Raw genomic sequence first — 71,535 nt, 5'->3', positions numbered from 1 at the left:
CATTTGTACTGTGCGTGTCAGCATTACTGATCCAGGGATGACACTGGTGCACAACAGCACAGGCCATTTGAGGTCTGGTCGCTACATTGGCATCGAAAACAAGTCAGGGGGCCCCACGGGAAGTCCACGAGGCACAGGGGCGTGCCCTAGGGGGGTGGGCGCGCCCTCCACCCTTGTGGGGCCCACGGGCCTCCCCTCCAGTAACTCTTCGTTCCAGTATTTTTTTATATTTTCCAGAAAAATTCTCCGTTGATTTTCATCGCATTTCGAGAACTTTTATTTCTGCACAAAAACAACACCACGGTAGTTCTGCTGAAACAGCGTCAGTCCGGGTTAGTTCTAATCAAATCATACCAAAATCATGTAAACCTATTGTAAACATGGCATGAATACTTCATAAATTATAGATACGTTGGAGACGTATCAGTACCCATCAATACAGGACCAAAACTAACTCAAAGGATTGCCTCCATCTTTGGATGCAGCACGGTGACCATGCCATTTACATACCTAGGGTTGCCGCTTGGCACCACTAGGCCATCGGTGCAAGACCTCACCCCACTGGTATGCAGAGCGGAACGAAAGATCACAGCTGCAATGTTGCTGGCGTCGTATGCCGGAAAGCTAGCCCTGGCTAACTCACTCATCACTTCGATGGCTATCTTTTCTATGGGGACAATCGGATTACCTCCCAAGATAGTGGAACAACTGGACAAAATCAGACGTCAATGCTTGTGGCGCAAGAAAACTGAAATGGGTGTCAAATGTAACTCTCTGGCAGCTTGGGACATGATTTGTCGCCCCAAAAAACACGGTGGACTCGGAGTGCTGAACCTATGAGTCCAAAATGACGCCATGCTGCTAAAATTCCTGCACAAGTTCTATAACCGCCATGATATACCCTGGGTGAAACTGATCTAGACCACCATTACAACAACTTGGTCCCACACGCAGCTGATTTATGTGGCTCTTTTTGGTGGCACGATGTGATGCAGCTCAGCCCGATTTTCAGAGGTGTCGGAGTAAGTGGCCACGGGTAGTCTAACCGACTACCCCTGGCTCTTCGGAAAATTTAGCAGGCCTTTGGGCCTTCAAGCACTCCAAGCATTTGGGCCGCCTTCCCTGGCCGGCTACCACTAAAACCGACTCCCGGAAGGCGACCCAGCATCACCGACTCCTCCCTAGGGCGACTACGGGGTGGCCAACTCCAAGAAGCCGGCCAAGAAGGACGCCGACTCCTAGGAGCCGACCAAGACCACAACCACTCCTACATAATGGCGACGTGACGGGGCATGGCCACAGTGCGGCCCACGACCCCCGAAGCCCGAGGCGGGCATGGCTACAGGAGGCCGTACGGGATGGACGTCTCCCGTGCGGCTCGGCACTGTAGCCATGCTAGCCTCGACGTCATCCACGACCCACTCCTGTACGGCCCAAGGACTGCGGGCCCCTTCAGCCAGAGAGAGGCGTGAAGGCGGCCCGGCTTTTCCTAGTCGGCCAAGAGTATAGCCGGCCTCCAGAAGCCAGCTACTCCCTTCCTCGAAGCAGGAGCCCCATTAAGGAGACAAGACGAGGTGAGGCTATAGTGATAGCCCCCGAGGCGGCCCACTGTAGCCACGCTCACCTCGACAAAGCCCTCATCATCAGAGGCGCGGCTACAGTAAGCAGCCGCCGACAAGACCCTAGGCGGTGGGACCGGCCTGTCGACCAAGTAGCCGGCAGCCGACGGGACCCACCAGCCGGCGGGACCCACCAGCCGGCGGAGAAGCCGGCAAGCGTAGACACTGACGGCTGGGACCAGTTCCCCAGTCGGATTACCATTGTACCCCCCGGGGGTAGGCCTATATAAACCCCCCGGAGCACCCATGCAAAGGGTTCGCTTCTAGGTTCGCACCCACGCATAGCACACACACCATAGATAGAAGAAGCAAGAGCTAGCCTTGTTCTTCTTCTCCCTTGATCTCAACAGCTCTAGGAGCGATTGTAGCTACCCTTTATCGATCTAGTGGTCATGCGGAGACCCCGCAGAGCAGGACTAGGGGTGTTATCTCCTCGGAGAGCCCCGAACCTGGGTAAGATTCGCCGGCATGCATGTCTTCGCCTCATCCCATTTCCGGGCACCGGCAACATTCTATTGGCTCCCACAATGATAAGCCATCCCTTGGCATACGTCGCACCAACCACCCGACATTTGGCGCCCACCTTGGGGCCAGGTGCACCGTCGTCCGGAGACCTGTTCTGGACGGGAACCCTCTTCCTTCCCCGCGAGCGCAGCCAGCCTGCTGCGCCCGATGGCGTTTGCCTCGACACGCTGCAAGGCGTCAACGACACCTGCGCAGCGAGCCGCCTCGCCGATCTGCTCGGCGAAACTCGCATCTCCGACGAGCCTGCGTCCGACGCAGGCACCGACTACCCCGAGAGCCGCCTCGTCAGCCTCCTCGACCAACTTCACGTCTCCAGCGAGCCTGCTGCGGACACGGAGTCGGTCGGCTCCACCGACCCAATGCTCATCGACTCCGACACCGCGTCGCTCGACGCCTACCCCTCTGACGTGGTGGTCTTCGACGACCCCCTCCCTCGAGCTGACAGCGGCAGCAGCGTTGTCACCGAAGTGCTGGTCGTCAGCCACGTCTCCAACTCGGGTGAGAATGCCCGCGACGCTCAGCAAGCGGCGATGCACGACCTCTCCGCCCCCATCCCGGCCGACGCCGACGCCGAGACCCTGGAGGCACGTCGCCTTGCCCTCATCGCGGAGGGCAAGAAGATAGCCTCGATAAGACGCCTCACCGAGGCCCACCAGCGCGAAGTCAACCGCGCCGCCTTCGGGACGCCGCTGCCTAGCGGCCCGAGCTGAGCCGGCTTCGTCCAGAAGCGCGGCGCAGCCGTTGCCAGCATGCTGGGCGCAGATCGCCCCGTCTACGCCACCCCGCTCGAGAACCTGCGAGCCGCTCAGGCGGCTGCAGAGGAGCTCAATGGGCTGGGAGCTGATGAGCTCCCTTACATGACAAGGCGGATCCAGCAGCTGATCGACGCGGCTGCAGAACGGCACGAAGCCGGCGCCCGAGCTGATGGCCATCCCCCGCGCCGGGAGCACGCCGCGACGTCCCGCTCGCCGACTGCGAGCGGCGCGCGCCAGAAGAAAGACAAGGAGCCGGCTGCCAGCCGCAGCCGGACTCGCATTACCATCGAGCGCGACGCGGATGGCCGCCCTCGAGCTGTAGAGCACCAGGGAAACCTGCCTCCTCCCCCACCTCGAAGAGAAAGACGCCTCACTCGACCGCCTGTCACCCATCCGACTCTTGGCGACCGACTCGGCCGCCGAGAAGGAGTCGGCGAGAACGACGCCCGCCACAGGATCGACCGCCTTGCTCGATCCTTGGCGTTAGAAGAAGAAGACGATGTCGGCCCGCCATGCTTTGGCCCCCGCATCCGCGACGAGCCCTTCCCCAAAGGGTTCTCGCTTCCCAGAGACACGCCCAAGTACAACGGCTCGGTGAAGCCGGAAGATTGGCTCATCGACTACTCCACAGCCGTCAGCATCGCCAACAGCAATCGGCGCGTTGCCGTAAAGTACGTCCCCCTGATGCTGCAGGGCACGGCGCGCACATGGCTCAACAGCCTCAAGCCCTACAGCATCAACAGCTGGCTGGACTTCACCGAAGTTTTCGTCCACAATTTCACCAGCACCTACAAGCGGCCTCCCAAGCCACGCCAGCTCTCCCTCTACGTCCAGGGGCCCAACGAGTCGACCCGCGACTACCTCACGCGATGGGCCGAGCTCCGCAACTCCTGCGAGGGAGTGCACGAGGTCCAGGCCATCGAGTACTTCACTGCCGGGTGCCGAGAGGGCACCCTCCTCAAGCACCGACTCCTCTGCGATGAGCCGGCTACCCTCGACGAGCTACTAGTCATCGCTGACAAGTACGCCACTGCCGACTCCTCCATGAAGACCGAGCTCCGAGTGGATGCCTCGGGGAAAGTAATTACTCCGGCTCCCAAGACGCCGGCTGGCGACCCTAACCGGCGCCCCTACCAGAATGACCACAAGCGCAAGGGCCCCATGCCGACTTCTTCTAGTCGGCAGGTGGCCACAATTGAAGACGAGCAGCCCGAAGAGCGGCCCGCTCCCAAGAAGAAGGGTGGCCAGCCGCCCTGGCAGCCGTCTTTCTCCTACGAACAAGCACTCGATGCTCCCTGCAAGTTCCACAGCGGCGCAAAGCCGTCCAACCATACAACACGGAAATGCCACTGGCTCACCCGCATCACCAAGGGCGAAGGGATGGTGCCGCCTCCGCCTCCCGGCCCGCCGCCTCCAGCTCCCCAGCAGCCGGCGGCCCGGCCGGCAGTCGGCGCCATCCAAGACGAGTTCCCCGAAGCGCACGATGCCTACGTCGTCTTCACCAGTCAAGCCGACGACAAGCGCAACCGACGCCGGCAGCACCAAGAAGTAAACGCAGTCGCCTCTAGCACCGCCGAGTTCATGCACTGGTCGGAAAAGCCCATCAGCTGGAGCCAGGCCGACCACCCAGAGGTGATGCCCTCACCTGGCTCCTATGCTATGGTCTTGGACGTCACCCTTGCGACGGAGAGGCGAGCTGCCAGATTTTCCCGCGTCCTGATAGACGGCGGAAGCAGTATCAACATACTGTACCGCGATACCATGGACAAGCTGAACGTCAAGGCAAAGCAGCTCATGCCGAGCCGCACCGTCTTCCATGGTATCGTACCTGGCCTATCTTTCTCTCCAATCGGCAAGATCAAATTGGATGCTCTCTTCGGAGACAAAGATCACTTTCGCCGGGAAGCAATATGGTTCGAGGTGGTGGATTTGGAGAGCCCCTATCATGCACTACTGGGCCGACCTTTTTTGGCCAAGTTCATGGTTGTGCCCCACTATGCCTACCTGAAGATGAAGATGCCGAGCTCGAAGGGGATCATCACGGTAGCCGGCGACTACAAGAAGTCCATCGAGTGTGCCATGGCCAGCAGCCGGCTGGCCGAGTCCCTCGTGGTGGCAGAAGAAAAGAAGATGTTGGAACGGGTTGTGGCCATGGCCGGCAAGCAGCCGGCCTTGTCCCCCAACCCCAAGGACTGTGATGCGCAGGGCTCCTTCCAGCCTGCCAAAGAGACAAAGAAGATACCTCTAGACCCGGAGCACCCGGAGAGGTTCGCCGTGATTGGGGCGAACTTGGACAGTAAATAGGAAGGCGAGCTCGTCGACTTCCTCCGTGAGAATCGAGACATCTTTGCATGGTCCCCAAAGGACATGCCGGGTGTCCCGAAGGATTTCGCCGAGCACAAATTACATGTCCGAGCTGATGCGAAGCCGGTCAAGCAACCCCTTCGCCGACTATCAGAAGAGAAGCGAAGAATCGTGGGAGAAGAGATAACCCGGCTCCTTGCAGCCGGCTTCATCATGGAAGTGTTCTTTCCAGAATGGCTTGCCAATCCAGTTCTGGTTCTGAAGAAGAATAACAAGTGGCGCATGTGTATAGACTACACAAGTCTGAACAAGGCCTGCCCAAAGGATCCGTTTGCTTTGCCACGGATTGACCAAGTGATAGACTCCACAGCCGGATGCGAGCTGTTAAGTTTTTTGGATGCATACTCTGGGTATCATCAGATCAAGTTGGACCCGGCTGACCGCCTGAAGACTGCCTTCATCACACCCTTTGGAGCTTTCTGCTACCTGACAATGACATTCGGCTTGAGAAATGCCGGTGCCACTTTTCAGCGTTGCATGCAGAAATGTCTCTTGAAACAACTCGGCAGAAATGCCCACGTCTACGTAGACGACATTGTGGTGAAGACAGAGAAGCGCGGTACCTTGCTGGAAGACCTGAAGGAAACATTTGCCAACTTGCGCCGATTCCAGATCAAGCTCAACCCCGAGAAGTGCATGTTCGGAGTGCCAGCCGGCCAGCTGCTAGGCTTCCTGGTCTCTGAACGCGGCATTGAGTGCAACCCTGTCAAGATCAAGGCCATCGAGAGGATGGAGATTCCCACCAAGCTGCGAGATGTGCAGAAATTCACTGGCTGCTTAGCCTCCCTGAACCGTTTTATCAGCCGACTAGGAGAGAAGGCTCTCCCCCTGTACCGACTCATGAAGAAGTCCACTCACTTTGAGTGGAATGATCAAGCCGACCAAGCCTTCCACGAGTTGAAGAAAATGTTGACCACTCCGCCTGTCCTGGCTGCGCCGACTGAGAAGGAGCCCATGCTCCTCTACATCGCCGCGACAAGTCGAGTCGTCAGCACTGTTGTTGTGGTCCAGCGCCCGGAGGAAGGCCGAGCCCAGCTGGTCCAGAGGCCGGTCTACTATCTCAGCGAAGTACTGTCCAGCTCAAAGCAAAACTACCCGCACTACTAGAAGATGTGCTATGGGGTGTACTTCGCTGCCAAGAAATTGAAGCCCTACTTCCAAGAGCACCCCATCACGGTCGTGTGCACTGCCCCGCTCGCCGAGATCATAGGCAGCCGGGATGCATCCGGCCGGGTGGCCAAATGGGCCATTGCCTTGGCGCCTTACACGATTTTCTATCAACCCCGCACCGCCATCAAGTCGCAAGCATTGGCCGACTTCCTCGTCGACTAGGCCGAGAACCAGTACTTACCGCCGGCTCCCGACTCTACCCATTGGCGGATGCACTTTGACGGGTCCAAGATGCGCACCGGCTTGGGAGCCGGCATCGTCCTCACCTCTCCCAAGGGCGACAAGCTCAACTACACGCTGCAGATCCACTTCGCCGCCTCCAACAACGTGGCTGAGTACGAGGCGCTCGTACACGGGCTCCGGCTAGCCAAAGAACTCGGCATACGCCGGATCCTGTGCTACAGCGACTCAGACTTGGTGGTCCAGCAATCATCTGGCGACTTGGACGCCAAGGACGCGAACATGGCGAGCTACCGTTTCCTCGTCCAGCAGATGAGCGGATACTTCGAAGGGTGCGAGTTCCTTCACGTGCCAAGGGCCGACAACGACCAAGCAGATGCCCTAGCACGGATCGGCTCCACCCGACAAGCCATACCGACTGGCGTCTCCCTCCAGCGCCTCCTCAAGCCGTCCATCAAGCCGTCTCCAGAGTCGGATTCCATCTTCATACCGCCTGCGCCAGAAACAGCCGGATCCAGCTCAAAAAACCCCGCAGGCAGCACGGGGACTTCGACGACTGCCCCGGGGACTGACGTAGTCGCACCCGGCCCAGGGACTTCAGAACCCGGCCCGGGGACTGCAGCAGTCGGCCCGGGGACTGCAACGACACAAGAAGCGGTGGTCGACTCCAACGCAACACCCAACCCACCCACCCGAGTCATGGTGGCCACATTAATAGCAGAAGAAGTCACAGCTCCCTCATGGGCCCAGCCCATCCTCAAGTTCCTAGTCAGCAGAGAGCTGCCGGCTGATGAGATCGCAGCAAGACTAGTGCAACGACGAGCCGCAGCATACACAATAATCAATAGGGAGCTTGTGAAGCGCAGCGTCATTGGAGTCTTCCAGCGTTGCGTCGAGCCAGAAAAAGGAGTGGCAATCTTCAAAGACATCCACCAAGGCGAATGCGGCCATCACGCCGCCTCAAGATCCCTCGTGGCCAAGGCTTTCCGCCATGGGTTCTTCTGGCCGACTGCCTTGGAGGACGCTAAAGAAATAGTCAAGAGCTGCAGAGGATGTCAAGTCTTCAGTTCCAAACAACACCTGCCGGCTTCTGCCCTCAAGACCATTCCCCTCACCTGGCCTTTTGCCGTCTGGGGACTGGACATGGTGGGCCCTTTCAAGACAGCCCGCGGTGCCATGACACATCTACTCGTTGCTGTGGACAAGTTCACAAAGTGGATCGAAGCCAAGCCGATTAAGAAGCTGAATGGGCCGACTGCCGTGACATTCATCACCGACATCACTACTCGGTACGGCGTGCCGCACAGCATCATCACCGACAACGGCACGAACTTCGCCAAAGGCGCACTGGCACGTTTCTGCACGACGCAGGGCATCCGACTGGACTTAGCGTCCGTTGCCCACCCGCAGTCAAACGGCCAGGTCGAGCGAGCAAATGGACTCATCCTCTCCGGCATCAAGCCCCGACTGGTTGTACCACTGGAGCGATCGGCCGGCTGCTGGCTCGAAGAGCTGCCAGCTGTCCTCTGGAGTCTGCGCACTACACCCAACAAGTCAACCGGCTTCACTCCATTCTTCCTTGTGTACGGTGCCGAGGCTGTCATCCCAACAGACATCGAATTCGACTCGCCTCGGATCACTATGTACACAGAGGAGGAAGCCAAAGAAGCAAGAGAAGACGGCGTCGACCTACTGGAAGAAGGCCGGCTGTTAGCCCTCAGCCGGTCCGCCATCTACCAGCAAGGCCTGCGCCGCTACTACAACCGCAAGGTCAAGCCAAGATCCTTCCAAGAGGGCGACCTTGTGCTCCGGCTGATCCAGCGAACAGCCGGCCAGCACAAGCTCTCGGCCCCTTGGGAAGGCCCTTTTGTCGTCAGCAAGGCACTCGGCAACGACTCCTACTACTTGATCGACGCGCAAAAACCAAGAGCACGCAAGAGAGACGACTCCGGCAAGGAGTCGGAGCGACCATGGAACGCAAACCTCCTAAGACGATTTTACAGCTGAAAAGCAGTATGTATCACGCTACCCCTTTTGTATTAAGTACAAACCAACAGGCCCCCCGAACAGTACTCGGGGACTGCCTTTTATTTATCTATGAATGACGAGTGTCATATCCATGAATGTATTATTACATTTCGTATTCTTGTCCGGCACCGGGTCCGACTAGTCGGCCCGGGGACTGGCCGCCTTGAGCTATATTCAAAAGTTCTTCCCGAAGTCAGCAAAGTAGTGCGCCGGCTCCCAAGTCCTCTCTTGTTGAAAGTCGCAGCTCAAAGAACTGACTGTCCGACTAGCAAGAGAGAAGAGAAGACAGAAAGGACGCCCACACGAAAAACGGCTAAGGAATAACTAACCTATATAGCAAAGAGACGGCCTCCAAATATGCCTGCCGGCTGTCAAAGCAGCCGGCTGGCCGGCTTCCTAAAAAACTTAGCTTAAGTCCGGCAGAGCTAAAAGTACTTCCCCCTCCCCAATCGGCCAGGCACTCCCCGGCTACAGATTGCAGAGCAACTGTTTGACTGGGGAGGCGGCAACCAAGGGAGGGCGGCAAAGGAAAAAAGCAGAAGGACAAAAAGCGGAAGTACAAGGAAAGACCGATTGCATAACTTATATACATAAAGCCGCCCACAGGCCGGCAACAGACTTGAGTTTGAATACACCCAGTGGGTGGAATTGTGCAGACTTAACCAAACATTGTTCAAAAGTAACAAGACAGGAAAACAAAAGAAAGAAGACTAAGGCGCGACATGAAGGCCGAGCTGGTCGGGGAAGGCGGCCTCGCCGGCTGAAGGAGTGGCCGCCTAGCTGGTCCCGGCTGGACCACCTCCTGCGGCAGGAGACGCACTCGCACGCGACGTAGTGCTGGAGGCGCGGTCAGGCTGGCCGGCTACTCCGCCAGCCGGCTCGGCGTCTTCACCTTCCTCCTCCTCCTCTTCGCCCTCGTCGCTGGGGTCGATCTCCTCCGCCGAGTCCTCGCCGTACGCCGGGTCCAGCCCGAACCAATCTTCCGGCTGGGCGACTCCATTGTCGTCCACCTCGGGGGCGAAGACGTTGGTGTCGGTGTAGTCGGCGATCGCTGAAGCCCGCCGAATAATGGCCGGCCTCGCCGGCTCCAGCTCCGTGTCGGCTTGCTGCCGCCAGGTAGCCAGCTGGTCCAGGTTCAGGCCAGGATACCAGGCCTTGACGAACTCCAGCGCCCGCCTGGCGCCGGAGCGAACCGCTGACGCCTTCCAAGCCTCGAAGCGGCCGACCGCCACCTCCAGCCAGTCGGCGGTCCGACTGGGGGTGCGAGGGACCACTTGGTCGGGCCAGAGGGCGGCCAAGACCTGCGACCCCGCGCGCTGAAGCCGGCGGAGCAGCCGGTGAGCCGGCTGGATGCGAGCCTGGATCGCCAGGAGCTGTTCCTCCAGCGAGCGGCCGGCGGTCGGCGAGATCTCGAAGCCGGCTTGCCTTTTCGCCTGGCGACGGGCTTCGATGGCCTGGTTGGCGGTAGTTGAATAGCCAGGGAAGTACTCTGCGCGAAGAAGAAAAGAAAAGAAGAACACCAAATCAGAAAAACAAGTCAAAGTGGCAGATGGCAAGAAAGGACGAAGGGGTAGACGACTTACCGTCAACCAGATCCTCGATCTGGCCATAGCCGGAGACCAGCGTCTGCCTGGCCTCTGCCCAGCCGGCCGCCTCCGTCTCGAACTCGGCCTGGAGGGTGGCTTCGCGATCCTGCGCAGCCTTCAGCGCCGCCTTGTGGCCTTCCTCCTGGTCGGCCAGCTTCTTGACCAGGCGGTCGCGCTCCTGCACCAAGGCGGCGAGCTCCGCGTCCTTGACACGAAGGGCAGTCTGGGACTCCCCCAGCTGCGCCCTCAGGCTGGCGTTGGCCGCTGCAGAGATAGAAGAAGAAGAAGAACAATAAGAAATCATCAAGGAAGATCCGAGCCGACTGCTCAGCAGTCGGCCCGAATCTCGGGGACTACACCCAGTGGGTGCGCTGACGCGCCCCCACATGAGATAAAGATCAAGTCACATACCTCGGCTCTCAGTAAGATCAGCGGTCTTCTGAGTCAGCTCCCGAGCCTGGGAGTTGAAGGCGGCCGCTCGGAGGTTGTGATAGTCCTGCAAGACGGACAGAAGACCGAAGTGAGAACAAAAGCAGCAAAGACAAAATCTCCAAGAAGTTCCAAGCCGCCTGCTCAGCAGCCGACTCGGAACTCGGGGACTACACCCAGTGGGTGCGCTGGCGCGCCCCCACGAGAGAAATCAAGATCAAGAAAGAACAAGATGGGAATACTAACCCGGATGGCTGCCCGCGTTGCAAGGAATTCGTCGGTGAACTGCCTCAGCGCCGCGGCTTGGCTCTGGAGCCGGGTCCGGACGTCTTGTGCAGCGACGTTCACCACGGCCGTCCCTCCGCCTGGCGTCCACCCCGAGGTAGCGCTGGCCGCCTCCGCGTCTCGGGCCGACGAGCTGGAGCCCACCGTGGGGCCAGCTTCGACTGGAAGAACTCCCCCCAGAGCTCGAGGGTGGGGAGGACGCCGGGATAGCCCTCGCACAGGGTGACGAAGGCCGACAGCAGCACCACCGTGTTGGGGGTGAGGTGGTGCGGCTGGAGCTGATAGAATTCCAGCCAGGAGCGGAAGAAGGCGCTCACTGGCAGGCCGAAGCCGCGCAGGAAGTGCGAGCGGAAGACCACCCGCTCGCCCTCCCGCGGCGCCAGCCTGATTTCCTTCTCCGGTGCGAGGCGGACCTCCACTTTGTCCGCGCTGGGCAGACGCCGGGTGTCGCGGAGGAAGTCGATGTGGTCGTCATGGACGATGGAGCCGTCCCAATCCCCGCCAAGCTGCTCTACGTGAGGAGGCATGGCGAGGGCTAGCGCAGCGGCAGAGGAGCGTGCGGAGGAAGAGCGCGGCGGCGAGGCGCTGTCGCGAGAACGAGCAAGGGAAGAAGATGGTGGAAGTAGGAGGAGCATGCGAGGGCCTGCCGCCCTCCGCCTCCCCCTACTTATAGCCTCACGAGGTCGAAGAGGCCGGACGTGGGGAGGAGACGTGGGATTAACCGCGCCCACTCCCCCCACGTCTCGCGTTTATTACGCATAAGTGCGAGCCGAAACTGCCGCATGAAACGTGCGGGCGGTTTCGGGATGCAAAGGATCCGCGCCTGGGCCGGGGCGCGGACGTGGCGGGCCCCCTCCCTGCGGCGACGTCCCGTCACGCGCGTGGGCTGGCAGGCTTTCCGGCCACGTGGCACGCCGACGGCCCGAGGCCGGCCCGCGGCCCGGTGCACGTGCCTGCGGGTTCCCGCCCCCCGACTCCAGAAGATTTCGACTAAGGCGGCGCGCCTAACCAAGGCCGGCTCCCAGCTGCCGGCTTGTCACGATAGGAAGCTGATCGAGCTTCTTGAACCCCACTCCACCTCGAAGCCCAATCAGCTTCGGGGACTACTGTCGGAGTAAGTGGCCACGGGTAGCCTAACCGACTACCCCTGGCTCTTCGGAAAATTTAGCAGGCCTTTGGGCCTTCAAGCACTCCAAGCATTTGGGCCGCCTTCCCTGGCCGGCTACCACTAAAACCGACTACCGGAAGGCGACCCAGCCTCACCGACTCCTCCCTAGGGCGACTACGGGGTGGCCGACTCCAAGAAGCCGGCCAAGAAGGACGCCGACTCCTAGGAGCCGGCCAAGACCACAACCACTCCTACATAACGGCGACGTGACGGGGCGTGGCCACAGTGCGGCCCACGACCCCCGAAGCCCGAGGCGGGCATGGCTACAGGAGGCCGTACGGGATGGACGTCTCCCGTGCGGCTCGGCACTGTAGCCACGCTAGCCTCGACGTCATCCACGACCCACTCCTGTACGGCCCAAGGACTGCGGGCCCCTTCAGCCAGAGAGAGGCGTGAAGGCGGCCCGGCTTTTCCTAGTCGGCCAAGAGTATAGCCGGCCTCCAGAAGCCGGCTACTCCCTTCCTCGAAGCAGGAGCCCCATTAAGGAGACAAGACGAGGTGAGGCTACAGTGATAGCCCCCGAGGCGGCCCACTGTAGCCACGCTCACCTCGACAAAGCCCTCATCATCAGAGGCGCGGCTACAGTAAGCAGCCGCCGACAAGACCCTAGGCGGTGGGACCGGCCTGTCGACCAAGTAGCCGGCAGCCGGCGGGACCCACCAGCCGGCGGGACCTAGCAGCCGGCGAGCGTAGACACTGACGGCTGGGACCAGTTCCCCAGTCGGATTACCATTGTACCCCCGGGCGTAGGCCTATATAAACCCCCCGGAGCACCCATGCAAAGGGTTCGCTTCTAGGTTCGCACCCACGCATAGCACACACACCATAGATAGAGAGAAGCAAGAGCTAGCCTTGTTCTTCTTCTCCCTTGATCTCAACAGCTCTAGGAGCGATTGTAGCTACCCTTTATCGATCTAGTGATTATGCGGAGACCCCGCAGAGCAGGACTAGGGGTGTTATCTCCTCGGAGAGCCCCGAACCTGGTTAAGATTCGCCGGCGTGCATGTCTTCGCCTCATCCCGTTTCCGGGCACCGGCGACGTTCTATTGGCTCCCACAATGATAAGCCATCCCTTGGCATATGTCGCACCAACCACCCGACAAGAGGAGTCACCACAGTTCACATAAGGGCGGGTGATACAACCTTGTTCTGGAAAGATTACTGGAAGTCCAAATTTTTTCGCTGAGATCTTCCCCCGAGTGTACTCTTTCACCACGCGGGAAGACATATCGGTCAAAGATTTCTTGATGACCACCAATCTTCACTCGATCTTTTATCTACCCATGTCGACACAAGCCCACGATGAGGTCAAAGCAATGCAGTTGGAGACCCTTGATACAGATATATCAGGACCGACTCACGACGAGTGGAGATACATTTGGGGAAAGCGGGAGTTCAACACTAAGGCATAGTATGATTATTACTTCAGAGAGGTTCATGCACACCTAGCTTTTGTGTGGCTTTGGAAAGCTACCAGCACCCCTAAAATCAAAGTTTTTGGCTCGCTCCTCCTGGTGGACAGACTCAACACTCGCAACATGTTGAAAAGGAGACACTACAACATTGGGAATAATTTTGACTGCCTTCTTTGCGAAAATCACGTTGAAGAAATAGTGGAACATCTATTCTTCCACTACACATTTAGCCAGAGGTGCTGGGCTATGTTGGGCATTAATTGGACTCCACATGGAGACAGGTTGAGGCTGCTCGAAGAGTCAAAAATAATCACAATGGGCCATGTTCATGGATCTCTCCATGGTGGCTGCATGTGGGCTGTGGAAGGAAAGAAACAACAACCATTTTCGTAGGATCTCCCCCATGATGGCCTCCTGGAAACAAAGATTCAAGACTGATTTTAGCAACCTACGGTTTAGAGCCACAGATAGGAAAAAGCAGTTTATTACTGCCTTTGTGAACTCGCTAGTGTAATTTCCTTGTAAACTCACAATCTACTCTTCTCCTAGCCCTTGGAGGGGAGGGATGTGTTCCCTCCCTGCATATACTCATGTAAATATGTGACTCTGCCCCAAAATGGACTTTAATACAAAAATGCAGTAGGAGCCTTTCCTACTGTTTGACTGGTAAAAAAACTTAAATACATGTGTGGATACATAAACAGACACCATGTCCCCTAGTGAGCCTCTACTAGACTAGCTCGTTGATTAAAGATGGTTAAGGTTTCCTACCCATAGACACGAGTTGTCATTTAATAATGGGATCACATCATTAGGAGAATGATGTGATGGACAGACCCAATCATAAGCTTGGCATCAGATCGTATCACTTAGTTTAATTGCTACAACTTTCTTCATGCCAAGTATCTGTTCCTTAGACCATGAGATCGTGGCACTCCCTAATACCGGAAGAATGAGTTGTGGGTATCAAACATCGCTTCATAAATAGGTGATCATAAAGGTGTTCTACAGGTATCTCGGAAAATATTTGTTGGGTTGCATGGATCGAGACTGGGATTTGTCACTCCGTGTGACAAAGAGATATCTCTGGCCCCTCTCGGTAATACAACATCATAAGTAGCTTGCAACCATGTGACTAATGTGTTTAGTCACCAGGACCTTGTATTACAGGACAAGTAAAGAGACTTGTCGGTAACGAGACTGAACTGGGTATGGCGATACTGACGATCAAATCTCGGGTAAGTAACATATCGTCGGACAAAGGGAATTGTATACGGAATTAACTGAATCCTTGACATCATGGTTCAAACCTATAAAGTTTTTCGTTGAATATGTGAGAGTCAATATGGGCATCTAAGTCCCGTTATTGATTATTGATCGGAGAGGTGTTTCGGTCATGTATGCATGTTCTCGAACCCTTAGGGTCACACACTTAACATTCGACGCTAGGTTAGTATTGGGATATTCGTAATGGTGAGACCAAATATTGTTCTAAGTCTCGTATGGGATCCGAAACATCATGAGGAGCTCGGGAATGGTCCGGAGGTAAATATCTATATATGGAAAGTGTTTTTAGGTTTCTGAAAAAGTTTGAGAATTTTTGGTAGAGTACCAGGAAGGTTCTAGAAGGTACTAGGGATTCCACCATGGGGCCCAACGACCCAAGAAGGGCCCACATGGGCTGGCCACACCAGCCCCCAAGGCCCATGTCTTTTAAATCTAGAGATAACGTCTTATCTCTAAATGTAAAGGGTTAAATCTAGAGATTAGATCTTATCTCTAAATTTTAAGGGATTTCTCCCTTGTGTCCGGCCCTAGGAGGGTTTTGGCCGCCCCTACCTGCCCTCTCTAGCCTATATAAATATAAGGGTGGTGCATGGGGAGGGCTGCCCATCTATCGCTATCCATCACCTCTCCCATCTCCCTTTGTCTCCTTGTCTGGTTGCGCTTGGCGAAGCCCTACCGAAGTTCCGTTGCCACCACCACCACCACGCCGTCGTGCTGGTTTAGATCCCATCTACCTCTTCCCCCTCGCTTGTTGGATCAAGAAGGAGGAGACTGTTGGGGAACGTAGTAATTTCAAAAAAATTCTACGCACACGCAAGATCATGGTGATGCATAGCAACGAGAGGGGAGAGTGTTGTCCACGTACCCTCGTAGACCGAAAGCGGAAGCGTTAACACAATGCGGTTGATGTAGTCGTACGTCTTCATGATCTGACCGATCAAGTACCGAACGCACGGCACCTCCGAGTTCAGCACACGTTCAGCTCGATGACGTCCCTCGAACTCCGATCCAGCCGAGTGTTGAGGGAGAGTTTCGTCAGCACGACGGCGTGGTGACAATGATGATGTTCTACCGACACAGGGCTTCGCCTAAGCACCGCTACGATATTATCGAGGTGTAATATGGTGGAGGGGGCACCGCACACGGCTAAGAGATCAATGATCAATTGTGTGTCTAGAGGTGCCCCCCTGCCCCCGTATATAAAGGAGCAAGGGGGGTTCGGCCGGCCAAGGGGAGAGGCGCGCCAGGAGGAGTCCTACTCCTACCGGGAGTAGGACTCCCCCCTTTTCCATGTTGGACTAGGAGAGAGGGGGGAAAGAGGTGGAGGGGAGGAAGGAAAGGGGGGGCGCTGCCCCCCTCTCCTTGTCCTATTCGGACTGGGGGGAGGGGCGTGCGGCCCTGCCCTGGCCTCCTCTCCTCTCTTCCACCTAGGCCCACTAAGGCCCATTAAGTTACCGGGGGGTTCCCGTAACCTCCCGGTACTCCGGAAAAATCCCGATTTCACCCGGAACACTTCCGATGTCCAAACATAGGCTTCCAATATATCAATCTTTATGTCTCGACCATTTCGAGACTCCTCGTCATGTCCGTGATCACATCCGGGACTCCGAACAACCTTCGGTACATCAAAACATATAAACTCATAATATAACTGTCATCGTAACGTTAAGCGTGTGGACCCTACGGGTTCGAGAACTATGTAGACATGACCGAGACACCTCTCCGGTCAATAACCAATAGCGGAACCTGGATGCTCATATTGGTTCCCACATATTCTACGAAGATCTTTATCGGTCAGACCGCATAACAACATACATTGTTCCCTTTGTCATCGGTATGTTACTTGCCCGAGATTCGATCGTCGGTATCTCGATACCTAGTTCAATTTCGTTACCGGCAAGTCTCTTTACTCGTTCCGTAATACATCATCCCGCAACTAACTCATTAGTCACAATGCTTGCAAGGCTTATAGTGATGTGTATTACTGAGTGGGCCCAGAGATACCTCTCCGACAATCGGAGTGACAAATCCTAATCTCGAAATATGCCAACCCAACAAGTACCTTTGGAGACACCTGTAGAGCACCTTTATAATCACCCAGTTACGTTGTGACGTTTGGTAGCACACAAAGTGTTCCTCCGGTAAACGGGAGTTGCATAATTTCATAGTCATAGGAACATGTATAAGTCATGAAGAAAGCAATAGCAACATACTAAACGATCGAGTGCTAAGCTAACGGAATGGGTCAAGTCAATCACATCATTCTCTGATCCCATTAATCAAATGACAACTCATGTCTATGGCTAGGAAACATAACCATCTTTGATCAACGAGCTAGTCAAGTAGAGGTATACTAGTGACACTCTGTTTGTCTATGTATTCACACATGTATTATGTTTCCGGTTAATACAATTCTAGCACGAATAATAAACATTTATCATGATATAAGGAAATAAATAATAACTTTATTATTGCCTCTAGGGCATATTTCCTTCAGTCTCCCACTTGCACTAGAGTCGATAATCTAGATTACACAGTAATGATTCTTACACCTATGGAGTCTTGGTGCTGATCATGTTTTGCTCGTGGAAGAGGCTTAGTCAACGGGTCTGCAACATTCAGATCCGTATGTATCTTGCAAATTTCTATGTCTCCCACCTGGACTAAATCCCGGATGGAATTGAAGCGTCTTTTGATGTGCTTGGTTCTCTTGTGAAATCTGGATTCCTTTGCTAAGGCAATTGCACCAGTATTGTCACAAAAGATTTTCATTGGTCCCGATGCACTAGGTATGACACCTAGATCGGATATGAACTCCTTCATCCAGACTCCTTCATTTGCTGCTTCCGAAGCAGCTATGTACTCCGCTTCACACGTAGATCCCGCCACGACACTTTGCTTAGAACTGCACCAACTGACAGCTCCACCGTTCAATGTAAACACGTATCCGGTTTGCGATTTAGAATCGTCCGGATCAGTGTCAAAGCTTGCATCAACGTAACCATTTACGATGAGCTCTTTGTCACCTCCATAAACGAGAAACATATCCTTAGTCCTTTTCAGGTATTTCAGGATGTTCTTGACCGCTGTCCAGTGATCCACTCCTGGATTACTTTGGTACCTCCCTGCTAAACTTATAGCAAGGCACACATCAGGTCTGGTACACAGCATTGCATACATGATAGAGCCTATGGCTGAAGCATAGGGAACATCTTTCATCTTCTCTCTATCTTCTGCAGTGGTCGGGCATCGAGTCTTACTCAATCTCACACCTTGTAGTACAGGCAAGAACCCTTTCTTTGCTTGATCCATTTTGAACTTCTTCAAAACTTTGTCAAGGTATGTGCTTTGTGAAAGTCCAATTAAGCGTCTTGATCTATTTCTATAGATCTTGATGCCTAATATATATGCAGCTTCACCGAGGTCTTTCATTGAAAAACTCTTATTCAAGTATCCCTTTATGCTATCCAGAAATTCTATATCATTTCCAATTAGCAATATGTCATCCACATATAATATCAGAAATGCTACTGAGCTCCCACTCACTTTCTTGTAAATACAGGCTTCTCCAAAAGTCTGTATAAAACCAAATGCTTTGATCACACTATCAAAGCATTTATTCCAACTCCGAGAGGCTTGCACCAGTCCATAAATGGATCGCTGGAGCTTGCACACTTTGTTAGCTCCCTTTGGATCAACAAAACCTTCCGGTTGCATCATATACAACTCTTCTTCCAGAAATCCATTTAGGAATGCAGTTTTGACATCCATTTGCCAAATTTCATAATCATAAAATGCAGCAATTGCTAACATGATTCGGACAGACTTGAGCATCGCTACGGGTGAGAAGGTCTCATCGTAGTCAATCCCTTGAACTTGTCTAAAACCTTTCGCAACAAGTCAAGCTTTATAGACAGTAACATTACCGTCAGCGTCAGTCTTCTTCTTGAAGATCCATTTATTTTCAATGGCTTGCCGATCATCGGGCAAGTCAACCAAAGTCCATACTTTGTTCTCATACATGGATCCCATCTCGGATTTCATGGCCTCAAGCCATTTTGCGGAATCTGGGCTCACCATCGCTTCTTCATAGTTCGTAGGTTCGTCATGGTCTAATAACATAACCTCCAGAACAGGATTACCGTACCACTCTGGTGCGGATCTTAATCTGGTTGACCTACGAGGTTCAGTAATAACTTGATCTGAAGTTTCATGATCATTATCATTAACTTCCTCACTAATTGGTGTAGGTTTCGCAGAAACTGGTTTCTATGATGATCTACTTTCCAATAAGGGAGCAGGTACAGTTACCTCATCAAGTTCTACTTTCCTCCCACTCACTTCTCTCGAGAGAAACTCCTTCTCTAGAAAGGATCCATTCTTAGCAACGAATGTCTTGCCTTCGGATCTGTGATAGAAGGTGTGCCCAACAGTCTCCTTTGGGTATCCTATGAAGACACATTTCTCCGATTTAGGTTCGAGCTTATCAGGTTGAAGTTTCTTGACATAAGCATTGCAACCCCAAACTTTAAGAAACGACAACTTTGGTTTCTTGCCAAACCATAGTTCATAAGGCGTCGTCTCAACGGATTTCGATGGTGCCCTATTTAGAGTGAATGTAGCCGTCTCTAAAGCATAACCCCAAAACGATAGCGGTAAATCAGTAAGAGACATCATAGATCGCACCATATCTAGTAAAGTACGATTACGATGTTCGGACACACCATTACGCTGTGGTGTTCCGGGTGGCGTGAGTTGCGAAACTATTCCGCATTGTTTCAAATGTAGGCCAAACTCGTAACTCAAATATTCTCCTCCATGATCTGATCGTAGAAACTTTATTTTCTTGTTACGATGATTTTCAACTTCGCTCTGAAATTCTTTGAACTTTTCAAATGTTTCAGACTTATGTTTCATTAAGTAGATATACCCATATCTGCTCAAATCATCTGTGAAGGTGAGAAAATAACGATATCCTCCACGAGCCTCAATATTCATCGGACCACATACATCTGTATGTATGATTTCCAACAAATCAGTTGCTCTCTCCATAGTTCCGGAGAACGGTGTTTTAGTCATCTTGCCCAAGAGACACGGTTCGCAAGTACCAAGTGATTCATAATCAAGTGATTCCAAAAGTCCATCATTATGGAGTTTCTTCATGCGCTTTACACCGATATGACCTAAATGGCAGTGCCACAAATAAGTTGCACTATCATTATCAACTCTGCATCTTTTGGTTCCGACATTATGAATATGTGTGTCACTACTACCGAGATTCATTAAAAATAGACCATTCTTCAAGGGTGCATGACCATAAAAGATATTACTCATATAAATAGAACAACCATTATTCTCTGATTTAAATGAATAACCGTATCGCATCAAACAAGATCCAGATATAATGTTCATGCTCAACGCTGGCACCAAATAACAATTATTTAGGTCTAATACTAATCCCGAAGGTAGATGTAGAGGTAGCGTGCCGACGGCGATCACATCGACTTTGGAACCGTTTCCCACGTGCATCGTCACCTCGTCCTTGGCCAGTGTTCGCTTAATCCATAGTCCCTGTTTCGAGTTACAAATATTAGCAACAGAACCAGTATCAAATACCCAGGTGCTACTGCGAGCTCTGGTAAGGTATACATCAATAACATGTATATCACATATACCTTTGTTCACCTTGTCATCCTTCTTATCCGCCAAATACTTGGGGCAGTTCCGCTTCCAGTGACCAGTCTGCTTGCAGTAGAAGCACTCAGTCTCAGGCTTAGGTCCAGATTTGGGTTTCTTCTCCTGAACAACAACTTGCTTGTTGTTCTTCTTGAAGTTCCCCTTCTTCTTCCCTTTGCCCTTTTTCTTGAAACTAGTGGTCTTATTGACCATCAACACTTGATACTCCTTTTTGATTTCTACCTCCGCTGCCTTTAGCATTGCGAAGAGCTCGGGAATTGTCTTATTCATCCCTTGCATGTTATAGTTCATCACGAAGCTCTTGTAGCTTGGTGGCAGTGATTGAAGAATTCTGTCAATGACGCTTTCATCCGGAAGATTAACTCCCAGTTGAATCAAGTGATTATTATACCCAGACATTTTGAGTATATGCTCACTGACAGAACTATTCTCTTCCATCTTGCAGCTGTAGAACTTATTGGAGTCTTCATATCTCTCAATCCGGGCATTTGCTTGAAATATTAACTTCAACTCCTGGAACATCTCATATGCTCCATGACGTTCAAAACGTCATTGAAGACCCGGTTCTAAGCCGTAAAGCATGGCACACTGAACTATCGAGTAGTCATCAGCTTTGCTCTGCCAGACGTTCATAACTTCTGGTGTTGCTCTTGCAGCAGGCCTGGCACCCAGCGGTGCTTCCAGGACATAATTCTTCTATGCAGCAATGAGGATAATCCTCAAGTTACAGACCCAGTCCGTGTAATTGCTACCATCATCTTTCAACTTTGCTTTCTCAAGGAACGTATTAAAATTCAATGGAACAACAGCACGGGCCATCTATCTACAATTAACATAGACAAGCAAGATACTATCAGGTACCAAGTTCATGATAAATTTAAGTTCTATTAATCATATTACTTAAGAACTCCCACTTAGATAGACATCCCTCTAATCATCTAAGTGATTACGTGATCCAAATCAACTAAACCATAACCGATCATCACGTGAAATGGAGTAGTTTTCAATGGTGAACATCACTATGTTGATCATATCTACTATATGATTCACGCTCGACCTTTCGGTCTCAGTGTTCCGAGGCCATATCTGCATATGCTAGGCTCGTCAAGTTTAACCTGAGTATTCTGCGTGTGCAAAACTGGCTTGCACCCATTGTAGATGGACGTAGAGCTTATCACATCCGATCATCACGTGGTGTCTGGGCACGACGAACTTTGGCAACGGTGCATACTCAGGGAGAACACTTTTATCTTGAAATTTTAGTGAGAGATCATCTTATAATGCTACCGTCAATGAAAGCAAGATAAGATGCATAAAAGATAAACATCACATGCAATCAATATAAGTGATATGATATGGCCATCATCATCTTGTGCTTGTGATCTCCATCTCCGAAGCACCGTCATGATCACCATCGTCACCGGCGCGACACCTTGATCTCCATCGTAGCATCGTTGTCGTCTCGCCAACTATTGCTTTTATGACTATCGCTACCGCTTAGTGATAAAGTAAAACAATTACATGGCGATTGCATTGCATACAATAAAGCGACAACCATATGGCTCCTGCCAGTTGCCGATAACTCGGTTACAAAACATGATCATCTCATACAATAAAATATAGCATCATGTCTTGACCATATCACATCACAACATGCCCTGCAAAAACAAGTTAGATGTCCTCTACTTTGTTGTTGCAAGTTTTACGTGGCTGCTACGGGCTTAGCAAGAACCGTTCTTACCTACGCATCAAAACCACAACGATAGTTTGTCAAGTTGGTGCTATTTTAACCTTCGCAAGGACCGGGCGTAGCCACACACGGTTCAACTAAAGTGAGAGAGACAGACACCCGCCAGTCACCTTTAAGCAACGAGTGCTCGCAACGGTGAAACCAGTCTCGCGTAAGCGTACGCGTAATGTCGGTCCGGGCCGCTTCATCTCAGAATACCGCTGAACCAAAATATGACATGCTGGTAAGCAGTATGACTTATATCGCCCACAACTCACTTGTGTTCTACTCGTGCATATAACATCAACGCATGAAACCAGGCTCGGATGCCACTGTTGGGGAACGTAGTAATTTCAAAAAAGTTCTACGCACACGCAAGATCATGGTGATGCATAGCAACGAGAGGGGAGAGTGTTGTCCACGTACCCTCGTAGACCGAAAGCGGAAGCGTTAACACAATGCGGTTGATGTAGTCGTACGTCTTCACGATCCGACCGATCAAGTACCGAACGCACGGCACCTCCGAGTTCAGCACACGTTCAGCTCGATGACGTCCCTCGAACTCCGATCCAGCCGAGTGTTGAGGGAGAGTTTCGTCAGCACGACGGCGTGGTGACAATGATGATGTTCTACCGACGCAGGGCTTAGCCTAAGCACCGCTACGATATTATCGAGGTGTAATATGGTGGAGGGGGGCACCGCACATGGCTAAGAGATCAATGATCAATTGTGTGTCTAGAGGTGCCCCCTGCCCCCGTATATAAAGGAGCAAGGTGGGTCGGCCGTCCAAGGGGAGAGGCGCGCCAGGAGGAGTCCTACTCCTACCGGGAGTAGGACTCCCCCCTTTTCCATGTTGGACTAGGAGAGAGAGGGGAAAGAGGTGGAGGGGAGGAAGGAAAGGGGGGCGCCGCCCCCCTCTCCTTGTCCTATTCGGACTTGGGGGGAGGGGCGTGCGGCCCTGCCCTGGCCTCCTCTCCTCTCTTCCACCTAGGCCCACTAAGGCCCATTAAGTTACCGGGGGGTTCCGGTAACCTCCCGGTACTCCGGAAAAATCCCAATTTCACCCGGAACACTTCCGATGTCCAAACATAGGCTTCCAATATATCAATCTTTATGTCTCGACCATTTCGAGACTCCTCTTCATGTCCGTGATCACATCAGGGACTCCGAACAACCTTTGGTACATCAAAACATATAAACTCATAATATAACTGTCATCGTAACGTTAAGCGTGCGGACCCTACGGGTTCGAGAACTATATAGACATGACCGAGACACCTCTCCGGTCAATAACCAATAGCAGAACCTGGATGCTCATATTGGTTCCCACATATTCTACGAAGATCTTTATCGGTCAGACCGCATAACAACATACGTTGTTCCCTTTGTCATCGGTATGTTACTTGCCCGAGATTCGATCGTCGGTATCTCGATACCTAGTTCAATCTCGTTACCGGCAAGTCTCTTTACTCGTTCCGTAATACATCATCCCGCAACTAACTCATTAGTCACAATGCTTGCAAGGCTTATAGTGATGTGTATTACTGAGTGGGCCCAGAGATACCTCTTCGACAATCGGAGTGACAAATCCTAATCTCGAAATATGCCAACCCAACAAGTACCTTTGGAGACACCTGTAGAGCACCTTTATAATCACCCAGTTATGTTGTGACATTTGGTAGCACACAAAGTGTTCCTCCGGTAAACGGGAGTTGCATAATCTCATAGTCATAGGAACATGTATAAGTCATGAAGAAAGCAATAGCAACATACTAAACGATCGAGTGCTAAGCTAACGGAATGGGTCAAGTCAATCACATCATTCTCCTAATGATGTGATCCCGTTAATCAAATGACAACTCATGTCTATGGCTAGGAAACATAACTATCTTTGATCAACGAGCTAGTCAAGTAGAGGCATACTAGTGACACTCTGTTTGTCTATGTATTCACACATGTATTATGTTTCCGGTTAATACAATTCTAGCATGAATAATAAACATTTATCATGATATAAGGAAATAAATAATAACTTTATTATTGCCTCTAGGGCATATTTCCTTCAGAGACGTCACCGAGTCGTATGTGTGCACATCTCAAAGGTGCCGCTTGTGCAGTGCTTGGATCAGATTTGATCGTGACGCGAGTACGACTACACCAACCACTATCATTAGATCGTTAACGCTTTCAATCTACAAGGGTATGTAGACACGCTACCCTCTCGTTGCTAGCATCTCCATAGAATAGACCTTAGGTGTTCCGTAGGATTTTTTTATTTTCCATGCAACGTTCCCCATCAACTTTCTCACATTAGCAATGCCCAAATCAGTTAGGATCATTCTAGCTATAGATGCGAATTTTGACTATGAGATATGGCAGATGGATGTCAAAACGACTTTTTTAATGGAAATATAACCTAGGACGTGTATATGATGCAACCCCAGAGTTTTGTCGATCCAAAGGATGCAACTAAGGTATGCAAGCTTCATAAATCCATTTATGGGTTGAAGCAAGCATCTCGGAGCTAGAACACTCATTTTGGTGAGGTGATCAAAGGGTTTGATTTCATCCAAAATGGAAATGAACACTGTGTTTACAAGAAGTTTAGTGGGAGCTCAATCGTATTTCCAAGCAAGCATCTAGCAGTTGGAACACCTATATTGGTGAGGTGATCAAAAGGTTTGGTTTCATCCATAACAACAATGAACATTGTGTTCGCTATGGTTGGGTTTTACCTTAATAAATTCTTTGTGTTTGCGGATGCTTGCAATGGTTTCAATCATACGTACATGTTATCAATGGGCTTTGTTGCATGTTAGCATATAGTCCTCTCTCACATATAAAACTGCAATGCATGATTATGAATCTAGTATTGTAACCAGTTGCTAGGGACAATTTCGCAATTCCTACCACTACTACTTCATACTCGCTTTCTCTAAACCATGTAAACTATCTTTAGAAAGTGCAAAACAATGTTTGATGCATGTAAGGTTTTATCAGTGGCAGGCATCACATGAGGCCCGCCAAAGTTCACCACTCCCTCGCCGGCCGCTTCCCCTTGGGGCCTCTGGAGCGGCGGTTGTCCTCGACGTAGGGCGGAGCGTCGTCGTTGTCGAACATGGTTCTGCTATCAGAGGAGGAGATGATCCAGGCCATTGTTGGAAATATGCCCTAGAGGCAATAATAAATTGGTTATTATTATATTTCCCTGTTCACGATAATCGTTTATTATCCATGCTAGAATTGTATTGATAGGAAACTCAGATACATGTGTGGATACATAGACAACGCCATGTCCCTAGTAAGCCTCTAGTTGACTAGCTCGTTGATCAATAGATGGTTACGGTTTCCTGACCATGGACATTGGATGTCGTTGATAACGGGATCACATCATTAGGAGAATGATGTGATGGACAAGACCCAATCCTAAGCCTAGCACAAGATCGTGTAGTTCGTTTGCTCAGAGCTTTTCTAATGTCAAGTATCAGTTCCTTAGACCATGAGATTGTGCAACTCCCGGATACCGTAGGAATGCTTTGGGTGTACCAAATGTCACAACGTAACTGGGTGGCTATAAAGGTACACTACAGGTATCTCCGAAAGTGTCTGTTGGGTTGGCACGAATCGAGACTGGGATTTGTCACTCCGTGTAAACGGAGAGGTATCTCTGGGCCCACTCGGCAGGACATCATCATAATGTGCACAATGTGACCAAGGAGTTGATCACGGGATGATGTGTTACGGAACGAGTAAAGAGACTTGCCGGTAACGAGATTGAACAAGGTATCGGGATACCGACGATCGAATCTCGGGCAAGTAACATACCGATAGACAAAGGGAATTGTATACGGGATTGATTGAATCCTCGACATCGTGGTTCATCCGATGAGATCATCGTGGAACATGTAGGAGCCAACATGGGTATCCAGATCCCGCTGTTGGTTATTGACCGGAGAACGTCTCGGTCATGTCTGCATGGTTCCCGAACCCGTAGGGTCTACACACTTAAGGTTCGGTGACGCTAGGGTTATAGAGATATTAGTATGTGGTAACCCGAAAGTTGTTCGGAGTCCCGGATGAGATCCCGGACGTCACGAGGAGTTCCGGAATGGTCCGGAGGTAAAGATTTATATATGGGAAGTCTTATTTTGGTCACCGGAAAAGTTTCGCACTTTATTGGTATTGTACCGGGAGTGCCGAAAGGGGTCCGGGGGTCCACCAAGGGGGTCCACCAGCCCCGGGGGGGCACATGGGCTGTAGGGGGTGCGCCTTGGCCTATATGGGCCAAGGGCACCAGCCCCAAGAGGCCCATGCGCCAAGAGATAAGAAAAAAGGGAGAGTCCTAAAGGGGGAAGGCACCTCCGAGGTGCCTTGGGGAGGAAGGACTCCTCCCTGGCCGCACCCTTCCTTGGAGGAAGGGCCAAGGCTGCGCCCCCCCTCTCCCTTGGCCCTATATATAGTGGGGGGGAGGGAGGGCAGCAAAACCTAAGCCCTGGCGCCTCCCTCTCCCTCCCGTGACACATCTCCCTCCTCCCGCAGCGCTTGGCGAAGCCCTGTTGGAATCCCGCTACTTCCACCACCACGCCGTCGTGCTGCTGGATCTCCATCAACCTCTCCTCCCCCCTTGCTGGATCAAGAAGGAGGAGACGTCGTTGCTCCGTACGTGTGTTGAATGCGGAGGTGCCGTCCGTTCGGCGCTAGGATCATCGGTGATTTGGATCACGACGAGTACGACTCCATCAACCCCGTTCTCTTGAACGCTTCCGCTCGCGATCTACAAGGGTATGTAGATGCACTCCTTCCCTCTCGTTGCTAGTAAACTCCATAGATTGATCTTGGTGATGCGTAGAAAATTTTGAATTTCTGCTATGTTCCCCAACAGTGGCATCATGAGCTAGGTCTATGCGTAGTTTCTATGCACGAGTAGAACACAAAGTAGTTGTGGGCGTCGATGTTGTCAATTTACTTGCCGTTACTAGTCTTATCTTGATTCGGCGGCATCGTGGGATGAAGCGGCCCAGACCGACCTTACACGTACTCTTACGTGAGACAGGTTCCACCGACTGACATGCACTAGTTGCATAAGGTGGCTAGCGGGTGTCTGTCTCTCCCACTTTAGTCGGATCGGATTCGATGAAAAGGGTCCTTATGAAGGGTAAATAGAAATTGGCATATCACGTTGTGGCTTTTGCGTAGGTAAGAAACGTTCTTGCTAGAAACCCATAGCAGCCACGTAAAACATGCAACAACAATTAGAGGACGTCTAACTTGTTTTTGCAGGGTATGCTATGTGATGTGATATGGCCAAAAGGATGTGATGAATGATATATGAGATGTATGAGATTGATCATGTTCTTGTAATAGGAATCACGACTTGCATGTCGATGAGTATGACAACCGGCAGGAGCCATAGGAGTTGTCTTAATTTATTGTATGACCTGCGTGTCAATGATAACGCCATGTAATTACTTTACTTTATTGCTAACCGTTAGCTATAGTAGTAGAAGTAATAGTTGGCGAGACAACTTCATGAAGACACGATGATGGAGATCATGGTGTCATGCCGGTGACGAAGGTGATCATGCCGCGCCTCGAAGATGGAGATCAAAGGCGCAGGATGATATTGGCCATATCACGTCACTTTATGATTTGCATGTGATGTTTGTCATGTTTACATCTTATTTGCTTAGAACGACGGTAGCATAAATAAGATGATCCCTCACTAAAATTTCAAGAGACGTGTTCCCCCTAACTGTGCACCGTTGCGAAGGTTCGTTGTTTCGAAGCACCACGTGATGATCGGGTGTGATAGATTCTAACGTTCGAATACAACGGGTGTTGACGAGCCTAGCATGTACAGACATGGCCTCGGAACACATGCAAAACACTTAGGTTGACTTGACGAGCCTAGCATGTACAGACATGGCCTCGGAACACAAGAGACCGAAAGGTCGAACATGAGTCGTATAGTAGATACGATCAACATGGAGATGTTCACCGATGATGACTAGTCCGTCTCACGTGATGATCGGACACGGCCTAGTTTGACTCGGATCATGTATCACTTAGATGACTAGAGGGATGTCTATCTGAGTGGGAGTTCATTGAATAATCAGATGAACTTAATTATCATGAACATAGTCAAAAGGTCTTTGCAAATTATGTCATAGCTTGCGCTTTAGTTCTACTGTTTAAGATATGTTCCTAGAGAAAATTTAGGTGAAAGTTGATAGTAGCATATGCGGACTGGGTCCGTGAACTAAGGATTGTCCTCATTGCTGCAGAGAAGGCTTATGTCCTTAATGCACCGCTCGGTGTGCTGAACCTCAGCGTCGTCTGTGGATGTTGCGAAACATCTGACATACACGTTTTGATGACTACATGATAGTTCAGTGCGTAATGCTAACGGTTTAGAATTGTGGCACTAAAGACGTTTTTGAAACGTCACAGAACATATGAGATGTTCCGAAAACTGAAATTGGGATTTCAGACTAGTGCCCACGTCAAGAGGTATGAGACCTCTGACAAGTTTCTTAAGCCTGCAAACTAAAGGGAGAAAAGCTCAATCGTTGAGCATGTGCTCAGATTGTCTGAGTACCACAATCGCTTGAATCGAGTGGGAGTTAATCTCCCAGATGAGATAGTGATAGCTCTCCATAGTCACTGCCACCAAGCTAGTAGAGCTTCGTGATGAACTATAACATATCAGGGATAGTTATGATGATCCTTGAGCTATTCGCGATGTTTGACACCGCGAAAGTAGAAATCAAGAAGGAGCATCAATTGTTGATGGTTAGTAAAACCACTAGTTTCTAGAAGGGCAAGGGCAAAAGGGATACTTCATGAAACAGCAAATCATTTGCTGCTCTAGTGAAGAATCCCAAGGTTGAACCCAAACCCGAGACTAAGTGCTTCTGTAATGAGGGGAACGGTCACTGAAGCAGAACTACCCTAGATACTTGGTAGGTGAGAAGGCAGGCAAGGTCGACAGAAGTATATTGGATATACATTATATGAATGTGTACTTTACTAGTACTCCTAGCAGCACCAGGGTATTAGATACCGGTTCGGTTGCTAAGTGTTAGTAACTCGAAATAAAAGCTGCGGAATAAATGGAGACTAGCTAAAGGTGAGATGACGATGTGTGTTGGAAGTGTTTCCAAGGTTGATGTGATCAAGCAGCGCATGCTCCCTCTACCATCGAGATTTGGTGTTTGCGTTGAGCATGAGTGGATTATGTTTATCGCAATACGGTTATTCATTTAAGGAGAATAATGGTTACTCTGTTTATTTGAATAATACCTTCAATGGTCTTGCACCTAAAATGAATCTCGATCGTAGTGATACACATGTTCGTGCCAAAAGATATAAAATAGTAATGATAGTTCCACATACTTATGGCACTGCCATTTGAGTCATATTGGTATAGAACGCATGAAGAAGCTCAGATGGATCTTTGGACTCAGTCATTTTTGAAAATATTGAGACATGCGAACCATGTCTATTGGTATATATATGCATGAAGAAACTCCATGTAGATGGATCGTTTGGACTCACTTGATTTTGAATCACCTGAGACATGCAAATCATACCACATGGGCAAGATGACTGAAAGGCCTCGTTTTCAGTAAGATGGAACAAGAGAGCAACTTATTGGAAGTAATACATTTTGATGTATGCAGTCCAATGAGTGCTGAGGCATGCAGTGGATATCGTTATGTTCTTACCTCACAGATGATTTGAGTAGATGCTGAGTGTATTTACTTGATGAAACACAAGTCTGAATTATTGAAAGGTTCAAGTAATTTCAGAGTGAAGTTGAAGATCGTCGTGACAAGAGGATAAAATGTCTGTGATATGATCATGGAGATGAGTATCTGAGTTACGAGTTTGGCACACAATTAAGACATTGTGGAAAGTGTTTCACAATTAATACCGCCTGGAACACCATAGTGTGATGGTGTGTCCGAACATCATAACTGCACCCTATTGGATATGGTGCATACCATGATGTCTCTTATCGAATTACCACTATCGTTTATGGGTTAGGCATTAGAGATAACCGCATTCACTTTAAAAGGGGCACCACGCAATTCGGTTGAGACGACATCGTTTAGAGAAACCTAAGTTGTTGTTTCTTAAAAGTTTGGGGCTGCAACGCTTATGTGAAAAAGTTTCAGGCTGATAAGCTCGAACCCAAAGCGGATAAATGCATCTTCATAGAATACCCAAAACAGTTGGGTATACCTCCTATTTCAGATCTGGAAGCAAAAGTAATTGCTTCTAGAAACGAGTCCTTTCTCGAGGAAAAGTTTCTCTCGAAAGAATTGAGTGGGAGGATGGTGGAGACTTGATAAGGTTATTGAACCGTCACTTCAACTAGTGTGTAGCAGGGCACAGGAAGTTGTTCATGTGGCACCTACACCAGTTGAAGTGGAAGCTTATGATAGTGATCATGAAACTTCGGATCAAGTCACTACCAAACCTCGTAGGACGACGAGGATGCGTGCTACTTCAGAGTGGTATGTGATCCTGTCTAAGATATCAAGTTGTTGGACAATAATGAACCTACGAGCTATGGAGAAGCGATGGTGGGCCCATATTCCGACAAATGGTTAGAAGCCATGAAATCCGAGATAAATGGATCTTTGAGAGGAAGACGGACGTGGACGGTAATGTTACCGTCTATGAAGCTCGACTTGTGGCAAAGAGTATTTCCACAAGTTCAAGGAGTTGACTACGATGAGATTTTCTCATCCGTAGCGATGCTTAAGTCCGTCGGAATCATGTTAGCATTAGCTGCATTTATGAAATCTGGCAGATGGATGTCAAAAACAAGTTTCCTTACCAGTTTTCGTAAGGAAAGGTTGTATGTGATACAATCAGAAAGGTTTTGTCGATCCTAAGGATGCTAAAAGGTATGCTAGCTCCAGCGATCCTTCCATGGACTAGAGCAAGCATCTCGGAGTCAGAATATACGCTTTGATGGAGTGATCAAAGTTTTTGGGTTTATACAAAGTTTGTTAGAAACTTGTATTTACAATAAAGTGAGTGGGAGCGCTACAACATTTCTGATAAGTATATGTGAATGACATATTGTTGATCCGAAATGATGTAAAATTTCTGGAAAGCATAAAGGGTGTTTGAAAGGAGTTTTTCAAAGGAAGACCTGGATAAAGCTGCTTACATATTGGGCATCAAGATCTATAGAGATAGATCAAGACGCCTGATGATACTTTCAAAGAACGCACACCTTGACATGATTTTGAAAGAGTTCAAATCAGATCAGCAAAGAAGGAGTTCTTGGCTGTGTTACAAGGTGTGAGTATTGAGTAAGACTCAAGACCTGACCACAGCAGAAGAGAGAGAAAGGATGAAGGTCGTCCCCTATGCTTTAGACGTAGGCTCTACAGTATGTTATGCTGTGTACCGCACATGTAGTGTGCCTTGCCATGAGTTGGTCAAGAGGGTACAATAGTGATCCGGGAAAGGATCACATGACAGCGGTCGAACTTATCCTTAGTACCTAGTGGACTAAGGAATTTTCTCGATTATGGAGGTGAAAAGGAGTTCGTCGTAAAGGGTTATGTCGATGCGAACTTTGACACTAGTCCGGATGGCTCTGAGTAGTAAACCGGATTCGTATAGTAGAGCAGTTATTTGAAATGGCTCCAAATAGCGTGTGGTAGCATCCACAAGATGACATAGATATTCGTAAAGCACACACGGATCTGAAAGGTTCAGACCCGTTGACTAATAACCTCTTTCACAAGCATAACATGATCAAACCAGAACTCATTGAGTGTTAATCACATAGTGATGTGAACTAGATTGCTGACTCTAGTAAACTCTTTGGATGTTAGTCACATGGTGATGTGACCTGTGAGTGTTAATCACATGGTGATGTGGACTAGATTATTGACTCTAGTGCAAGTGGGAGACTGTTGGAAATATGCCCTAGAGGCAATAATAAATTGGTTATTATTATATTTCCCTGTTCACGATAATCGTTTATTATCCATGCTAGAATTGTATTGATAGGAAACTCAGATACATGTGTGGATACATAGACAACGCCAGGTCCCTAGTAAGCCTCTAGTTGACTAGCTCGTTGATCAATAGATGGTTACGGTTTCCTGACCATGGACATTGGATGTCGTTGATAACGGGATCACATCATTAGGAGAATGATGTGATGGACAAGACCCAATCCTAAGCCTAGCACAAGATCGTGTAGTTCGTTTGCTCAGAGCTTTTCTAATGTCAAGTATCAGTTCCTTAGACCATGAGATTGTGCAACTCCCGGATACCGTAGGAATGCTTTGGGTGTACCAAATGTCACAACGTAACTGGGTGGCTATAAAGGTACACTACAGGTATCTCCGAAAGTGTCTGTTGGGTTGGCACGAATCGAGACTGGGATTTGTCACTCCGTGTAAACGGAGAGGTATCTCTGGGCCCACTCGGCAGGACATCATCATAATGTGCACAATGTGACCAAGGAGTTGATCACGGGATGATGTGTTACGGAACGAGTAAAGAGACTTGCCGGTAACGAGATTGAACAAGGTATCGGGATACCGACGATCGAATCTCGGGCAAGTAACATACCGATAGACAAAGGGAATTGTATATGGGATTGATTGAATCCTCGACATCGTGGTTCATCCGATGAGATCATCGTGGAACATGTAGGAGCCAACATGGGTATCCAGATCCCGCTGTTGGTTATTGACCGGAGAACGTCTCGGTCATGTCTGCATGGTTCCCGAACCCGTAGGGTCTACACACTTAAGGTTCGGTGACGCTAGGGTTATAGAGATATTAGTATGTGGTAACCCGAAAGTTGTTCGGAGTCCCGGATGAGATCCCGGACGTCACGAGGAGTTCCGGAATGGTCCGGAGGTAAAGATTTATATATGGGAAGTCTTATTTTGGTCACCGGAAAAGTTTCGCACTTTATTGGTATTGTACCGGGAGTGCCGAAAGGGGTCCGGGGGTCCACCAAGGGGGTCCACCAGCCCCGGGGGCCACATGGGCTGTAGGGGGTGCGCCTTGGCCTATATGGGCCAAGGGCACCAGCCCCAAGAGGCCCATGCGCCAAGAGATAAGAAAAAAAGGGAGAGTCCTAAAGGGGGAAGGCACCTCCGAGGTGCCTTGGGGAGGAAGGACTCCTCCCTGGCCGCACCCTTCCTTGGAGGAAGGGCCAAGGCTGCGCCCCCCCTCTCCCTTGGCCCTATATATAGTGGGGGGGAGGGAGGGCAGCAAAACCTAAGCCCTGGCGCCTCCCTCTCCCTCCCGTGACACATCTCCCTCCTCCCGCAGCGCTTGGCGAAGCCCTGTTGGAATCCCGCTACTTGCACCACCACGCCGTTGTGCTGCTGGATCTCCATCAACCTCTCCTCCCCCCTTGCTGGATCAAGAAGGAGGAGACGTCGCTGCCCCGTACGTGTGTTGAACGCGGAGGTGCCGTCCGTTCGGCGCTAGGATCATCGGTGATTTGGATCACGACGAGTACGACTCCATCAACCCCGTTCTCTTGAACGCTTCCGCTCGCGATCTACAAGGGTATGTAGATGCACTCCTTCCCTCTCATTGCTAGTAAACTCCATAGATTGATCTTGGTGATGCGTAGAAAATTTTGAATTTCTGCTACGTTCCCCAACAGCCATACGTCGGACGTCACGGGTGTGCTCCCTCGCGAGCCAGACGACTGCCTTCTGGCTCATGAGCCACTCAAACTCCTCAAGCCTAATGCGGTGCGCCACCGCATTTTTCCAGCGCTGACGACGGGCGTCTATCTCCACCAAGGTGTAGGAGTGGCGGATGATGACGCGGAGGATCTCCTCATCATCGCTAGTGGGCGGAAGCGGCTCCGTCGTGGGTCTGTAGGATCCATAGCCGGAGCGTCTCGAGGCACCTGTGCCGCTCTCTGCCTTTCACGGCGATATGCATGCACCTCGGACTCTAGTAGCCGTGGCCATAGGCTCGGCGGTGCGGGCATGAGCACCCAACGCCGCCCGGGAGGAGTAGGAGCTGGAGGTTCGGGCGACACCGGTCGTCCCTACCACTTGATCCAGGAAGGCGCGGAGTTGCAGCTGCCTCTCCGGGCCACGAGGGACCCTGTGGAGGAGGAGCTCCTGCCCCTATCCATCGGCGAGATGAGGGCAATGCGTAGTGCGTGCTCCTTGTCATCCGGCATGGATGAGCTGGAGTCCTCCTTGACGAGCTCCGGCTAGTCGATGGAGTCGGATTCGCTGCTAGATTCGTTGCGACCATGATGAAGGGGAGGGTAGAAGAAGGGGAGGAAACGAGCAGTGGAGTAAGGTATGAACAGGGTTTGATCCGAGTGGGATATTTGTGGGGACAGGGGTGGGAATAGTATAGGCCAGCGTGGACCGGTCTGACGTGGCGGTAACGTCCGGACGCATCCGGTCCGTCCTAGATATGGGTTGGGTACGGGAAGGACATGTGAGCTCTGATTGTGAATGCTCATAGCGGAGAAATAATGGATTGGATTTTTGCGAGAAAATCCTTCAAACAAAGTATAGGCCATTGTGACTTGGAGATCCACGGTTGGTGAGAACCAACCTTACGAAAGATTTGTTACAGACTGAGGTGGGAATCGAGGTTTGGTTGAGTTTAAATCACGAGGCTTTACATTAACAGACTGGATTGAAATCGAGGGAGCAAGTTAATCTGCAAGCTTCTTCCGTGGCTTGAAAGTCGTAATGTATCATTTTTGGTTGACGAGTGTGCTCTATACCTCACTATAAGTCAGGCCAGGACGGGCCTAATAAAACCCATAGAAGAAAACCCCAGCCATCAGGCCTAGATTTCAGGCCTAGGCCCGGTCCATCAGAGGAGAAGCCTGCCGGGCATCGGGCCAGGCCTCTTCCCTAAAATGCAAATATGCCAGACAAGCCCATCGGACCGGCCTTTGGGCTCAAAACTTAGGCCCAGGGCCGGCCCATGGACAAGACCAGGCCAGGTCAGGTCGGGCTTTTCCGGGTCGGGCCAGACGGGCGGGGTGTGCTCCGAGCCTGCTGTCTCCCCTCGCGACGTTCGTTCGACTGTTGTTGCTCTTTCGTCTGACGGGCTCTATCTCCGCGCGCGCGCACCTCCACCACACAACGTCTTCACGGTAAACACAAATGACGGCGCTCGCGACCATCCTCTGCGGCGGCGCCGTCGCCGGCCACCAGCGGTCACGCCGCCGCGCAGCCCCATCGCTCCATGTCAGAGGCGGCTCCGCCTCGGACGCCGCCCACCTTGTCTGCGGTAGGAAGCTCCGCCCGGCGCTGTTCCCCGCTTCCTCCTTCGGCACCCTGCCCCTGTCTTCTCCGGGGAGTAGGAAGCTCCTCCGGACGTCGGCTTCCGCGGCCGCCCCCTCATCCGACTCCCAGGGGTTAGTGTCTCTTGGCTCTTGCCTTCCCGCAGCCCCCACTGCATTACGGAGTGAATCCCACATTTTATCCATTAGTTCTGCCGTTGTAACAGCCTTTACTTCATTTAAAAAAATCTTCCATAGTAATTTTGTTATTTTTCCCAAACTGAAGAGCTCGATCTACTTCTTAGGACAACTGACAGCTGACTGGGCACACAGTTCAGATGCTTGTTCGCTAGGGAAACACCAAACAATGAATAATTATTTCAAAATTCTAGTCAAATTGTACTCCATCTTTCTAATTAAGGGATACAAGATGAAGTTGGACCCCTACACTTAAATCATGCTTTGCTCTGAATATTGTAATAACACTAATTAGCTAACCAATGCTCATAATTTAATTTCTTCTGATAGCGTTCTATTTGGATGCCAATGCTACAATGTTATATCTATTATGTTCTCGACTTACTGAGTGAAAATACTTTGCCCTACCGAAATTCATGAATTTTTTGGGATGTGATTTCACATGCATACTTTAGTTGGTCTAAATATGTATAGTATTCGCGAGCATGCTCTCAACATAGGAGAAAGTGTGCATTACTACTAATGGTATGTGGCCCTAAGAGCTGAGGTTATTCATTTCTATCCACTTGGATTCCACGTTTGTTCAAAGTACAGGGAGCCATGCATGTTAAGTAGATAATACGTGCTCACGGCAAGTTAGGATGGTAGAGTCTTCAATAGTTTCCTACCTACATGCGCATGTGTGTCACGTGTGGTCATGCTTGTCAGCTGTGTGCTTGTGCCTGTACACTCACAGTCTCGTTAGTTTCAATAGTGAGAGAGCGTATTATTTTGTGATTAAGTATTTTTTTTCTTAACAAATCTCAAAGTGTGCATCTATGTTGTACTTGTTGTTTTCTCAAAAATTAAAAATCTCAGAGTGTAGAATTTAACACAAACCTTTATGAGAGCTTTGAGATTAGTCTTGTTACCCCAACACGACTTGTTGTGTCACCCTAACACAACTTATTCTTGTCACTTACAGGCAAGCAAAGCCCATTGGGTTTTTAGAGAGGTACCCGGCTCTTGTCACTGGTTTCTTCTTCTTCATGTGGTATGCTCACTCACCTCACCTGCGGGTCATATATCATAGTATAAATGTAAACCACAGATCTCTAATGATTGCTATTTTGATATAATTTGTAGGTATTTTTTGAATGTGATATTTAACATCCTCAACAAGAAGATCTTTGATTACTTCCCCTATCCATAGTATGTGTCCGAATTCTCTTTTATGCTGTGATCAGTTCTTTTCATCATCTAAGACTTTTACCTATTCACGTAGCTTTGTGTCGGTGACCCATCTTTCGGTTGGAGTCTTGTACTGCCTTATCAGCTGGAGCACCGGTCTCCTAAAGCGTGCGGTATTTCTCACCACAACCCTGACTCATGGTTCGTTAATTTAGTCACAATTAGTGATCAGCGTTTCACAAAATATAATTTTGAAAACATGAATCATTGGGTCATTGATGTCTTTAGCCGTTTATATGTTTATTTTCTGAAGTACTTAACATAATTACTTATAATACTTTATTGGTACCATAATCCTTATGGTTGGCAAACGATGCTGGTTTTCAATGGATATATACACAATTGAAACAGCCGAATCAACTCAAACTTTTACAGAAATCACTCGAACTGCAACATTTTTTTTCTGTGTCTTTACCTGTTTGCAATCAACTTATGATCCATTCTCCTTGATCTCTTACACTACAGTGCTATAGAGTACGTTTCTGAAATTTTCAGGAATTTATAAATGATGACATGGGCTTCTAAGAATCACACTGAACTATGCATAAAATGTAAATTTAGTTCTTCGTTGAGAGTTTTTTCTATATTTCTGTGAATCATCAAGTGTTTCTTGTCCATGTTCTTTTTATGTTAATTAATGTCATTATTTCTGGAGGAAGTAGTAAACCCAATACTGTTGTACTCTTGTAGCCGATGAATTCAACGCTTTTGAAGCTGCTGCTGCCAGTTGCAATTTGCCATGCCATCGGTCATGTAACGAGCACTGTGTCTTTTGCTGCTGTATCGGTCTCATTTGCCCACACCATTAAAGGTGCTTCAACAATATTCTAATTTTGTTCTCCGTTTGTTGTGCTGACGTTTTTCCTTTTTTATATATGTTTTTAATCTTTTAAGGAAAATATTTGTAATATTTTAATAACAAATAAATACAATCCAGCTCTCGAGCCGTTCTTCAATGCGGCTGCTTCACAGTTTATTCTCGGGCAGCAAGTTCCCTTCACATTGTGGTTATCCCTGGCTCCAGTTGTGATAGGTAATTTCTGGTTATTGCATTTTTTGCTTGTGATGCTATCCGTATATAACTTGGGACTTTTTCTGCACAATATTTTCATCATCACTGTTATAATGGTTTAATATTCACATGAAGTTTTAGCTTCCCATTTTTTATGCTGTTTTATTCGGGACAAGAGGAAAATAGATGTTATAGAACACATAATTATACACGTGGTTGATGTGCAAGTGTTGTAGATTGTCCCTTCTGTTTTGGTGTGTGACGATGTATGGAGTTGCTTAGGTCATAAAGTGTGACTAGCAAGATTGCTAAGATGAGGACCGTAGGCACTAGGTGATAGTTTCTTTGTTGACACGATGATTGTAGAATCATGTTAGGATTACACCTCAAAAATCACGATTCTTATTATGAGATGTGGACCAGGATTAACTATTTTAAACTGAACAGGTGTATCAGTCGCATCTCTCACTGAACTCTCATTCAACTGGACTGGTTTCATCAATGCCATGATTTCTAATATCTCATTCACCTACCGTAGCATTTATTCAAAGAAAGCTATGGTTTGTGTCTTGCTTTAAGGTTTTGCACCCATTTTTCCTTCCTCTTGAAGAATTCGTATTTAACAACTTTTCTCATTATTTCTATTTGTCCCAGACTGACATGGATAGCACCAATCTGTATGCCTATATCTCTATAATTGCTCTCATCGTCTGCATTCCTCCAGCACTCATTGTAAGTTATATTTATCATTAAACTTTAGATAATATGACACTGCAACTAATGTCACAAGTTCCTGTTCTTGTCTGTGTGGACATGGCTGCATGCAGTTTGTATATGCAATTATGTATAACTAGATGATGCCCCATGCGATTGGTGCCGGCATGATAATCCCAAATATTCTGTATGAACAATCTAGCATCATGGTTAAGAGAACATATAGTGCATTTATAATTTTGATTATAACATGAGTATTGTTTCTGCAACACAAACAATGTGAGAATATGCAATGGAATAAAAAATTGCTTGTCCTGCAGCACCATGGCTTGTGACTGCGTGATTAACCTGATTCTTCGGTATAAATTCCTATTCACAAACTACTTTTACTGCCAATTCTGCATGTATAGACCATTGATTGTGATATATTTATTTATCAGTGTTAACTTGCAGATTGAAGGACCTCAACTAGTGCAGCATGGATTTAAAGATGCAATTGCCAAAGTTGGATTAACAAAGTTAGTTTCCAATATTTTCTTGGCGGGCTTGTTCTATCACCTTTATAACCAGGTATAGAGTTTCACGTCAAGATGATATTGATCAACTTCAGCCATGTCAACGGCAGTGTGACCCTGCATCTGGTGCACATGGACTTCTTTTAGTTGTTTCAAATACAGAAATAAAGCATGATATCGCCAGATATGCATTATACTTGTGCCATTCTGATGATAGTTTCGTCATTCTTTCATTTATCTGTTATAATTGGTCCTAAAAGAATTCTGGACATACAGGTTGCAACAAACACATTGCAGCGGGTGGCCCCTCTAACACATGCCGTCGGCAACGTGTTGAAACGTGTCTTTGTCATCGGCTTCTCAATCATCATTTTCGGTATCACTAAAATCTGTTGTTTCTTAAAGATCGATACATATGTCTGGCTCTTGTTCTTTTGTACTGGTGTACTCTTGTCACATAATACGTTTTGGAATGCTGGGCAGGCAACAAGATCACCACACAAACTGGAATTGGCACAGGCATTGCTATTTCTGGTGTTGCCCTATACTCAGTTATCAAGGCTAAGATTGAGGAGGAGAAAAAGGTATGTTAATCCTTACTAGATGTTCTAAATCAGAATAATTGGATTGTGTTGCATAATTCTACTATTCAATAGTACTTTCCTTTGCTAGCTGCCTACTAGCTTTGTTGTGGATAAAAGATTAATTAATATTCTTAGTGTTTGTGTCCTGCTCAGGAAGGCGTGGCGGCGGTGGCTCCCTGAAGATGGATAAGGTCCTCTCTGCCTAACCCCTGTCCCGGCGGTGCATCTAGCGTTATTAGAGGGCGTGTGGATGTGTGTCTTCGGCGGATCGAGTGGGATTCAGTCGGTATTGGTCTTTGATGGATCTCCGTTGATCCAATGTTCGTTCGTGTGTCTATAAGTTGTATCCTTCCAATATGGTTCTCTTCATCGTCGATGGTTGTTGTTCTAGTCCCTTGGTCCCGTGGGGTCTTAGCATAGCATGATGGCTTCCCGACTATATTTAGTACAACAAATTTTGCTTGGCCCGTTGTGGGAGGGGTGATGATGGCAGTGCGCCTTCGGCTTGCTCTAGTGCTTTAGTCGTCGCTAGGTTGTCTATGAAACTAGATGTATTTTCTTAATACTTTTAGTGTTCTTTGTATTGCCATGACAAATAATGCATAGGTCATTTTTTTTTAATATCTTAGGGTAATTTAAGCCAGTCTTCTTGCAGCTCGGCCTAATATACGGCTGGAGAACTATTAAAAGACCAACCTCTTTGCCCTGGTCAAGTTTAATTTCCTACCCGGGGGTCCCAGCTAGTCCTATGTGGTGCCTACCTAGCAAATATCAAGGTCAAGCCAAGTGAACCCCAAGGAGAGTCGCCACCTGGGTCGCTCTCACGGCTTCTTCTTTTTTTTTTTTGATCGGGTAAACATAGATTCCATTAACCACCTAGCACAAGTTTATCAAAAAAAACCACCTAGCACAACATACTTCCTGGTTACATCAGAGATTACAAAGTCTAGAACCGTACCATGCCACAACATATGAGCAGAAGGTTCCATAGCCGCACCTTGACCCGCTAATTTATGAGCAACACGATTACATTCGCGGACACAGCGCTCTCACGGCTTTGGAGACACCCAACCGCCAGCAACCTGGATCCTCTCCTTCCTCATTCCTCCTCACCATCACTGGCTAACTCTCTAAGCCTGCCCCTCCCCTTCTTCCCTAACCCTTCTCCTCCTGATCTGGCATCTGGTTTGTGATCTGCTAGCGCTAGCGCTACTCTTCAACGACAGTTTGGTCTGGCCGGCTTGCTGTGGGAACTCTAGATCAGGCATAGCTCCTCAGTGATATGATGCAGGGTTAAGTCCGTTCATGTCATATAGTCTATAGACTGGCCGTCTGGTCTGGGGGCACTGTGCCTGGCCAGTCTATATAGCTTGGCGGCTGCTAGTGCAGCGGTCGGGTCGTGGAAGTCATGCGACGGATCGGTAAAATACAACTACGGGCTCCTTTGATTCAAATAATTTTCATAGGAATTTTAGAAGATTATAATTCTTAGGATTTTTTCCTATGTTGGTTGTTTGGTTCATAGGATTTAATCCTATAAGAATTTTTTCTAGAAATTCTAGCATCCACTCAAACCTCTTTGAGGCCTTCTTTGGCTCAACAGATATAGAAATATCATAGGAATAGAAAACTTGTAGAAAATGAGATGTCATGTGTCTCATATCCTATGAGTAGGAATAGAAAAAGAGATGTCCTTTTGGTTCACATCATTCAAAATTTCCCATGAGTCTAGACTAATATTTATTTTCCTATAAAACATGAAGGATAGGAAGAATTGCTTCACAGAAACATGATTCTATTCCTACAGCTCTGAAGGATTTTTTTTCCTATAGTATTCCTACAAAACTCCTCCAAACCAAAGGAGGCCTGAAAGAATTCTTTGTTTTTCCTATGATGCAGTTAAACAACCCAAAATTTTGTAGGATTGAGATGACCATGGTACTCCAATCATATGTTCTTCTGTTCTCATGTTTTTAGAATCCTACGAATCAAAGAGGCCTTACATGTGTGAAAATCTACATGTGTTGTGCCGGTGGTCATGATCCCGTGATTCGTGTGTTTGCTGGGTGCAGTCATCTGCGCCCTCATGAGGCAATCCTTCTCTTGGGAACTTCGATGGCGTCATTGTTCTGCGCTATTGGTGTGGACGGCGCAATCAGAGTCGGCACATGGTGGTTCTGTCTAATATAGTTTTGTCATTGATACATCTCAAATGTATCTATAATTTTTTAATTATTTCATGCAATGTTATATTATTTTGTCATAGTTTTGGCATTACTTTTTTCTTTCTGGACTAACATATTAACTTAGTACCGTTAATACTTTCTACATATCTTTGGACTAAAATCAAATTTACGGAGCTCCAAAAATCCCGAAAAAATTCCAGAAAAAGTTGAGTCAGGAAGCTTCCAAACGGTTTGGACTCCACCACGCGGCTAGGGGGTGGTGGGAGTCATAGGTGGGGTAGGAGGAAAGCTGCAATTGGAGAGGTAAGTCGGAGGGACGGGGATTGAGCCGATGTAGATGTGGGTGTGGACTGTGGAGGGGGAGCTGCCATAGGGGAGGATAGGGTGATGGGGACGAGCCCGGTGTCGGAGGGTCACGGCTCTCAGGTGTTGTTGAGGGGCAAGGACAACGAAGCGCTAATCGACGTAGGTCCGTCGGATCGTTATGCTCGCAATTTGGTTGTTAAGAGACAGCGGCAAGAAACAGGGTGGGAGGCGATCTGGAATGTGTATGCACCGCTCGCCATATGCCTTTCCGGGTCAACGGCGGCCGGCGGGGACAAGGGTAACGACGTGCTGCTCACCATGGCTCTCTGTCAAAATCGGTGGCAAGGACATGGCCATGGCTCTCGTAAGATCTGCTTGCAAGACATGGGCGACGCTGGTTAGGGTTATAGATGGGGAAGAGAGATGAGCAGATGTTTATAAACTTTATGAGTGTGGCTAAGTCTCAGTCGACTAAGACTAAAGTAATATAGTATGTAAGAAGAAGAAGAAAAATTGAAAATAAACTTTTTGTACAAATCTCCATGCAATATTAAAGGAAGATAGCGTCGACTGAGACATAATGAAGTCTCAGTCTGAGACTTAGCAAAACTGAAACTTTATATAGCCTGTGTACATGTCGTTGGATGTCCGCTACAAACGGACGACTAGTGGATGAATTGCCACGATCAGCCGTATGATAGGGACGACCAAGCGCGAATTTCAAAACGTTATACTACAAGGGACAGGTCAAACAGACTGAAGAAATGATATACAAGTTCTACCGCCTAAGCTTGTATAAACAACCATTTCTATTGTCCCACAGAGAAGACAGCCCTTTCTATTGTCACCACAGGGAAGAACCCATTTTTATTGACCAAAAATTTATTTTACATTTTGCTCAACACTAGTTACATATAACTTAATTCTACATTTTGCTCCAAACGAACTATTATTATGTTAGAACTATACAGCTTTGTCCCCAGGGATGACTTTCTCCGGGAATCCCTCTGTTACAAGTATAACTGCAGGCATAGAACTTTTGAATGAGCTGGTGAAAACGAAAATGATGTATCCAAAGTGAAGTGCGCTTATTACTTGTTGAAAATTAAACAGTCATCCTTCAGCTTGCGCAAATAACATGTGTTTGCAAAAGGCTAGGATGTTTACCGGTGTATTCGATGGCCTTCTTGTTGCTGCAGGTTTACTGGCATCCCTGGTAACTAATGCCCAGGGCAACATACATATCCAGTGTGCATCTGCCATAGAGAAAGCACCAGGTTCTTCTGGTAAAAGAGGTCATCATTTGGCACTGGCAGTTTGTGGTTGTGATTGAAGTGAGATGTCTAGCTCTTTGATTGGATGACTGAGCTCATCTTTCTCATTTTCTGATTCCCCCTTAGCCTTTTCTGGTTCTGCTTCCTTCTGAGCCTTCTTCTTTTCAAGGTCCAACTGCTTGCAGTTCTCTTCATGCGAACGCGTGAACAGTTTCACAAAGTTGTGGAGCGTTGTGACCACTGCAAAACATGGAGATTTTGGAAGGATTTGTTGAAGAGTAAAAAAAAGGTTGTATCAGTACTTTCTCTCAAAGTTGTAACTAATCTAAACTAATTTCAAGAAGAGCTACAGGGAACTCAAATATCATGCTAGCTTCACCTTGCTCAAATGGACAACGTGCTGGATCTTCTCCAAAATAAAGTGCTAATGCATCTGCATTCCTGCCCTGCAAGGTTCAGAATTGCACTTAAATTAATTATAAATGAAAGTAGATCAATTGCACAAATGACTGGATGCCAAAATTGCCATTCATCTTCTACAGAAAAGGATTACAATTCGTCACTGCTCCCTTGTAGCACCAGAATGCAATCCTGTCCAACCCAACATTTTTTAACTGAGACCCCAGTCTAATTAATACTGATCAGTTGACGAAGTTCCGTCTTTACAAAAAATTACAGCCTCAATATCAGTTCAAACAAACAAAAAATATGCCACATATTGTAGAAGGAAATAATTTGATCAAATTTGGCAAATGAAAATAATTCAAGTAACAACGAAAAAAACAAGGGCATATTTGGAACACATGAATTTCGTTAAATTTTCAAAGGAAACTGCTCAGTTCCTACGGTAACTAGGAAAAATTCTGACATGCCTTAAAAGAGCTGAAGCAATAACTATCAGAAATATTTAGAATTATTACATATCATGAAGCACAGAAAAATTGAATGGTTTGAGATATATAAATAGTGCAATCATTAAAACCCGAAGAATGTTTTCATATACGTACAAAGAGAACATATAATTTCAAGGTTCAAATGTGTTGATAGTGAATAATCCATATAGAACATTAAAAATAAAAGTGTTTTGCAGATTACCGATGACCAAGAGAGTCATAAATTGAGTTGATAAAAGCCACAAAATCTTATAAGATTGAGATAAAATAGGCAACATAAAACAAAATAAATGGCATTCAAGAAATTCAGCATTTAAACAGAAATATAAATAGAGGACAGAACTTTAAACACATGTGCAAAAAATATTACAAGAACGTACTGGAAGCAACACAATAATATGTACTGCCTCCGTCCCAAAATAAGTGTCTCAACTTTGTACTAACTTCGAGTATTTGTAAGTCTTCTTTGTTTTACATTACTTCTAACCACTGATTACTTATATATTTATTCATTAATATTGAATTTGTTTCTTCCCAACATTTCGAATTTTCACGTGTTGAGGCTTACAAAATAACTTTGTTCACCTATCTTGATGAGGAGAAGGTCCAGCTTTGGTTCCTCAACAACCTCTTAAGTCTAATTTTCAACCTTAACTCCATACTGTTTAACGGGCAGACTCACTAAACATGGCATTCCGTATAAAACTTCTTGCATCTTCTGCCAATCTAGCAATGAAGACATCGATCATCTTCTGCTTGGCTGCGTTATCACTGACTGTAATCTCATGGAGTATGAGGATTGCCAAGATCAAGGAAATCAAACCAATTCTTAATGCTCAGTTTCAGGAATGGATGGTAGAATTGACATGAAAACTTCAGAGATAAAGAGCCTTTGATAGCCTATTATTTTGTTCATATGGCACATAAGGAAGGGGAAACAAAAGAATATTTGAAAATGTTTATGCGCTTCTGTCGGCCCCGTGGAAACCAGGGTCCGACGGATCCATCTAGAGGGGGCCGCGGCAGTCCCGCCAACGGGTGGCAAGGGCAGCTTGCCTGCATGTCCAAGACCATGCCCCTCCTCGGGTGGCATGCAGATCTTCGTCAAGACCACAAGATGCAGATCTTTGTGAAGACTCTCACCGGCAAGATCATCACGCTGGAGAGAGGCCGGTCCACGACATCAGCGGCAGGGCCAAAACCTCTACGGGAATGGGCTTCCTCCCGGGAACCACTCTATTCTCTCGTTCTCTGAGACTCGCCAGGGTTCTAGATCCTGTAGCGAATCCGACAACAACAATTGGTATCAGAGCTTGGTGTTCGATCCATCCTCAATGGCCGATAGTGTTTGATCCGCGGCGTCCATGTCGGGCGATGAGTCGGAGAAGAACAAGAGCGCCACGAAGTCGCCGCCGAAGACGCCAGCGTCCATGGCGCGTCTGAGGGGCGGCGGCAGCGGCAAGATACGCGTCGTCAAGAGGGTGGTGCGAGAGCGAGGGCTCGTCATCGACCATGGTGCTCACTCGTACCAATTACATGGAGTGGGCACTCCTGATGCAGGTCAAGTGGCATGGCACGGGTGGCTGGTCCGCTGTGACAGACGGCACCGCAGATGAACGTGACAATCGGCGTGCTCTTCAGATCATTCTCACGGGGGTGCCGCTGGAGATGCTCCGGGTTTTGGCGGCCAAGGACACGGCCAAAACCGCCTGGGAAACCATCAAAACGCTCTGCATGCGGAGCGAGAGGGCTCGTGAGGCCAAGGCGCAAGTGCACCGCCGCGAGTTCGAGGATTTCACGCTGCTACTTACCGGAACCGTCGCCGACCTGTAGCTGTACGGCAACCCCGTGACGGAGCGCAAGGCCGTCCAAAAGTTCCTCCACGTCGTGCCGCGGAGGTACCATCAGATGTCAATGGCCATCGAGTCTCTGATCGATCTCAAGACGATGTCGATCAAGGAGTTGACCGGACGCATGTCTGTGTGCAAAGACCACTATGACCTTGACGACGACACACAGTCCACCGGGCGTCTTCTGCTCACCCACAAGTGGCTTGCCCGAGAGCGGCAAGGCGGCGGCGGTGGCTCGTCATCCGGCAAGGGCGGCGGCAAGAACAAGTCGCCTGCTAAGCCTAAATCACAGGGCGGAGGCAAAGGCGCGCCAGAGAGCACAGGCGCGGGCAGGTCCGCTAGCTCCGGCAGCAAGAAAAAGAAAGGAAAGTGTCATCACTGTGGCATAACAGGGAACTGGAAAAAGGAGTGCAAGACCTGGCTACGGGAACAAGAACAGGCGGGCAAGCAAGAGCAGGCCAACCTCGTGCGCGCGGGCGACGAGCACGACAAGTGTCTGCTCATGGACATGGTCACCGGCGTCACCACCACTCACGTCCGCAGGCAGTCTTCCTGAACGAAGAGAAACTTGTCCCCGTGTCGTCACCTAACATCGTTTGGTACTTTGACACAAGGGCAAGCAGCCACATGATCGGCGAGCAGCACGTGTTCGCAACTCTGGACGAGTCCGTGCACTACACTATCAGGTTCGGGGACGGGTCGGCCGTGGCGATACGCAGGCGCGGCTCCGTCGTGTTCCGCTGTCAGAGTGGTGACCAGCGAGCACTTACAGAGGTGTTCTACATCCCGAGCCTATGAAGCAACATAATCTCTGTTGGCCAGCTCGACGAGAGCGGTTGTGCGGTCGATGTCCAGGACGGGATGACGACGATCAGAGACCCGGCGCGGCGCGCTCTGGCCCGCGTCAAGCGCACGGCGACGCGCCTGTACACCGGTGTATTGACGATCGACACGCCCACCTACCTGCTTGCCAAGGGCGACGACATCACCTGGCGCTGGCACGCGCACCTGGGTCACCTCCACTTTCGGGCTCTCCGTGCCATGTCCACAAAGGGCATGGTCAAAGGCATGCCTGACATCGATCGTGTACTGACGATCGACACGCCCACCTACCTGCTTGCCAAGGGCGACGACATCACCTAGCGCTGGCACGCGCACCTGGGTCACCTCCACTTTCGGGCTCTCCGTGCCATGTCCACAAAGGGCATGGTCAAAGGCATGCCTGACATCGATCGTGTACTGACGATCGACACGCCCACCTGCCTGCTTGCCAAGGGCGATGACATCACCTGGCGCAGGCACGCGCACCTGGGTCACCTCCACTTTCGGGCTCTCCGTGCCATGTCCACAAAGGGCATGATCAAAGGCATGCCTGACATTGATCGTGTGGAGGAATACTGTGACGGCTGTGCACTTGGGAAGCAACACTGATCACCGTTCCCGCAAGCCACCGAGTACCGCGCGAAAAAGGGGCTCAAGCTTGTGCACATCGACCTCTGCGGCCCCATCTCGCCGGCGACGTCGACAAGCAACAAGTATTTCATCCTCGTGGTTGATGATCATAGCCGTTTCATGTGGTTAGAGCTTCTGCAATCCAAAGATGAGGCATTCGACCGCTTCAAGAGGATCAAGGCCGTGGCTGAGGCAGAGGGACAGTGCAAGCTCCGAGCGTTTCAATCGGATCGCGGCGGCGAGTTCGCGGAGTTCTCCATCGACCACGGTGTCAAGCACTACACCACGACGACGTACACACCCCAGCAAAATGGATTTGTCAAACACCGCAACCAGACCATCATCAAGATGGCGCAGTGCATGCTGAAAAGCATGGCCATGCCAGCGTTCTTCTGGGCGGAAGAGCACGCAACGCCCAGACTGGGTGGAGTACATCACCGAGCATGGCGCCACGGAGATTGACACGAGAGGTGCGTTCGCCAGCACGCCGTGCACTGTCGCGGCCACGCCACCCGCGACGCCAACGACGTCACATGCTCGAAGCTCGCATGACGCCGGCCCCTCGACTCCAGCCATGGGGCCAGCTTCGCCGGTGCAGAGCACGCCCGTGGCAACCCGCGACATGAAGTGGGCCACGCCACCCACGCATGACAACACCCGAGACGTTGACTCCGGGCAGATCCGCTACCCGGCACATCTCAGGCGTGTCATGGAGGACACGGAGGACAACGCCTTCATGATCCCTTACGAGCGATGCCTCCTGTCGGCTGAGGAGCCGAGGAGCGTGGACGAGGCACTGTCCGATGCAGCCTGAAGAGCGCCATGGATGCAGAGATGCAGTCCATCAAGGACAACTCTACCTGGAAGCTCACCGATCTCCCTGCAGGTCACAAAGTGATCGGCCTCAAGTGGGTTCACCGGGTGAAGCGCGATCCAGAAGGGAACATCGTCAAGCACAAAGCCCGCTTGGTCGCGAAAGGATACGTCCAACGACAGCGGGTGGATTTCAAAGAGGTGCTCACGCCCGTGGCCAGAATGGAGACAGTGCGCGTCCTGCTCGCTCTCGCCGCGCACTGTGGGTGGCAAGTCCATCACATGGACGTGATCAGCATTTCTCAACGGCGAACTCAGTGAGGAGGTCTACGTGGCGCAACCGCCAGGATTTGTCACCGCCGGCAAGGAACAGAGTGTTCTAAAACTGCAGAAGGCACTGTACGGTCTGCGTCAGGCTCCACGGGCGTGGTACGCAAAATTTGATGAATCCATGGTTTCACTTGGTTTTGCTCGCAGTCCTCTGGAACATGCCGTGTACCGACGCGGTGACAACAAATCTTTCCTGCTGGTGGGTGTCTATGTTGACGACCTTGTGATCACAGGAACAAGTCTGACAGAGATTGAGGAATTCAAGCAGCAGATGAGCCAGTTGTTTCAGATGAGTGACCTTGGTCGTCTCAGTTACTATCTGGGCATTGAAGTGGCGCAAGGGGATGGAGTAATCACTCTCAAACAGCAAAGCTACGCTGGAAAAATCCTGGAGGTGGCTGGGATGAGTGACTGCAACAGCTGCACCACTCCTATGGAGTGCAGACTGAAGTAGATCAAGGAACATGGAGGAAAACCAGTGGATGCAACACTATACGCAGTGTCATTGGAAGCCTTCGGTACCTGGTTAACACACGCCCTGGTATTGCTCACGCAGTCGGCATCGTGAGCCGCTTCATGGAAAAGCCAAGCACTCACCATTGGGCTGCTGTTAAGCAGATCCTGCGCTACATCAAGGGCACCATTGACTATCGTTGCAGCTACAAGGCCGGCAACAGCAGTGCACACTTGCTTGGGTTCAGTGACTCAGATCACGCCGGAGACATCGGGGACAGGAAGAGCACATCAGGCCATGTCTTCTTCCTCGGTGGAAATCTGATCACTTGGAGCTCCCAGAAACAGAAGATTGTTGCTCTCTCCTCTTGTGAAGCAGAGTATGTGGCAGCTTGTCCAGCTACATGTCAGGGCGTGTGGCTGAGCCGTCTGCTCGCAGAGATGAAAGGTGACCCACCGGAGAGCTTCAGACCAGGGCCGGCCCTGAGGGGGGGCAGGGGGGGGCGGCCGCCCCGGGCCCCCACTGTGGAGGGGCCCCCAATTATGTATTGCATTAGGCCTATAATTTCATGGGTGCAGTAAAAAAAAGATCATTAGGGCTGGCCCATAGCCCAAGTAGTAGCAGCTCTCGTGATGCAGCGTGACTTACATCGCCGTCACTCACGCATCTACTCGCGGGATCCACCCAGAAACCCACGCATGCATCGCCATCATGTACGCAGCAGCCGCCGCCTTTGCTCCTCCTCCTCATGCCCAGATTATGACAGATGAATCAAAGCTTGCTCAAGGAGGAAGCCCAGATCTCAAGGGACGGAGCGACGGGTGCGCGCTGGAGATCAGCGGCGGACCGGAGCTGTTGTGTGTCGTCTGTAGAGGTGAGTATTGCCGGCCGGTCGACATCGTCCCTTGTTTGTACAGAGTACAGTTAATCGTTCTAGTTCTTCAGTTTAATATTGATGTTCATGTGGTGGTCCTGGTATAGATCTCATCATCAAATAGATCAAGGGAAGAACCAGGTTCTGGATGCTGCTCATGGCGGTTGGTTATATATGAGCTGAGCAATGACGGCACAATCTGGTAATTATCTCTTAATTTAATCATTTGCACAACTCGCTAGGTGGGAGTAACTTTGCAATATCGCAGCACCACAGATTTGTTGTTTAAAAATATGAAGGTATTTAATTTTTGAATATAAGAAAGAATATTTTTCACATCAGCTGCATGGATTTTGCTCCTCTAGTCTTGCCATAGTCATTCCAAGAACTAAAAATGTGAATCCAACTATGCATTTTGGATGCAAATTCTTTAGAACTATTCTAGAGTTTTTTGTCGTTCCGGTACCTAAAATAATATACTCCTACAGTTGTAGTTCAAGCATGACATAAACATGAGTTTGCATCACGTATCGTTTTTTACTTTTTTCATAGTCTATTATTTTGATGCTTTAGTTAAGGGCCCCCGGATTTTAGTTTCGCCCCGGGCCCCCAAAATCTCAGGAGCGGCCCTGCTTCAGACTAATGGTGGACAACAAGTCAGCAATTGAACTTAGCAAAAATCCAGTTCACCACGACCGCAGCAAACACATTGACAACAAGTTCCACTATGTTTGTGACTGCATGGAAGCTGGAATGGTGAAGATTGATCATGTGGGCACCAAGGACCAGCTAGCTGATCTACTGACGAAGGCACTGGGCAGGGTGCAGTACATCGAGCTGCAGCAGCGTCTGGAAGTGACAAGGATTGGAAGTGGGCAAAGAGATTAAGGGGATGAAATGTTAGCCTTAGATAATCTCTGTTGCCACATAGAAGTAGTTTTGTTTTTCTGTTAATAATGAATGGTCGCCTGTGACACATGGAGCTAGGCTGGGTGTGCTGCCTGCGTGCACACGATCCCACGTTTCAGTAGTGCTCCCGATCTGCAGGATGCCGTGAGAAGAGGCCGTGGGATGGCGCAGCATAATCGGATCACAGCAGGTGGATCGGGAGATAGTTAGCTGGCTTAGTCATTCCTCTCTGTACCTGATATAGCGAGTGAAAATAACAGAAAACGCTGCAACGTTGGCGCAGCACAAAAACCACTCTGTTCTCTCTGTTCTCTGAAACTCACCAGGGTTCTAGATCCTGTAGCGAATCCAACAACATAAACTGGAGCCAAGGGTTTTTCGGTTGTTTTGGGTCTTTGTAAGCTGTAACTTTTGGCTGTTGTTTTCTGTTCGGCTCTTTGGGGCATGCCCCTAGAGCCTAACTCTGTGTAATTATTTTTTCTATCTAATGCATTCACATACAGCTCTCCTGCATGTTCCTGGAAAGAACCTATACTTTACAAATTCCAGCCTGCAGCTACCTAAATCGCATTTCATGTCTTCAGAGATCTCTTCGAGGACAAATATTTTTCTAACCCAGATTCCATGATCTAGACCCTTTTGGTGTGGAACTTATATACGAAAAATAGTTTGGCTTCTTACATACGTACTTTCAGTATTTATCTAAACTTTTCATATTGAGCTAATTCTAGCACTACTGCACTGTACCAACATGGGTCACATGGGCTACCACCAATATGCCAGCATGTTACAGCACAAATGACTCTTGCTTAAAGAGATACACATACCACATTAGAATAAAGTGAAGTCAAGGCTCTAACTTCGGCTTCAGCACCACTGAGGAAGCCCTTCAGTGTCTGTAAAAGGAAGGTACTTAGTTTCGTGGAATCATGATGGTGTAATACTTCAAGCAAAAAATCTTGCCAGTACCTTGGCAGTACACACACACTATATTGCAATCAGACGGTTGCAATCGTTGGTTACTAAAGCATATTTCAAAAAGAAAAGAAAAACAAAACACAATTGTTATAGTTACCTTGCAAAAGATCTCCGACACAGGACCATCATTTTCAGATATAGTTAATTCTTGCTCCACTTTCTCGAGCCCTTTGTTTATGGCCTGCATTTCTTCTGCTAAAGACTTTAATTGTACCTGCATTCAGCCAAATAGTTCTCTAGTAACTCAATCAATGTATCATTGATTGTCAATATTCAGAGTGACCAAAACATCGAATACCACGTCAGATCTAATACCTTTGCTGCCAACTCCAAGCTAGCCAAATCTTTAGGAAAGTCAAGAAGTTCTGGAAGTTTCTCCGAAAGCACCTGCGGCGATATGACAAATTGAGTAATTCAAGCATATCAACTGCAGTTCAGACTTCCTACGAAGAGGACCTAACCGAATTTTTAAGCATATCACAATGACAAGTTGGAGAGGGCTTAGATCCACTTCAAAAGTATGAACCTCATAAGACAGTATCCTCAGAAAGCTAAGACTTAGTTCAAAGCCACATCGAAAAAGTGAGAAAAATAACAGAGAGAAAATACATGAACACAACCCAGCACACCGGAGAAATTAAGTACGACACGCGAAACTAGATATTCACCTCAAGTTAACTAATTGCATCAATTGCAGAATAAGCAAAACAACTGGGAAATGTTCCATCAAGATAACTTAAATATGAGCATAGGTAACTTCAAACGAGGTTCCTGTAAAGTTATTAGCTCTTTCCAGGCTTCTCAATTCTCACCAAAATACCAGTATCCACTGGACAACATGTTAAGCAAGCTTTCCACGTTATGTGGTTACTTATTACAATGGTATTATAGAAGCAAAGATTTTTATATGCACGGCATCCAAGGCTAGGTAATGATGAATTTTACTAAGAAGGTTTATCCATTTAAATTGTTGGCTAACCCGGGAATTTGAGATTCCTATGCATGATATACCAGTTAGTAGATATGATTTGAACTTGTATATTCTGGAACGCGAAAAAATTCTTTACTTTTGTATTTGCATGATCCACACCTACATAAAAACGTTTTCTGGCAAGGGAATAAAACTTAGTACTGAAACTATCTACTGAAACTATCTACTTTTCTATATGAACAGATGTATACCTTGGATAAATAATGCATTAAGGTCATCTTATTGTTCCGTGCACGGGTATCGCTTAATTTGAGTAAGCTATCCAACCTGAATCCAACAGCAGAACCTACAATAACAAAACGAACTGTAGTGCAGACAGGAAAAAATAAAGCAACGAGCAATCAAAAGAAATTAAACAATGCATATTGAATTATAAAAAAGCTAATAGAGTTCATATAAGATGATTAGCATGAAAAATGTGCCATCGTATCAAAGTGTTGTATTTCAATTCTCTGGGACCTGTACAGAAAACTATGAATAATGACAACACACTGAAAGCCTGAAACACGGAGGATGATTAATAATATACTATGTGTCCAATATCTTAACAGAAATGCGTAGGAAAATTTGACACCTCACCTGTATAAAACACATTTGTGCATGCTTTCTTTTTCAATTAGAAGTAAACAAGAATATACATGCTTTATATACATTATATACAGTACAAAATTTTACCAATTTGGTGCATGGTGTGCTATATTACTAATATTCATACAGCCAGATCTATAAAAAAGGGGCATCAAGTGCACACTGGTTTGCCTCATGTGTTTACCTGATGGTACATTCTACATACCTATAACAAATTATTGACGCAAAAGAATTTTCATATAGTCCAAACTGTACAAACTTCAGAAGAAATATATAATTATATCCAAATCTAGTACTCCCTTCGAACCATATTACTTGTCGCTGATTTAGCAACTTTGTACTAAATCAGCGACAATTAATATGGATCAGAGGGAGTACTTAAATTACTAGCTGAACTTTACGTATCGCAAATTACAAATGAACGTTAAGTTCACAGCGAATATATCAGCCAACAACTCACTATGACAGATTGCATACCTAAACTACTTTGAGAGGAAGCACTAACTACTAATTAGGCTTCGTATCATGATGAAATGCTGCTTCAGTCATTTGAGTTCAAAATTCAAACGCCACAAAGTTATGACTGCATACGGTACTTAAACCAAAACTTCAGAATCTATTATTAGTCTTCAGCATACCATGAAGCATGAAGTAATAAAAATCTTACCACTGTCATCCTTTTTACAGGAAAATTTACTACTCTTATCTTGAGAGAATCATCGAGTACATACTTTTACATGCAGATAAACCAATGTCAACTTGTCAAGCATGTTGCTTCATTGTGGATTGTAAGTCGAGAGTGAAGGTAACAATTATGGATCCTTGTTCGGAAGTCACTCCTTTTAATTTATTTACAGCATTCAAATAAGGAAGAACAATTGTGCCACAGGATATATATTACTTCAGTTACTAAATGTCTCCTGAACAAGAAGTATCACTTTACAATTGGTATTACCTCTAGCAGTGCCTTGGTTCAACGCATTTCCCAAAGAAAGAATCGTCTGCATAATCCTTTTCAACTTCACTGAACCCCTTATCTATGAACATCACAGCAAGAATATGAAACCCATGATGTTAATCACACAATATGAAATTTCAAATTAACAGTATCCACCTCTTCAGCAGATGAGTTAACAACGTTCAGATTCCGCTTAAGGTCAGACACCTGAGAAGAACTAACAGTTAAACAATACAATACCAAAAAGGCCAAGCAAAAGAATACAGTTCCTAGTAGAAGAAAAGGAATCAGATGTCTCACTTGAGATCGAAACTGAATCTTGAATAAGAAAACTCTCAGCTTAGAGTCCACACGGGGTAATTTCATAAGCTCCATGAAGAACTGCAGTAGAAGCAAATTGTATCTCAGTATTGGGATAATAAGTAGTGTCATTTTTCCGCAGCAGTATCGCATCGTAACATAGGATCACGATACCATGTGATATTTTAGTTCTGTATAATTAATTTATATACTTGGAAAAAACTTCAAATGGATTTAGGTTACAGCCCAACTCATTTCTTCTACAGATTTATTACCAGCAGCAGGGCAGCCATGTAAATGCCAAATTTAAGTTGATTTTAGGCCAATGTCCAATGTGAGCAATCAGCAGAATTGTTTGACAGTCATAAGAGAAATGCTTTAGGCCCATTAACTTCACAACCCACCCACAAGTCCTTCACTGGCTGCTGGCATTCACAGGACAAAACTCCATTATTTTAGTCCCACATCATGAAACGAGTGGAAGAATGTGCAACTTAAATACTCCTCTCGCAGTTCTACCTCCAGCAAGCATGGCTTGGTTAATTGCTACACAACTGCACTGCTGCGTGCCAATGTGGAGTGGATTTTTGCTACTTAGAATGGCATCAATGGATTTGGGTTTGATTCACGTCGTGATGCCAAGGACTCTATGACGTGTAACATGATCCAACTCGATATTATCGAATAGCTGCTGCACTACGTAATACGTATCGATCGGCTGCAGTAGGGACGTAAGATCACAAGATACTACGATCCGTATTGTGATACTGATAACCATGGTATATACACCACAAGTTCCACTTGAGATGTAACAAAGTTGTAAAGCGAACTGAAAGGAAGCAAGTCACCTGTTCGCATTCACCAAGATCTTGCTTATCTCCTTTGTAACCCTGTAGTGGTGACAAGAATGCGTAATGAAAACTGATAACTTCAGGAATCTTGTAAAGAACTAAAACCGAACACCACAATTACCTTCAGAAGTTCTATTTCCTCTTTAGTTGGAGTGAACTTAATTAGGTTCTCCACCTGATCAGCGTCTAGGACAGTATCATCCAGAGCAAGAATAGCACTCTGCTCTCAAAGGAAAAAAATGATAGGTATAATTAACGAAGATATAAAGTAAATGTCCTACCAAAAGAAACCATGACATTCCTTTCTTAATTAATTTCAGGTTACTTCAATGAGAAATCCATAATAATAGGCATTTCCAGGTTAAGTAAGAAATGATTAATCAGTAATCGCTATTCCACTCTCTCACCGTCATTTCTTAAAAACTCTCCCACCATCATCTAATAGACTATATAAAGAAGTCTATCAAAGGAATACATATGGCATTGTTGTATGACTAGCAACATCAATACTCAGATATTTATATAAAACCATTTTTTAATTAGAACATGCCAAAGGTTAGTTGGCCATCAGCTTACCATTAGGTCCGGAAGGGGCATTTTGACTTTTGTAAGCATGATTCCACAATTGTTAGCCCGGCGAAGATCAATCTGTATTGCCAAACAGCTGATGTTAGAAAAAACAAACAGTAACGCGAAGCAAAATAAGAAGGCATATATAGTAGCTACAAACACCCGTAATGACATACGCAAAACTAAGCAAGGTCACTACATGCCATGAAGGAAACTAACATAAAGAACTGGGATCCTAAGTACCTTGATCAGTTGAATATGTTCTACGGTCTACCATGCATCTGCTATAAGCGCTTAGAAAGAAATGAACTGATTATGTGGTGAAACCTATATACTAAAATAAAAAGCACCAATTGGATGGGATGCCATCGATAAATCTCTACCTTTTGATTGCACACTTATGGTCTAATGAATTCCGGATCAAACCATACTAATTACCTCTTAACTGCTAGCTTTTGGTTTGTGACTTGACCGTTCTTAATGCTAGCATTTCTTTTTTACATAATAAAGTGGTTTGTGAGAAAAGAAGAAAAATAAAAATGTAGGATTCATTTAAGTTCTAGATATGGTTTTCTGACATATGTTCATTATATCTTCATGCAATATATACTATGAAACATAGATTGTGCACACTCAGTTTCCACTAGCATAAAGGCACCAAAAAGAGAAAAATAATGTATAACTTGCAGCACACTCACAAGAGATCATATGTACCATATGTAATAGACTAATAGAGAATCGAGAATGAAATAAGCATGAAAGAAATGAAGATCAGGAATATACACACTGACTGGAACAATTTGAGTGCAAAACAAATGATACATTATTTGTTAGAACTCACAAGATGAATTTTCTCTGGTTTTGCCCCAGATGCACGACTCCCTGACTTATCTGAACGCTTAGAATTTGAATTTGGTAGAGCAGTTGAGAAAAGATTTTCTAGTTCTGACATGTCAAACACTGGGGCTCTGCACAAGTCATGCAAAAGATGTATTAGCATAAAAAAACAATATATATGACCATTCTTTGGTGCAGTCAAGATGTTAAAGAGATACTTTGAAGCTTCATCAGCTTTTTGCCCCTCTGCCCAGAGACTGCCCTTCATCGCTCTTGTAACTTTCACCCAGTGTAGTGGTTTCAGATTGGACCTTCTGGACATAGTCTGACCAGATTGAAGGCTCTTAGACATTGGGCCTGAAGGAGGTGCAGGTCCACGCCCCTTCGTACCAAACAGATTAGCATTAAGACCAGGAGGTGCTGGTGGAGGTACAACATTGCCAGAAGCACCAGGATGGTTGGCATCCTTTGAGAACCTTGGAGCATGAGGTGGTGGTGGGACAGGAGGAGATTGTTTTGATGAATGGCAGGGTGGTGGTGGTGGTGGTGTAGAAGTAATTCCTGGAGGTGGAGGCGGAAGCGGTGCTGAAGATCTAATGGCAGATGATGTTGGAGAAGGTGGTGGAGGTGGTGCAGCAGGCGGAATAGGAGATGAAGTAGAAGCAAGTGGGGGAGTTGGAGGTGGAGGTGGTGCAGCAGGTCGAACAGCCGATGAAGTAGAAGCAACTGGTGGGGGTGGAGGTGGTGCAGGAGGTCGAACAGCTGATGAAGTAGAAGCAAGTGGTGGAGGTGGAGGTGGTGCAGGAGGTCGAACAGGAGATGAAGTAGAAGCAAGTGGTGGAGGTGGAGGTGGTGCAGGAGGTCTAACAGGAGATGAAGTAGAAGCAAGTGGTGGAGGTGGAGGGGGTGCAGGAGGTCTACTGAGGGAGGACTTAGGTGCAGACAAAGGAGGTCCAACTATTCTAACAGGAGAAGCTGGAGGTGGAGGCGGTGAAGGAGGTCTGAATGAAGTAGAGATAGTGGCAAGAGCAGTAGAAGTTGGTGATGATTCTTGTGCATTGTTACTTGAGGACTGCTGATGATTTGCGGGCAGAGTAGTAGTTCCAGGTAACTGCGATGTGGATTCTTCATGTGGAGGAGATGGGTGGGGCAACAATGAAGGAGCTGCGACAGGGGAAGCTTAATTAGAGATGGAAAAACTAACTAAAATATAAGATGGTTCAGCAAAACCTGAATGCTTCGGAGACGGCTTAGGTAAGTCATCTTCTTCCTCGGACAGCATAAAAGCATCAGATGCTACGAACAACACCGGACCTGATGGCTGAGGGGGTGGGGGCGGTGATCGCGACGGCGGCGGCATACCCTTTGTTACAACCGGAGTCCCTGTCACGTCAGCAAAAGTTAAATTTGCAGGCAACAGTAGGTTATGGGTGTACAACAAAAGAATTTTGTTGAGAAAAACCTGTTATTGGATGCTGTCCTGATGATGGTTTTGACGGAACTTTGATTGCGGCGCTTGAAAGATCTGACATCGTAGGTGCAATCATGGTTGAACCACAATTCTCAGAACCTCCAAATGTAGCATGATCTTCCAACAAAGCTGTAATTCCTAGGGCTGAAGGTACGCTAAAAAATCTGGGGCATGCTGAAAGTGATCTTGGAGGTGAGTTGCTAGGAAAGGCAGAACTTGACCTAGAAAGTGGAAACCGCTGTGACATAATCATAGAGGGCGAAGTGCACTGTACTGGATTAGATTGCTCGTCAGGCTTTTCCGGTGAAGACGATCGTTCGGTAGTGATGTCAACTACATGTGTTATTTCCTTATGAACTTGAGGGTTTATGTTTCCAGGAACAACAGAATTTCCTAATTTTCCTTGATAAATACTGGCTGGGTCCAACGGGGCTAATTTGTGTATGCCATCACATTCCTTTTTGTTCATATAGACTGTTGAGTTTTCAGCATTGCTTGATTTGTTTTGAACATTGTCAGATTCATTTTTGGTTGGTGAACCAAGCTTCAATTGCCCTATTTCCTTTCTAATGCTCGAATCTTTCTTGCTTGGAGACAGCAATCCCTGCCTCAGCTGTATATTTTTGGTCGGTGAACCAAGCTCCAAATGCCCTATTTCTTTTCTAATGCTCGAACCTTTCTTGCTTGGAGACACCAATCCCTGCCTCAGCTGTATACTTTCATATGTGGTTAGCCGCTGGAAAAACTGGACTGCAGCATCCCCTTTCGGATCTAACCAGTCCACTATGCTGAACATCTCTTGAACCTTTGCAAATGCTTCGATTGGTAAGCCCTCCTTCTCCCCTATACCTGCCATCTCCATGGGATCTAAATGATCTGCAGTGTCCATTTCTGAAAAAAGAATCTTCAACAACAAAGGACGAAGAAGGCTTCAGTTTCTGCACACTGTACAAATAATAAGTTGACTGCAATGATGATTAAATACCTCGGCTCTGAATTCCTTTGGGAATCGATCTTTTGCATCCCACATTATGTCAATTTCATCACGGTTTAGCATGAGAATGTTTGATCTGATAAATGCTGTGTTGAACATGACTCTAAACATCATCTCTTCTCGTTCTTGATCAGCATCCAAACTGATGCATTCAAGGACAACATCTCCTTGAATATGGCAGTGGATATCGATCTTAATCAATTGACAGTCTGCCTGAGTAAGATGAGAATAAATGAGAATGGTATGTTAACAGCGAAGCAAATACTCAGTTTATGGCTCCATGCACGTTTAGTAGCAAAACTAGTGAAGGGAATGCAATTCATTTGCCAGTTTGCAAAACAGAAGATTGTCCAAAACTCACCCGCTTGTAATGCCGAACATATTTACTCCTCTTTGGTGTTGAAAAAAGCACCTTGGGGCTGTTATCTGTACCAAGTAGAGGATCCTGCCCATAGATACGGAATATCGGTCTACATCCATCCTCCCCATTACAGCCCGGGGTATTCCTTAGTATCACGCAGTCTAAGGTAAGAGGTCGATCACCTGGTGGCCATTCTGCGCTCACGTTCCTCCGAGATATGTAATGCAGGTATCTTATCTGAGACGGCATGGGGTTTAGCGGCGAGAGCAGCTGGATGAGCTCGCGAGGGGCCTGCCTGTACACCATCTCCAGCGTCCTCTGCTCACCGATGAACTGCTTCCGGTACAGCAGCAGGCCCGCCAGCATGAAGGCGAGCACGTTCCAGCCGCCTCGCTCACAGTGCATTATGAGGACGTTGTGCTGGCCCAGAGAGAGCCAGCTCTCCCCGGACCTGAGGAAATGGTGGACCATCTCCATGGTGAGGAGCGGGCAGCCCTCGTACTGCCTCGGGTAATCCATGACCACCATGTCGTAGATGGAGAGGATGCTGGCCAGCAGGCTCTGCTGGCTCTCCCGTTCCTCCTCCCGGAAGTTGAAGACCATGAAGGAGGCGTCCGCGAAGTGGCTCCGGAGGTGCAGGACGATGTCGCCGATGTACTGCCCGTACTTGTCGTCGTCGAAGACATCGGTGGAGAAGCACGAATCGAACACTGCGCACACAAAACGAAAGGAAGAGGACGTTGGCGCGGCGTTCTAATATCTATCCGAAACCCTGCCACGACGACGGATGCGCCGGCGCCGCCGCCGAAACGGGAAATGGGGAGGGAGGGAATGCCGTGCGACGCAGTGGCGGACGGAGTGGCTGGGGAGAGGGAACAGCGACGCACCGTAGACGCGCTCGGTGATCTCGAGCAGCCCGTCCGGGGGCTTGCGGTAGAAGAACTTGCGGAAGAGAGACATGCGGCGGCGCCTCCTCCTCCTCCTCCAGATCCGCGGGGGCTGGGGGAGAGCGGGGTGGAGAGCAATGCGCCGCTAGGGTTTTCGGCGGCGAGGCGGCTCACGGGACGGCGGGCATGCTGGCGGACGGCGATAGGGCGAGGAGGGGAGAGGGGATCGGCCGGGCTGGGTTGGGTTGCAGGGGGGAAGGAGGAAGGTGGCGGAGAAGATCTATCTGCCGGTGTTGTCTGTGCTCGGTCGGTCGGGTCAGGTGCACGTTCGGGTCGGTAGTCGTTAGCTCGGTCCTTCGTTAACGTTAACAAAAGACTTCTCCACTTTGCTTCCTGGGACAGCGACCCAGCACGTGCCGCCCATCTCACCTGCTAGAGCACACTCTTTTTATTGTTATTTTTTTAAAAGCAGATCTATTATAAAAATTTCTGGAAGGACAAAACATTTTAAACACAATAAAAATTACATAGAGATTTCGAAACCAGCGAACGACCGCACTACTGCCGTCTGAACAAGCCGCCGAAGTGCACGCAGTCACCAAGATGAGGGGTCGCCGGAGAAGCAACTCAGCACAAAGAAACTCTATAGGTGTGTTGTGTGGTGTGTAGTCTCTCTTCTATGTATCTCCTCTACACAAAGGGGGCGCGTGGGGAGAGTGAAGAGATTCAATTGAACGTCTTGAAAGAATTCTTTGAAGGTACCAAACGATGTCCACAATGAGCTCGAGTATTAACATGTACACCCAAAGCTAGGCAGTGCACTGCCATGCAAAATTGTTCTTCCAACAGGGCACATGACATTAGCATGGACTCAAAAATCAATTCACGAAATGTGTGGGCGCTCATTGGGTGGTGTGATGTGAAGTGATTGCGCTCTTTTACATGGTACAAAGAATAGTAGAACGACTCACTTTTTATACCTTTTTAAGCATGAACACTTTATTCATTAGAAATACTAGTTACATTATTTATGAGGAGGGATATAATTTCACTCACAGACTTCTCAAACCAATCGGGCTCACTTTTTATGTCGGTGATTCTTTCACTCATAATACTGTACTAAACTTGCACAATTGCCATGCAACTCAAATGGCCTTTGAGATATTTTTTTAACTAGGCCTAGGTACAAGATTTAATGGGTCAAGGCCCACAAAATCTAACAATCCTCCGTCAGATATTATACGCATCCTAAAAAAAATTCAGATTTCATAAGCACTGCATTTGTTTCAGTTGTATCGTTTGGTATACCTACGGTTTAGTGAAGACCAATTAAGGTTGAGCTCCACCTAGACAAACTACACTTACCCCCATCAAGTCATTTTAGTTTTTATTACTTTTATTTGTTTTCATGTGTTTTGTAGGTGATGTGGAATTCCTATGGACTTAGCACTAGCACGATGAAAAGATCAAAACAGAGGACTTCAAAAGACACCAGCCTTAGCCATTTTTTAGTGTCAAACATGTCATTTTTAAAAGTGCTCAAATTGAAGGTCCAACATCACAGGTGCATCGGCATTAAACGTTTTTAAAACGGAGAACTTTCAGGCACCAAACTTATCACAATGAAAACTTTTTTGCTGCCATAAAATCGTTTCGATGATGTATCCCATTGGTACACACAGACATTTATGCTAGTTCACATCTAAAGGGAATACACATATAGAAACTGGCCGAAACCTGTTGCGCGCTCTCTCCCCGCGTCTGCACGATTCTTCTCTATCTCAAGACCGCACAATCCGCATCCTACAGCACAGGCGTTACTCCATAACGTTAATTTTCTACCGTTTATAGTTTAACTTTACCGTTCTTAAATAAAACAATTTAAAGTATATTTTCTGTATTTTTGAAGAAAATTCCTAAATAGCAAAAAAACGATGCCATTGGGTATGTGCTATTATTTTCGCAAAAAGAATGTTATGTTTTTTTTCGAGTAAAAAAAGGCATCTGCTAGTGAGCGGGCTTGACCCCTCAAAAAAAAGGTGAGCCGGCTTGTGGCTTTCCATCGAGCGATGTGTTCAAGACGAGGAGGCTCCATCATCAAGAAAAAAAACGAGGAGGCCTCGTTCTCCTTGCCAAGCAAGCCTGGTAACGCAAGCAAAACCCTAGAACCCTCTTCCTTCCCTCTTTCCCGACGATCGCCAACGGTTCTCCCGGCCTCTCCCCGCCGCTTCCGGCGAGCTCGGGCCCTCCCCCTCCGCTTCCGAGGTAAATATCTGGATCCTCCCTCCCTAGCCTCCTCCTCCTCCCCCGCGGCGTGGTGCGGAATCTTGCTCGGTGTCATCACAACCATAAGGGATATAAACCATCATTAGTATGTACAGATACAAGGGGAAGCGGTTCACTTGATCACACAAAACAGATTGCATGCGAGGCTAAGATCCCTTTATATGGAAGGTAGTCAAAGCTGGTCCAAACCATTTTCGTCCGTGGCGATGTAAAATAATTATTTTCATACTGAAACTTTTATACTTATTTTAAAGCAAGTGTATCATATTATAATTTTCTATTACCGAGTCACATAAGAATGTTTCCAAATAATAGTTATATTATTCATTTTTACACAATTGTAATGTATATCATTGAAAATTTTGTTTCTACAGATTTTAAATTATATGATTTATCAAAAATTCTATTTATTTTTAAGAAATCATTCAAAATAATTTTCTAATATTGCATAAGATATACAGTGTATACAAATATATTTGCATATCTATGTGTTCGTTGATATATCTTTTAATATTATTGAATAACATGGTAGATATTTCTAAATCATATATATCAACAAATATTTTAATAGTGGTTTCTAGGATATACTAGGCATCCATATTCATAGAAACTTCTAGGATATAGCAAATGTGACTTGCAAGTTAGGTTCAGTAATAGAATCATCAAAAACCAAAAGTGTTGTTGATTGTACTTTTGTGCATGATTTGATTATCTGACATGCTCATCTAGATTCGCTTGGCTTGATTTAGTGCAAAGGAGATTTCCTACCCGTTTTTCAAATGAAAAATTGTGCATTGGTTTAAACATTGAAATCTTGTTATCATAAATTTTATTATGATACTAAGACATCCATCAGAAAGGGAGACTAACATATTTAAACTCAACTTCGTTAGGAATATTGGTTTGCCTCCATGTGATATAAACCATTAGTATGTGGGGCTTGTGCTTCTTCAAATTGAGGCTTTAGTTTATGCATTTAATAATCTTTCAGATGTATTGTATAAAAATTTTAGTGCTTACTAGTTTAGTTTAATTTGTAGCATGGGCCCTCCCACTACAAGAAACTAGGGTTCGATTCGGTTATAAATCTGCCGAGATTGCAATACGGCCCTCAAATAATATCGAGAAGGACTTTTCTGCAAAAGTACTGAGAAAACCGGGCGTCGGCGCGGTTCAGCTGGCGTGTGTGACTTGATTGCACCCGCAATGCAAGTTCTGTGACGGGTTTTTCCGGTTTGCAAGTTGTGTGACTAAAGTGCACCCGCAGTGCAAGTTCTTAGACCGCCAGTGCTATTTACTCGAGCAGGAGGGTGGGTGTGGCGTGCGAGCGTAAGAGTGGCGGCGGCTGTCGGTGTCAAAACCGGCGGATCTCGGGTAGGGGGTCCCGAACTGTGCGTCTAAGGTCGATGGTAACAGGAGACAGGGGACACGATGTTTACTCAGGTTCGGGCCCTCTCTATGGAGGTAATACCCTACTTCCTGCTTGATTGATCTTGATGAATATGAGTATTACAAGAGTTGATCTACCATGAGATCGTAATGGCTAAACCCTAGAAGTCTAGCCTGTATGACTATGGTAATGAGTATATCCTCCCTCCGGACTAAGTCCTCTGGTTTATATAGACACCGGGAAGATCTAGGGTTACACAAGGTTGGTTACAAAGGAAAGGAATCTACATATTCGGTCGCCAAGCTTGCCTTCCACGCCAAGGAGAGTCCCATCCGGACACGGGTGCAGTCTTCGGTCTTCGTATTTTCACAGCCCATCAGTCCGGCCCATGGCCAACAGGTCGAACACCCGAGGACCCCTTAGTCCAGGACTCCCTCAGTAGCCCCCGAACCAGGCTTCAATGACGAGGTGTTCGGCGCGCAGATTGTCTTCGGCATTGCAAGGCGGGTTCCTCCTCCGACGGTTTCCAAGTAATATATTCGGCTTTTAATTCAATGCCGCACCCCTCGGCTTCTGTGCATCAATGACTTCAGCTTCCACGTGTCGGGCGAATGCGGACGGTCAGGGTATTTTTGCAAATAACACCCCGGCCATGCAAGAAAGAGCGTCTATTTAAAGAGATTGGGTCTCAGATCCATTCGGCACCACGCGGAGAAAATCCTCAGAGATTGCCAGGAAAGACCATTCCAATATGGCAAGCATTCCCGGCTCCTCCTCCCGTTCCGACCCAGAGAAAGGCGAGTGGGAGAGGTGCTCTGTGTCCCACAGTCAATTGGCGAAGTTGCAAACGCAGGGATTTCTCCCCCCTACGGATCTGGTGCCTGTTCGAGCAGGGTTGGCTTCCTTCAACGGCAAAACCCAGGCGGAGGATTTCCCCAATCCATCTGCGGGGGAACGAGTGTGCTTCGTCCCCTATCTGCTGAGGGGCGTGGGATTTCCAATTCACCCATTCCTCCGAGGGCTTCTGGAGTATTATGGCCTCCAGCTGCACAATTTTACCCCAACCTCCATCCTGCACATTGCGGGTTATGTCGCTTTATGCGAACTATTCCTGGGTTGTGAGGCCCATTTTGATCTGTGGAGAAGGTTGTTTTGTCTTGTCCCGCGCAACCACGAGGGATCGATATTTGAAGTGGGCGGGGCCGAAATATGGCGCATTGCTGAGACCGGATATCTATCCGGCACACTGAAGAAAGCTTCTGAAGAGTGGACCTCTGAATGGTTTTACACTGAGGACGTCGTACTTCCAGATCCAATCCGGAGGGGTCTCCCCAAGTTTACAAGTGTCCCTCTGAAGAAACGCCATAGCTGGCGCCCTCGGAGCCTCGAGGAGGAAGATAGTGTGGAAGTCTGTCAACTCCTGAGCAAGATCAGGACGCTTGCCCAGTCCGGATATACGATAGTCGAAGTGATGGCGACCTCCATAGTGCGGGGGGTCCAGCCACTCCAATACAGAGGACTCCCAATGTGGAACTACAATGGGGAAGATGACGCCTCCCGCTGCGGCAGGGAAGGTCCGGACACCCCTGCCGCCCTAGCCAAAATACTGGCCGAACTATTTAAGGGTGAGGAAGAGGAGATCCTGCGCATCACGCACAGAGAAGGATGTTCCATGTATAGTCCTCCTAGCTGGGTAAGCCCCCAACTCTTCTTCTCTACTCATTCCACTCCCTGAGCTTCGTTCAATGAATATTAACCCGTCCATTTATAACAGCACTGGCGAAAGATTTCCGAGGGGCTTCACAGCCCCGCCCCGCAGCCCGAGGGCCACAATCGGGACCTTGACCCCGGATACGAAGAGGATCCGGATATATTTGTGGTGCTCGAGAATGGGACGTTTTATCAAACGAGCTATGACGGCACAGAGGTGGCCATCATCGCCGACTATCCCGGTCTTCTCCCCGCTTCTCATGTAAGTAATCAGGAGACACTTTGTCCGAGAGGGTTTTCTCATTGTTACTCACCCACCTCACCATCCTGTGCTCAGAAGGGGAGGCGTTTGGCGCGTTGTGCTGCCCCAGGGGCATCTCCAGAGAGAGCGGCTCCCGCGTCGGGCAGGCCTTCGAAGAGGAAGGCAAACAGAGATACGGTCGGGCCTCCCTTGAAGAGGTATGGGTTCGCAACTATGCTCTTTTTAGCAGTCGCGTCCAACTGTGACTCATATGTTCATTTTGTATCAGGAAAAAGGTACGATGGACTGTGTTCGGGGACCCGACCAGTCGTACTCCTAATAACCAAGATTCGGTCCCAGCCGAAGAGACGGGGCCCGATATGGGAGTAGCGCCGGACTGTCCTTCTGCCGAGGGTTCAGAAAATATGTCCGTCACCAATTCGGAAGTGGAGAGCGCCATGAATCACCGGCGCCGGAGGGCCGTTTTATGAAATCCCCGCTTCTCAGAAGAGGCGTTCGGTGCCTTCAGCTCGGTTGATGCATACATCCGAGCTGCTCGAGATGGACTTAACAGAGCCACCGAGCAACATTGAAAGATGTGCAGGTAAGTTTGCCTTGTCCGAATTTGATAACCATGTGCCCGTAGCCCCCGAGACTTGAAGCAGTTGGGACAAATGTTTTAATGATCATTGTATAACCAGGTTCTTACGGAGAAGAACAACCTGCTAGCCCAAGAGCTGGAGCAGTGCCGGACACAGCTAATTGCTGCTAGCACCGAACTGGAAAAGTTCAAGAAGGCGTCCTCTGGTAATATTTCCCTCCATCGAGAAACAAAAAATGATACGCCAGCTGTATTGAAATTGCTGCTTGTCTCATAGCAGGGTCATCGGACCAACTGGAAGAGGAACTGAAGGCCGCTCAAACGAGCGAAAAAGAGGCGAAGAGACAACATGCCGCAGGAGAGCGCGTTCTGACCCGAGTCAGAGAGGAGAAAAACAAACTCCAGGATTCAAACACCAAACTGGGCGAAGAGCTGAAAGATGTGCGAGCCCAGCTAGCCGACTCCGTGAAGGAGAACAAAAAGCTGCGAGGCGGCATATTCAGTATGTGGCGGAATTTATCTTATAACAATTTGGAGGTAAAATTAGCTGATATAGCTATGATTGCAGGTATGTTGACAGGCCGTCCCGAGGAGGAGGTGTCCGGATCATCAAGTGATCTTCTGCAAGGTCTGTCGCAGTTGCACGAGCAAGCTCGGCAGGCAATGCGGAGTGTAGCCAAGGCCTTATGGCCATCCGCCTCCCCTCCAGGGAGTATGGAGAAGCTTGTAGAGTTGTTCAAGGGAGCGCGGCGGCGTATCCGACTATGGAAGATATCGGCCTGCCGAGAGGGTGCGCGAGAGGCCTGGGCCATGGTAAAAATGTGGTATACCAAGCTGGATCCGAATCACATGGCCCGGGTCGGACCGCTAGGGTCAAATGGGGAAGAAATTCCCGTTAGTTTAGTATATGACCAAGTAGAGGTGGCCGCTAGATATTCCCAACAGGATTGTAAGTTAGACCGCCTATTGGAGGGCATATAGGAGGAAGTATTTAAGTCCTAAGTGACTATGTACTTTCCTTCTAGCTGGATTGTACAACGATTGTCATGGCCGACCTTTTCGCTTCGACCTCTCGACCCGAAGGTGCGAAGTGTTTTCCGAATACCTGAGCGACAAAATAAACCGGGGTATGCGTGAAAACCAGGCGTAGGGGTCATAGTTGCTTGAACAGACAAGTTGTATCCGGCTAGTTATGTTATATTACATTAAAATTGTAAGAAACATCTTCCAGAGAGAATAGTTCCGTTAAGGGTTCCTTTCCCTGGGTGTGCATGCATCGATGTGCATGTCCGGACTGTGATGAAGAAATCACAATGTATAGCTTCTGGGGGTTCACGATGGAATGAATTCGAAAACACCTTTATTCACCGACCGAATATTCCCTTAAGAACGCTAGCTTTCGGCTTCACCCAGTCTGAGGTACACATCCGGATGACCCGGCAATAACAATCACAGAGGCGCTCCCTTTATGCCCTAGCCGAACTAACGGGAACGTAGGGCATAAGCACAGGAGCCAGGCAACCCAGCTTGGCCAAAACTTAAGTCATATCGATGCATATAATGGCGAAGAAAAGGTACATATGGGAGAAAACACATATGTGATGAGCTTGATGCTCGGAAGATAATAATAGCAAGCTTCTGTCCAAGAAGCCCCCAGGTATAATAGACACACATACTTGAAGATGTATGCGTCAGGGGTGTACGGTCTAACCGCATGAAAGCTTTTAAGGCTAAAGAGTAAAAACGAAAAGAGAGAAAAAATGATGGAAACAATAGGGGAGAGGAAATGAACAAAGGGTTCGGCGCTAGGCATAGAATCTTCGAAGTCTGGCCGCGTTCCAGGGGTTCGTCTCTAGTCGGTTGTCTGACGCATCACGCAAACGGTACGCCCCTCCGGTGAGAACTTCGTCGATGATGAAGGGACCCTTCCATTTGGGCTTGAGTTTGTCCTTTTTCTTCTCCGGCAGGCGTAGAACGAGTTCGCGAACGTTATAAGTTTTGGCCCGCACTTCTCTGCTTTGATACCTTCGAGCCTGCTGTTGATAAAATGCGGAACGGGGTTTTGCGACGTCACGCTCCTCCTCCAGGGCATCTAGGCTGTCCTGCCGGTCGAGCTCGGCCTCCCTCTCTTCGTACATGCGCACTCGAGGTGAGTCATGAATAATGTCGCAGGGTAGCACTGCCTCTGCGCCGTACACCATGAAGAAAGGTGTGTATCCGGTAGTTCGATTGGGCGTGGTCCGCAGCCCCCAGAGTACGGAGTTGAGCTCCTCAACCCAGTGCTTGTCTGATTCTTTCAAAGACCGCACTAGTCTAGGCTTAATGCCGCTCATAATAAGACCATTGGCTCTTTCGACTTGACCATTTGTCTGTGGATGATAGACAGAGGCGTAATCGAGCTTAATGCCCAGATTAGCACACCAGGTTCTCACTTCGTCGGCTATGAAGTTGGAGCCGTTATCGGTGATGATGCTGTGCGGAACACCATAACGGTGTACGACGCTGGATATGAATTCTATCACCGGCCCGGACTCAGCCGTTTTAACTGGTTTGGCTTCTATCCACTTGGTGAATTTATCCACCATGACGAGCAGATATTTTTTCTTATGGCTTCCTCCTTTAAGGGGTCCAACCATATCCAGTCCCTAGACCGCAAAAGGCCAAGTGATGGGGATTGTTTGTAGGGCAGTGGGGGGCATGTGGCTTTGGTTGGCGAAGAGTTGGCATCCGACGCAACGTTGGACAAGGTCCTGTGCATCTGCTCGGGCCGTCGGCCAATAGAATCCTGTACGGAAGGCCTTGCTAACAAGGGCCCGAGCTGCGGCGTGGTGCCCACCGAGACCGGCATGAATCTCAGCCAGGAGCTGCCGCCCCTCCTCCTCGGAGATACACCTTTGAAGGACTCCGGTAGCGCTTTTCTTATAGAGCTCTCCGTCGTGAACCTTCTAGGCCTTCGAACGCCGGACGATGCGGCGGGCCTCATTCTGATCCCCAGGAAGTTCTTTCCTATTAAGGTAGGCCAGGAAAGGTTCGGTCCATGGGGCAATGACTGCCATAATGAGATGGGCCGACGGTGTTATTTCGGTGGCTGAGCCGCCGATGATATCTGTGTGTTCGGCATCTGGGGTTGTGCTCGGATCCGGACTAGTGTTGCCGCTTTCCCCCTGCCACACCACAGATGGCTTAAAAAGCCTTTCCAGAAATATATTAGGTGGGACGGGGTTGCGCTTGGCACCAATACGAGCGAGAACGTCCGCCGCTTGATTACTTTCACGGGCCACATGATGGAACTCGAGCCCCTCGAACCGAGCCGACATTTTTAGGATGGCATTACGATAAGCCGTCATCTTTGGGTCTTTGGCATCAAAAACTCCATTTATTTGAGATATTGCCAGGTTTGAGTCCCCACGCACCTCTAGGCGTTGTATGCCCATGGAGACAGCCATCCGGAGACCATGCAACAAGGCCTCATATTCGGTTGCGTTATTGGAATCTTTGTATAGTATTTGGAGTACGTACTGAACGACGTCTCCGGTAGGAGACGTTAACACGACGCCCGCTCCTAGTCCTGCTAGCATTTTGGAGCCATCGATATACATAACCCAAATGGAGCATGTGCCGTACTCTTTAGGGAGTTCGGCCTCTGTCCATTCGGCGACGAAGTCAGCCAACACTTGGGATTTAATAGCTCGACGTGGTTTGTATGTAATATCAAATGGAAGGAGCTCAATGGCCCATTTGGCGATCCGGCCCATGGCATCGCGGTTGTTTATTATGTCGTTGAGTGGTACTTCGGAAGCCACCGTGATCGAACACTCCTGGAAGTAGTGTCGTAGCTTTCGAGATGCCATGAAGACCGCGTATGCTATCTTTTGATAATGGGGGTATCAGGATTTGCATGGTGTAAGGACAGTGGATACGTAGTATACTGGCTTCTGAAGCAGGAATTTGTTTCCGTCCTGTTCTCGTTCAACGACGAGCACGGCGCTCACCACCTGATGTGTTGCCGATATGTATAGTAACATGGGTTCACTGACATTTGGCGCGGCCAGGATTGGGTTGCTCGCTAGAAGGGTTTTTATTTCTTCCAGTCCAGCTATTGCTGCGTCCGTCCACTCGAAGTGATCGGTTCGCCGTAGAAGGCGATAGAGTGGCAGCGCCTTTTCTCCCAATCTGGAGATAAAGCGGCTTAGAGCTGCCACGCAACCAACAAGCTTTTGGACTTGTTTAAGGTCTGTTGGCATAGCCAATTGTGACAGAGCTCGGATTTTGGCTGGATTTGCTTCAATTCCTCTATTGGAAACGATGAAGCCCAGCAGTTTTCCAGCGGGGACGCCGAAAACGCACTTTTCCGGATTGAGCTTAATGTCATACGCGCGGAGGTTGTCGAATGTGAGGCGTAAATCGTCTATTAGTG

The 71,535-nt window shown here is 48.1% G+C and overlaps 2 protein-coding genes across 4 annotated transcripts; one reads left to right on the top strand and one right to left on the bottom strand.

Annotated features, from left to right (window-relative positions):
• Positions 1–35,315: 35,315 nt before the first annotated feature.
• LOC123180318 (triose phosphate/phosphate translocator, chloroplastic) lies at positions 35,316–40,384 on the top strand. 2 transcript variants are annotated; one of them, XM_044592339.1, is made up of 12 exons: positions 35,316–35,645; positions 36,673–36,741; positions 36,834–36,899; positions 36,973–37,051; positions 37,629–37,749; positions 37,876–37,971; positions 38,398–38,510; positions 38,605–38,682; positions 39,118–39,234; positions 39,456–39,555; positions 39,663–39,763; positions 39,899–40,384. In XM_044592339.1, exons 1-12 carry the CDS (start codon positions 35,392–35,394, stop codon positions 39,941–39,943), a joined length of 1,239 nt encoding a protein of 412 aa, XP_044448274.1. In that variant the 5' UTR covers positions 35,316–35,391; the 3' UTR covers positions 39,944–40,384. The 2 variants fall into 2 exon arrangements, with proteins under 2 accessions (XP_044448274.1, XP_044448275.1); XM_044592340.1 differs by having other exon boundaries at positions 35,317–35,645; positions 39,917–40,384.
• Positions 40,385–43,012: 2,628 nt separating this feature from the next.
• LOC123180317 (formin-like protein 6) lies at positions 43,013–61,210 on the bottom strand. Of its 2 annotated transcripts, XM_044592337.1 has the most exons (20): positions 60,891–61,209; positions 60,004–60,713; positions 59,634–59,855; positions 58,640–59,552; positions 58,408–58,560; positions 57,396–58,341; positions 57,182–57,308; positions 56,347–56,418; positions 55,892–55,990; positions 55,768–55,809; positions 54,920–55,000; positions 54,776–54,826; positions 54,617–54,698; positions 53,265–53,359; positions 52,398–52,469; positions 52,180–52,296; positions 51,932–52,000; positions 43,909–43,975; positions 43,423–43,769; positions 43,013–43,277 (listed from the first exon to the last, which is right to left on the bottom strand). In XM_044592337.1, exons 1-19 carry the CDS (start codon positions 60,961–60,963, stop codon positions 43,555–43,557), a joined length of 4,206 nt encoding a protein of 1,401 aa, XP_044448272.1. In that variant the 5' UTR covers positions 60,964–61,209; the 3' UTR covers positions 43,013–43,277; positions 43,423–43,554. The 2 variants fall into 2 exon arrangements, with proteins under 2 accessions (XP_044448272.1, XP_044448273.1); XM_044592338.1 differs by lacking the exons at positions 43,013–43,277; positions 43,423–43,769; positions 43,909–43,975; ... (1 more) ...; positions 52,180–52,296; positions 52,398–52,469 and having other exon boundaries at positions 54,776–54,836; positions 60,891–61,210.
• Positions 61,211–71,535: the final 10,325 nt, after the last annotated feature.

The sequence above is a fragment of the Triticum aestivum genome, chromosome 1D (genome assembly GCF_018294505.1).
Source record: "Triticum aestivum cultivar Chinese Spring chromosome 1D, IWGSC CS RefSeq v2.1, whole genome shotgun sequence".
Taxonomy (NCBI): domain Eukaryota; kingdom Viridiplantae; phylum Streptophyta; class Magnoliopsida; order Poales; family Poaceae; genus Triticum; species Triticum aestivum.
Note: the sequence above shows the minus strand (reverse complement) of the source record. Positions and strands in the feature narration are given on the sequence as shown.

What these genes read in the sequence shown, in the direction of transcription:
- LOC123180318 (XM_044592339.1), top strand. Translation starts at nt 35,392, where the DNA reads ATGACGGCGCTCGCGACCATCCTCTGCGGCGGCGCCGTCGCCGGCCAC. An exon ending in GGTTTCTTCTTCTTCATGTG is followed by an intron (nt 36,742 to 36,833) that starts GTATGCTCACTC and finishes TATAATTTGTAG; the next exon opens with GTATTTTTTGAATGTGATAT. An exon ending in GATTACTTCCCCTATCCATA is followed by an intron (nt 36,900 to 36,972) that starts GTATGTGTCCGA and finishes CTATTCACGTAG; the next exon opens with CTTTGTGTCGGTGACCCATC.
- LOC123180317 (XM_044592337.1), bottom strand. Translation starts at nt 60,963, where the DNA reads ATGTCTCTCTTCCGCAAGTTCTTCTACCGCAAGCCCCCGGACGGGCTG. An exon ending in GCCGTCTCCGAAGCATTCAG is followed by an intron (nt 58,342 to 58,407) that starts GTTTTGCTGAAC and finishes CCCCTGTCGCAG; the next exon opens with CTCCTTCATTGTTGCCCCAC. An exon ending in TGTCGGAGATCTTTTGCAAG is followed by an intron (nt 52,001 to 52,179) that starts GTAACTATAACA and finishes TTCCTTTTACAG; the next exon opens with ACACTGAAGGGCTTCCTCAG.